The sequence below is a fragment of the Henckelia pumila genome, chromosome 1 (genome assembly GCF_033568475.1).
Source record: "Henckelia pumila isolate YLH828 chromosome 1, ASM3356847v2, whole genome shotgun sequence".
Lineage (NCBI taxonomy): Eukaryota > Viridiplantae > Streptophyta > Magnoliopsida > Lamiales > Gesneriaceae > Henckelia > Henckelia pumila.
The window spans coordinates 111,172,487-111,244,575 of NC_133120.1; the positions used below are offsets into that span (position 1 = coordinate 111,172,487).

A 72,089-nucleotide genomic window follows, 5' to 3' on the forward strand; every position below is an offset into this window, starting at 1 on the left:
CCAATGCAAACATGATGGCCGGGATTACTGCTCTGTTGGAGCAGCAGGCAGCACGTCCGAGACTGTCTCACGATGAGGACGTGGCGGAGAGGTTTCAGAAGAAGGGACCTAAGGAGTTCACAGGTGCCACAGATCCACTCATTGCTGAGGGGTGGATCCGTTCTTTGGAGAGCATCTTTGCTTACATGGGTTTGACTGATGCAGACAAGGTGAGGTGCACAGTGTACATGCTGAAGGGTGATGCAGACTTATGGTGGGAGAGTGCATCACGGGAAGTGAATCTGACTACTATGCTATGGGCAGACTTTCGGATGATGTTTTTCTCCAAGTATTTCACTGAAGACGTGCGCAGTAGGATGATTCGAGATTTCATGAGTCTCCGGCAGGGAGACAAGACAGTTGTGGAGTACATCAGTCAGTTCGAGAGGGGCTGTCACTTGGTGCCATTGATTGCTGACAGTGAACCTGAGAAGATGAGACAGTTTATCTAGGGACTCAGGGCAGAAATCAAGCATGACGTTTGCATGGCGGACGTCCCTACTTATGAGGCCGTAGTCAGTAGAGCCTTGCGTTCTGAGGAGGGTAGAAGAGAGATCCAGAGGGAGCAGCAGAGTAAGAGGCAGTTTCAGTCTGGGTATCAGCGACCATCTTCGCAGCCTCCTGCGAAGAAGCAGTATACTGGGCCGTCTAATGGCCCAAACCAGCAGAAGCCACAGCAGCAGAGACAGCAGCCTAGGGGTGGGGCCCCTAATGCTGGAGGATATCCTACTTGCCCGAAGTGCCAGAAGATGCATCCAGGACCATGTCTTCTAGGAGCGGGCGTCTGTTTTCATTGTAAGGAGTCAGGGCACCAGATGGCCAATTGCCTGAGGAAGAAGAACACTACAGGGAGAGTGTTCGTGATGCAGGCTGAGGAGGCAGACCCAGATACTTCCTTGATCACCAGTATATCTTACCCCTAGTATTTTATAATTTCTTCCTTTGGTTAAGAATTTCGATTTTTCTTTGTGGAATAATTTGTTATTTGGGATTTTTCTATCTGCATGTTAGAATAGGAAGCATGTTTTACTTGTGATTAGAATTAAGGGTTATTAGTGACTCATCTTTGGGGAAAAAGTTTAGTAGTGGTATGAAGTTGTTGGGATTCTTCTGCGTGCAGGGAGAATTCTAGTTGGAGGCAACTCCACGATTGCGTTGCTAGATTCAGGGGCTACGCATTCGTTTATCTCCCTAGAGTTTATCAGACGGATAGGCATCACACCTGAGATTGCCGACAGTGGTTATGATGTCACTATGCCGTCAGGACAGATTATTTATACCTCTAGTGTCATTCGAGAGCTGGAGTTGGAGCTGCAGGGGCACTCCATTCGCGCAGATGTAGTGGTTTTGCCGTTGAGCGATTTTGATTTGATATTGGGTATGGACTGGTTGACAGTCAATGGAGCTTCGATTGATTTTCGTCGGAGGACAGTGTCAGTGAAACCACCAGGAGGCGACCCGTTTACTTTTCATACATCTCAGAGCAGTGATATTCCTCAGGTGATATCTCTTATTCAGGCAAGGAAGCTGTTGAAACGGGGTTGCCGAGGTTTCCTAACGAGTGTTGTCACGGCCTCAGAACCAGCCAGTAGATCATTATCAGAGATAGAGGTAGTTCGTGACTTTCTGGACGTCTTTCCGGAGGATGTTGCAGGGATTCTACCAGTGAGAGAGGTGGAGTTCAGTATCGACTTATTGCCAGACACTGTGCCTATCTCAAAGGCACCATACAGACTTGCTCCTACCGAGATGAAAGAGTTGAAGGAGCAGATTTAGGAGTTATTAGAGAAAGGCTTTGTTCATCCTAGCTTTTCTCCATGGGGAGCTCCAGTGTTATTTGTAAAGAAGAAGGATGGCAGTATGAGACTGTGCATCGATTATCGAGAGCTCAACAGATTCACGGTGAAGAATAAGTACCCACTGCCGAGGATAGAGGACTTATTTGATCAGTTGCAGGGAGCTTCAGTGTTCTCCAAGATCGATCTGCGATCTGGTTATCATCAGCTGCGAGTTAGAGATGCAGACGTGTCCAAGACTGCTTTCCGAACACGTTATGGGCATTACGAGTTCTTAGTGATGCCATTTGGGATGACCAATGCTCCAGCGGTTTTCATGGATCTCATGAACTAGGTATTTCAGCCGTATCTTGATCAGTTCATCATAGTCTTCATTGATGATATCTTGATCTACTCTAGGAGCGTTGAGAAGCATAGGCAGCATCTACAGACAGCCTTGCAGACTTTGAGGGAGCATCGTTTGTATGCCAAGTTCAGCAAGTGCGAGTTTTGGCTTGAGCAGATGGCATTTCTTGGCCACATTATTTCTAGAGATGGGATTGCAGTGGATCAGTCGAAGGTTGAGGCAGTGCAGAAATGGAGTATTCCGAGGAATGCTTCGGAGATTCGCAGTTTCTTGGGTTTGGCAGGATACTATAGGAAGTTCATCAAGGGTTTTTCCTCTATTGCAGTACCCTTGACTTCCTTAACCAAGAAGAATGCGAAGTTTATTTGGAGTTCAGACTGTCAGAGGAGCTTCGATCAGCTGAAGGAAGCACTCACTACCGCACCGGTTTTGGCGATGGCAGTACCACACGAGGAGTTAGTGGTGTACACCGACGCGTCTAAGCTAGGTTTAGGTGCAGTAATTATGCAGGGTGGTAAGGTTATTGCTTATGCGTTGAGGCAGTTGAAGATTCACGAGCAGAACTACCCGACACATGACTTGGAGTTAGCAGCAGTGGTCTTCGCTTTGAAAATCTGGAGGCATTATCTGTATGGAGAAAAGTGCAAGATTTTCACGGATCATAAGAGCCTCAAGTACTTCTTCACTCAGAAGGAGTTGAACATGAGACAACGGAGATGGTTGGAGTTAGTGAAGGATTACGACTGCGACATTAGCTACCATCCAGGTAAAGCTAATGTAGTGGCCGATGCCTTGAGTCGGAAGTCGACAGTGGTATCGTGTTTGACAGTACAGTTACCACTGCAGAGCGAGATTCAGAGGTTTGATTTGGAGTTTTACTCGAGTGGTCATGCACCGAGCTTGTCAGTGTTGACGGTGCAACCGATTCTACGAGATCGGATCAGAGTTGGACAGACTACTGATGAGGAGTTACAGTGTTGGAGGCAGAGAGATGAGGCCAAGGGTGGTCGTCTTTATACAGTTGTGGATGGTATTGTTCAGTACCGTGGTAGGATGTGGGTACCAAACGTCGATCAGTTGAGAGCTGAGATTTTAGCAGAGGCTCACACATCTCCATACTCCATTCACCCCGGGAGTACGAAGATGTACAGAGATTTGCAGCTATTGTATTGGTGGCACGGGATGAAGAGAGACATCGGGAGAGTTGTGTCAGAGTGTTTGACTTGTCAGCGAGTCAAGGCAGAGCATCAGCGTCCAGCAGGACTTCTTAGACCTCTTCCTATTCCGGAATGGAAATGGGAGAACATTACGATGGATTTTGTAGTTGGCCTTCCGAGGAGTAACAGAGGTTGAACAGCTATTTGGATGATTGTGGATAGACTCACCAAGTCAGCTCATTTCTTGCCGGTGAGGACTACCTACTCCTTGACACAGTATGCAGAGCTCTACATCAAGGAGATTGTTAGATTGCATGGCATACCTGTGTCCATTGTATCCGATAGAGATCCGAGATTCACATCCGCGTTTTGGAAGAGTTTGCACACAGCATTGGGGACTAGACTACTGTTCAGCACAGCTTTTCATCCCCAGACAGATGGTCAGTCAGAGAGGGTGATACAGATTCTCAAAGATCTACTGAGGGCTTGTGTCATCGACTTTCAGGGCTCGTGGGAGATGAGATTGTCATTAGTGGAGTTTACCTATAACAATAGTTTTCAGTCGTCTATAGGTATGGCTCCTTATGCAACATTGTATGGGAGGAGATGCAGATCTCCTGTGCATTGGGATGAGGTTGGTGAGAGGATTTTACTGGGTCCTGAGATCGTGCAGCAGACAGCTGACATTGTGACTCAGATTCGGGATCGTATGAGGATTGCTCAGAGTCGTCGGAAGAGTTATGCAGATACTCGACGACGAGATTTGGAGTTCGCAGTAGGTGATCATGTGTTTCTGAGAGTGTCACCTATGAAGGGAGTGGTACGATTTGGCCGGAGAGGTAAGCTTAATCCGAGATATATTGGACCTTTTGAGATCTTGGAGAGAGTTGGCACTTTGGCCTACCGTTTGGCCTTGCCACCAGGGCTTGCGGCAGTGCACGATGTCTTCCATGTATCCATGCTTCGGAGATACATCTCGAACCCATCACATGTATTGGATTTTGAGCCTCTTCAGTTGACACCGGAGTTATCATTTGAGGAAAGGCCTATACGGATCTTGGCGAGGGAGGAGCGCAGATTGAGGACGTGGGTCATACCGATGGTTAGAGTCCAGTGGCTGAATCACTCGGAGGAGGAAGCTACTTGGGAGACAGAGGCAGACATGAGGACTCGCTACCCGAAGTTGTTCGGGTAAGTACTTTAATTTCGAGGACGAAATTCAAATTAAGGGGGGGAGAATTGTAACACCTAGTATTTTTAGTACGTAAATTCGCATGCATAATTAGGGATTTTATTCATTTAAAATTTTAGATTATGGGTTAAATAATTATGTGAAATTATTTGTGCATGTTTTAAGTTATTTTTAAGCATTTAACCAATAATTAGTGATTTTCATGATTTATGGAAATTTAATTATTTATCGCGTAGACAGGACCGTGGACGGACGAGATGACAACTTTCTACCCAAATTATTTTTATGAGTCTTTTTAAGAGCCCAAAAATATTATTTTGAGTTTTATCTCCTCAAAATTATCAGTAATTAATTATATATATTTTTAGGAGTCCGTTTTTATCCAAATTTAGCCAAAATATTGACTTTTAATTACCTTTAAAATTCCCTAAAATAAATATTTCGGGATTTTAATTAATTGTTATGTTAGTTAGAATTTTAAAAGTTAGGATTATCTTATTTATGTTATTATCTCCCTATATTAGTTATTAAAATCCTATCTACCCAAATTAAATCCTAAGTCTACCCCAAAACTCACGCTCAATCCCTTTCTCTTCAACCTAGCCGCCTTCTCCACTCTTCTCCTTCCCCATTCAACGACCAAAAAGCCTCAAGGACTCCATTGTTGATCGATTTTCAAGCTCCAAGGTGGTTGATCATCGTCCCGTCGTCCCGGAATCGTCATCTACGCCTATTTCTCTTCAATCTTCGGTGCTAGGCATGTTTAATTCTTTCTCAACACCATATAAGCTATTTAATGCACTGATGTCAGATTTTTTTTTTAGTCAATTCACGTTTTATGTTAAGTTCTTGGCTAGAACATGGTATACTCATGATTTTTGCTTTGTTTCATGCAAAACCCCACGTTTTCTGTTATGGGATGGGATCGGTCTGCTGGTTCAAGAGTCAATGGGTGTGTTGGGGTCATAGGGGTCGAGACATGGCCAGGGTTAAGGCTGGAACAGGTCTGGAGTCGAGTTGCATCAGATTTGGGTCCATAGGTTCGCAGGTTAGGGTTTATTGGAAGAGAGCTCGGCTGGACCATGCAGGGCTGTTATGGGTCAGAGGCTGCATGGGTTAGGACCGGCAGGACCCTGGGAAGGTCCTACCGGTGGCGCTCTGGCCGGTCGTGGCCGGAGCCGTGCGGCAGCAGCCCTTGAAGAGCTGCTGCTCGCGCAGCGAAGGGAAGGGGAAAGGGGGGTTCGGGTTTTGGGCTGGGGCTGGGGACTGGGTCGGATCTTGGGGTCAGGGTTGGGTTTGGTAGGTCTAGGGTCGGGTCAGGTGGTCTGGGTCTGGGTTAGGTGGGCCAGGCTCGGGTATTTTAATTTTTAAATATTTAATGGTTCAAGTGTATTTTGGGCTTTTAAAATTAGTTAGAAAATTATTTGGGCCTCCAAATAATTTTATTTGGGCTTTTTAAATTATTTTTAAGCTAACCCAATAATTTTTATGGGCTCGTGGGCCCATAGGAATTTTTGGGCCAGTCAGGAGATTTTTGGGTCTGTCTAGAGTCTTATTGGGCTTGTTTAAGTTAATGGGCTTAAATATTTTCTTTAGGCCCATTTAAGTTGAATAAAATGATTGGGCTTTTATTTAAGATTATTGGGCCTAGATGAGTGACCAGCAGTCTGGACCAACCCATGAAAAATAAATAAGTCCGGGATATATATTTAATTATTTTTATGCATAGAGTCTATTTTAAGTATAAGTATATTATATTATGAAAAATTAATTAAATATATATTACGGACATATTTTCAGTGCATGCATTCATGAAATAATTTTATGGCATGATTTAATGTTTAAGGTTGAGCTAGAAAATAATTTTATGTTGGAAGTTGAAGTAGTGTGACAATTTAAGGGGGACCAGTCCCCACATGTTAAGGGCAGTTTACTGTCAATTTAAGGATAGTTTACTACCAGTAAGAGGTGATTCGTCACCGCCGCGTACGTTGGTTCTAAGAGACTGATCAGTCGAACTTTTAAGTTTAAGGTTACAATACGGATATGACCATGCGATGTTAGAAAATGTTATGCTCAACAATGTTTATGTATGTAATATATGATTATATATAAGATCAAGTTTAAGCAAGATTTTCAGTCATGATTCATGATTTTTAAGCATGCTCATTCATGTATAAGTTATGTATTAGTATTCCAGTGATTTAAATTATTTTAAACCCTTGTTATGTTAGCATGTTGGGCCTCTAGGCTTACTACACTTATATGGTGCAGGTGAGTACGTAGAGGAAGATGTAGTTCCTACCGGTGGTGAGGACGTATGAACGGACATGCAGTGATCCCCCGTGACCGCCGGCTGAGTCTTGAGAACATTTTTAAGAATTTTTAAACTCTGTTTCTTATTATTCTTTTATGTCTTGTCAGTGGTGGATTTTAGTACTATTTTTATTAAATAATTTTTATTGCATGCAACCTTTTAAGTTGATTGTTTGACCGTATTTTATTTAAGTTTGACTCAGTTATTTAAGTAAGAATGTTGCATTTTATTTATGTTATTTTTAAATCTGTTTATTTTGTGCATATATGTATGGACATGTATGTACATCTATTTTACTTAGTATTATTTTAAAAAAAAAAATTCCGCATATATTATTTTAGAATGTTTGGGTCGTTTCATCTATAGTATTATAACATCCTCCAAATTGATCTTCAAGAAATCCAACTTCATTCCCATGAATTCCAAATACTTCAACTCTCGACCGTAAATCACGGATTGAGCGCCTCCTATATTCATATCAGACTTCCCTTCTTCAAAAAGATTTGTCCTCAAATCTTGCCCCTTACCTACTAAATTCAAACAAGATTTATTAACTTTAATACTAATTTCCACATTTACTAATATACGTTGCTCACTCAAAACTATATCAAGACTCACTAAATTTCTTACACTTAAACTAAACATCTTATAACCACTCACATGCTTAAACATGATTAAAATTCCATTTAGCAAGACAAAGATCAAATCCCTCCCCTTCTTAGACCTAGTTAACCCCAACACAAAATTCATAGTTAAGAACAACCATTGTTTTCTAGGAATAAGATTCAAGCCAAATGCAATATGCCACTCACAACTCCACTTGATATATCTCTTCATGTGATACCATAACAAATATTCATCTAACATATTCATCCTTTTAGATCTCTCAAAATTACACTTCAAAATCAACACACATGTCCATTCATCAATTAAATCATGCAATGACGAACATATAGAGAAAAACTTATTTTCTGTAAACAAATACTTGCTCACATAAAATTTATAATGAACATTGCACAAGTACTTTTCAAACACATTCTCAAAATCATTAACTCATTCATGCAATTTATTAACATTTTCAAACCATAAGAACCTCGTAATCAAAAGAGATAAGAACTCATACCTTGGTGATAGTGTAGTAACTACCACATTTTCATTACCTCGTTGGTACATAATCAACGCTTCACCAACAACTCTAAATCCGTGAGAACTTACACCAAAATCAACAAGTTCTCTTGCACAAAATACATTCAAATTTCTAACATGCTCATGACCCAAAAACTTTATACCCAACATGATTAACACAATTCCATAATGTTCAACATGCACTTTAAAAATTTTGCTATATACTAAGATAAAATCAAAGTATATCACAACAAAGTTATCCATAGATGCATGAAAAACACAACCCATCAATCCCATGAAAGTATTACGCACATTAGTTAGCCCAAAAGTCAACAATAACCAATCAGACAAATATGACTTACCACCTATACTATTCTTGCAACACTCGCACATATCAACATAAACTAAATAACCAACTCTTGTAGTATGCACAAACTCAAGAGACTTAACATCAAGATTTGAACTTAAAGCATAATTCATAGCTAACACTTTCTCAAATCCTTCAACAAAGTAATTAAATCCATGCAACATTGAATTAAATTCATACCTTTGAAAGTTTGTATTGAAATTATACCTTCGATTTGCATCTACATCATACCTCTCAAAGAGAACAACTTTCAAACATTCAACCTCACATTCACATGGATCCAACATGTTAAGACTTTTAATATTGTATCTCCTTTGTTTTCTCATCAATGCATCACCAAAATCCTACAAAGAAGAATAAACAATGCTCGGGATTGAACCGACTAAATCATGACAATGAGATAAAACCTCTTTGTACAAAAGTACTTTAGGGATTTTATTCATTTGAACAAAATTTTCAACCTCACTATTTTGGACCATAATATTTTCTTTTTTTATTGGTCTCTTTCCTCTCTTTTCTTTCCTCTCTTTTATTCTTTCAAAGTCCATCTCACTCTTTTGTACACTCTTTCTTTCGGCCTTAATTATTTCCTTTTCTTTTTCTTTTTCCATGGCTATCTCACTATTTTTATCACTCTTTTTTTCAGCCATATCACACAAATTTTCAACTTCCAATTGATCTCCAAGGAATTCTTTTGGACTCAGTTGAATAGCAAAATTACAAGACTCATCCAACAAAGTACTAGTCTCACTTTGAACATCAATAGAACTCTCATCTATCACAAGAACATTAGATGACTCCTCAATACATACAAACTCATCTATCACTTCACATTTAGATTCAACACTAATACTACTATCAACCACACCATGTACAATAGAAGAGTTTTCATCAAGTCATTCACCTTACACCGCACAAATTTCAACACTCTCATCAATAATCAAGGAAGTTTCATCCTTAATTCTTGACTTAACTTCAACTTTTGACTCAACCTCCACTACAACATTAGATTCAATCTCTACACGAGAATCCGCCCCTTTCATCATAGCCTCCTTAAAACATTGGCTCATATCATGCTTATCTTTTCTACGACACCATAAACATGCAATATCAAAGGTACTAGAATTTGAAAGTTTAGATGTACCTTGATGCTCACGTTTGGAAACAACACTTCTCCTCTCATAGTGATTAGGAGCAAAGCATTTCCTCAACACCCTTTTCAACTCATCCCACGTAGATATAGGACTCATTCCACGCCTCTCCCGATTCTCATCTAACCTATCCCACCAAGTGTAAGCATAGTCGGTAAACACTTTTATGACAAGTTTTACCTTCCTAGATTCAGAAATATCACGATCATCTAATACACTCTCTACCTTTTTCTCCCACTTCAAATACAATTCCGGATCCTCATCTCCATGAAACGATGGAATTTTACTTTTATTACTTCAATTACTACCACACCCATAAAATCTCCTTTTACTCTCCATGTACTCATCATCTCCTCCAACAAAATAATTTCTATAGGACATCGTACCTGCAAGAAGAAGGTTAGTAATTACAATATTCCTCACCCAAAATCTCACAAGTCACTCCAAAGAAATCGCTCAAACACTCTTTTTTTTCACTCAAATAAAGAATAGCTTATGCTTTGTGATTTTAAATATCAAACTCTAAAGTTCAAAACTTGTAAACACTTGTCAATCGACTCACGTAGATTGCACAAAAACAAGTCAACAGACTTATGAAGATTGAAATAATTTTTTTTTACCCAAATACTCACAAGACACAAGACTTTGCCACAAGTTATTTTGCTTCTCCTTTTTTTTTTAAGCTTTTTCGGTCTCTACTCTTTTTTTTTTGACCGATTTCAAATCTCTTTTTTTTTTTTTAACTTTTTTTTCGATTTTTCACTTTTTTTTTTGAATTTATAACTTGTAGCACAAGACACGAGACTTGGATAACAAGTTTGAAAGAAAACGACATAGAAATTTGATAAAGAATAGACTCAGATAAGAATGAGGAACACGAAGAACAGAGATAGATGAAGATAGATACTTACTTGATTCAAAACCTTGGTTTTGATACCAACTGATATGAATTCTTAATGTATGGAAGGTAAACACGACTATATTAAAATCGTACCCTCAATCCAATAACAAAAAAAATCAAGAAATTGCCCAATCTTGAAAACAAATAAAAAGTTTTGGGATTAACCACCTCTAGCTTACAACGAAACTAGCAACAGTTAAACACGAAGAAAACAATTGATCAGAACGGGATCTTCAAAAAACCTGTTTCTGACAACCCACGAGGATAATCAATCGACAAACGCCACAAAGTTGAAAAACTTTGATAAGTTTGATTTTTGGGTAAGCAAAAGCTTGATAAAATTTTAGAGAGAATTTTAATTGATCAATATCAAAAATCTGAATTCTTAGTTATTATTAAAATAATGAATGTTTGTTGTATTTATAATACAACTACAAAATAATAAAATATATCGCAAAATAATTCAAAATCTAGCTAAAGATATCAAAGATATCTCCTAAAAGTTTTCTAGTAGGAATAAAACTCTCAAAAATAGAAAAGAATATCATAAATACTCATAAATTTGAAAACACACACTACACGCCGTACTGTATGTAAGTGCGATAGCGCTGGAGCGCTAGGATGTCAGCGCTGGAGCGCTTCCTGAAGTTGAAAGACGGGCGCTGGAGCGCTGGCAGGACAGCGCTGAGGCGCTGCTGGATACAGGGGCGCTGAAGCGCCTGTTTTCAAGCGCTGGGGCGCCATCCTGACGTGAAAATCTTCAATTTCTTGATCTTTTTCCACTTCTATAGTATTATAACATCCTCCAAATTGATTTTCAAGAAATCCAACTTCATTCCCACGAATTCCAAATCCTTCAACTCTCGACCGTAAATCACGGAGCAAATCTTGGAACAATATGAATCTTTGAGTGCCTCCTAGATTCATATCAGAGCTAGTGTTCACTATATTATATATAGAATCTAAGTCACGATTGTCGAATTTTAAGTTAGTTGGACAATATTGAGTTATAGATCAACATGATTGGGATATAGTTTGGCTCGCAGGTTTTTATTAGTGTTAAATACTTGAATTTTGTTTTTTTAGTTAATAAGAATAAAATTTTTCATAAGATCATATTTTCCTATAGGAATAATTTGAATAATAATAATAATTGTTTTTGAAAGAAATAATAATTCCTCATACTTTATCAATTGATTATTATCTTTTACATTCTTACTCGTGCAATATGTTTAGCATGATAATTTTTTTTATCACGATAAATTATATCTCAACGAATTTAGAATACTCTGGGATACTTTCTATTTTTCTTATTTTTTTTATTCATTGGAATAATAGTATTTTTGAGAAAAATAATGATTTTACTTCATTTGTAATCAAAGATTTTAGTGTCACTGCTACCTAATCATTATTTTTTTTTCTCTATAGTGAACATTTTAAATTACTATTATTTATTTTATATTTTCATGATTAATGAAAATTTTGTTTTAAAATCATCATCTAGCTATAAATATTTTTTATTTGAAAATTATGTTTCTTCGTACTAGTTTATAGAGATGAACATTTCAAACATATCACGTTGTATTTCAAAATATTATTCATATATTCATTATGTTTTTTTTAAAAAAATTATTATCTCTCGTATATTCTGAGTCATTAAGTCTATTTGAATCATCAATCCACATTTATGTATATATATATATTTTTAAAAAAATGTCTTCACTTCCTCAAAATTAAATCTATCAAGTTATTGAAGTTTTATTCCATGTTTAATTTTGATTCCTAATATTTTGTTCCAAATATTTTTTTTTTTATTTTTGAACTGATTTCAAAAAAAAAAAAAATTATTGTTCATGTTCCTTGTTATAATGCATTATTTTTTTTTTTCTAATGTTAGATAAAGAAAAAAAATTTATTTTGTTAAAAATTTTCTCTGGAATTTTAATTCTCTTCTCGATAAATATTTTCTTAGATCATTTAGTTTTCATATATTGAGGTAGTTTTCCACCATCAACCCAAAACAAATCTTGAAGATTTTTTTTAATATTATTTGATACTTTTATTTTCAAATTTTGTTTGTTTACAAAAATCAAAATATAAATTTCAAGTTTCGAGGACGAAACTTTTTTTTAGGAGGGAAGAATGTGATATCCGTGACCAAATTCACGGTATAATAAAGAAAATATATTTAAATATATTTTGTACCTACTAGTGAAATAAAAATTAAGATTTCTAATTCCAATTGTTTTGGCTAAATCTCGGTTCTCATATTATACTTATTATTTTACATGTAAAGAAAACTTATTATTTTTATTGACTAATATTATTTTCAAAATAATGATTTATCATAATTGTCATATTAATGTGGAGTTATTAGAGTTTAAAATCTGTAACCGGTTTTTCTTATTTATATTATATTAACGTATCTTTATTATTTTTAACAAAGTATTTATATATATAGTTAAATTCACATTTATTAGAATTATTAGTTAAGTCTTCAAGTCATAATTTAATTATATCCTAAATAGTCATTAAATCTTCCTAACTTTTCCTCTACCCACTAACTTACGTTTTTAATATTATTTAATATTGTTTGCCCTATAAAATCACCAAAACTTTCGTCCATTTTTCTACATATATTTCCGAAATTAGGGTTGGTAATTAGGGAAGATAATAGGCTAAGGAAATTGGCTCGAGAATCAAGCCTAGGAATTTGGGAAGAAAGGTGCTTAAAGAAAAGTCCATTGATCTGCCAATTTTGGGAAAACAAGAGGGTGAATTTTCGAGATTTGCTCCTAACATTTTTGGTCCAAAATTCGATTATTCGTGATATTGATTTTTCGGATGCAAATTTTGGTAGTAATGCAAATTGTTCACGTGAGGAATGAAGTATAAGATTTTAGAGGCATTTCAACCCAATTTTTGTTCAGATAGATTTGACCAGGTAAGTGGGCTTCTATCTTTTCTTTTGTGTGATATAAGTTTCTACACTTATATTTATTTTTGCATGTGAGTTAAGTTTTATAACATAAATGTTTATACTTTTGAAAATTTGATCGGCATGATAATATTCGTTTCACTTTGATATATATTATTTGTTGGCTATTCGTGATATTATTTGAAGCATGTTAGAATTATTTGGAAATATTTTGAGATGCACTGTTAAGAGTCGATTTAGAAAAGGTTACGGAATTTCCGACTATTTGATTTGATTTGATATGACCCTGATGCGGTGGGTTATAATAACCGTTCCTTTGGCCTCGCCCCTTAGAGGAGTAATATATAGGGGACTGATCAGTAAAACCACGGAAAATGAGATAATTGGCAGTGCAATATTTGCTTCGTATTTGTTCGAATTCAACATGCTTATTTTGTTTCGAGATTATAAAATATACATGTGTACATGTAAATATATTTTTGGTGTTTATCGTGCTCGATCGGCCCCCACTTGCTGAGCGACACCCAGATCGCTCACCCCCTTACTTCCCTCCCCAGATGAAAATGAAGAAAAGCTTGAAGAGAAGGAGCATAACTAAGGTTGGACTTATGAAACAAGAGAAATTTAGAAGTGCTTTTATTATTTGAGTTTCTTATCCCTGTGATGATAAGTTTTAGCTTCCGCTGATGTAGTTGATTTATGATTTTATTTATGGGATGTAAGAATAAATTTTGTCATGAAATAATATATTGGTTTTTGGTTAAATTCTGTACTTTGAGGCTTGTTGTTTTTTAATGTTATTGAAAACAACGCCGATGTCAACCAACCCTGGTTTCGGGGCGTGACAGTAGTAATATTTTTTTGAGCAAAAAACTTGTAATTTTATTGAGAGAAATAATTTGATACCAATTGAACCAACCAAGATTGAAACTCATAATTCATCCAAACAAAAGATGAACAAGATGATTATTGCATCAATACTATTTATCTTGTATGATAAAGTGACTAATAAAAAGAAGCAATATTTTGATATCACCAAGTTAGATTATACAAAATTCAAAAGACATCCTATTAGTGTTTTATCCTTTAATCATTCAAAATTTAATCTCATATGAATAGATTATATATACATTATATTTAGAGCCGTCAATGAGGGTTAATTAGGTTTGTCAGGTCGGCCCGCCTCGCCACACAATTTAAGTAGATTGAGTTGAAAATTTTCAACTAAAGGTGTGCCTAGATGGGCTGACCTGCCTAGGCCCGTGACCACATAATTCAATTTTTTTTTAATCTTATATGTTTGTCGTTTTGTGATTTTGATCCTCTATATTTTTAGATTTTAGTTTTAGTCTGCTATCTTTATTTTTTGGCAATTTTAGTGTTTTTCTGATGTGACGCTGATGTGACACAAATGCAGTGTTGATGTGGAGCTGACGTGTATAGTGTCATGTATGCATTTTCGAATAAAAAAAAGACTGAAATTACCAAAAATCGAAACATACATGACTAAAATTAAAATATGAAAACATAGAAGATCGAAATCACAAAGTGGTAAACATAAAAGATCAAAATTACAATTTTCTTATACGTATTTGAAAAGTTGTCGCAAATAAAAAGTGTTTCCCAAAAACATATTCTTGGAGAAAAAAATACTTTCCCAAACCAATTACATTCGTACGTTCAAATTTGATTTGATTTTTCTTTGGTAAAATCAAGATAGTAAACTAAACTCCTTGAGACAAGGATTCCGCCATCGGGACGTACGGAGATATCGAGAGGAAACTCGTGATTTGCCGCAATATAAGCACGAGAAAAAGTACAAAATACATCGTCTAGCTGTACACACATCGGAGAAAGAAAGGGAGACGGAGACAATAGTGAAGAGTCCTGCACGTAAAAACAATACAACAACACAACAACAACAACATCCCCGAATTAAAATGGAACACGAACCATTATATATTCCATCGGACAAAGAAACATAAAAATTATGAAGCACATGTTTGGGAAAAAGCCATTATTAAACGGCTCCATGTGTGGAATGAGAGAGATAGACGATGAAATCGAATTAGTCTCCAAAGACGAGAAATATTCAGATGCCATTTCGAGGGGCATTCTTCCTTCTCTCGGCGCTCACAGCAATCGCAAGGTCAAGCTTAGTACCTTCATCGTCTCCCCCTTCGATCCTCGTTACAGGTATACATGCAGTTTTTTATTTCAAAGTTTTAGGAAACATCAATGGATTTTAAGTGGTTCGTGTGTGTTTGATTTTGCATGCCTATTTGGGCGTGGACGTGCACCAAGATTTTTTTAAATGTATATATATAGTTTTTTATAAAAAAATTATGTGATCATGCACGTTCTTGGTTCAGTTTTCTGTGCCTTAAATATGAATATTTGATTGCAATTTCAGGGAAAATCTTGTATGCTTATACGTGTGTGTTTTCTTATCAAGAATCAAGACTTAATGTAGCTCGATTCTTACATTAATTGTTAAATGGGCATGGCACATTAATTATATATATTGTTGGATCAATATATCTGTTGGATTTTTTTCAGAGTTTGGGACTCCATTCTAGTGCTACTGGTGTTCTACACAGCATGGGTGGCCCCATTCGAATTCGGTTTCATCAGAAGACCTCATGGGCTTCTTGCCATTACAGACAACATCGTCAACTCATTTTTCTTCATCGACATTGTCCTAACGTTCTTCGTCGCCTACCTAGACAAAGAAACATTTCTTTTAATTGACGACCAGAAGCAAATTGCCTTGAGATACACAAGAACCTGGCTGCTGTTTGATGTGATCTCCACTATACCTTCTGAACTTGCTCGAAAAATCTTGCCCTCTACCGCGGAAACATATGGATATTTTAGCATGCTTCGCCTTTGGCGTCTCAGAAGAGTCAGCGCAATGTTCACGAGGTACCAAATATATACATAACTAATTTCCTGTTACAAAGTTCATTTGGTAATTAAATTAAAGAAGTTAATAAAATGATCTAATTGTCTCTGCAGATTGGAGAAAGACAGAAACTACAACTATTTCGTTATACGAATTTTGAAGCTTACGTGGGTAAGGATCTTAAAAGGCAAGTGGTTATAATTGCTTCACTTATCGAATGTAAACTTATTAATTTGATCTAGTGTGTATGTACATATGATTTGTGTAGGTCACTGTTTTTGTGGTTCATTTCGCGGGTTGCATCTTCTATTTTATCGCTGATAGGTACCCTGATCCACAGAAGACTTGGATTGCACCTTTCATGGAAAATTTTCACCAAGCATCGATATGGGATCGCTATGTTATGTCTATATACTGGTCTATAGTTACCGTCACAACTACAGGCTATGGCGATTTTCATCCCGTAAACAAGGATGAAATGATATTCGACATTTTCTTCATGCTATTCAATCTCGGTTTGACTGCTTATATCATTGGAAACATGACCAATTTGATTGTTCAATCAACCTTTAGAACCAGAAAATTCGTAAGTACTTCATTCATGATCTTGTGTCCATTTCAAATTTATTATATTATATCCAACACCAAATGGTGTGGTGCTACTTTATCTGCAGAGAGACACTATAAATGCAGCCTCAGGATTTGCGAAAAGGAATCAACTGCCTCCGCGACTGCAAGATCAGATGCTTGCTCACTTGAGCCTGAGGTTCAGAACTGATTCAGAAGGGCTGCAGCAGCAAGAAACTTTGGATGCTCTCCCGAAAGCTCTTCGGTCGAGTATATCACATTTCCTGTTTTACAGTCTTGTCGATAAAGTGTACTTGTTCCACGGCGTGTCCAGCGACCTGCTCTTTCAACTGGTACAGATTGGTGTTCTTGTCATCCATCTGAGTATAAAATTGATGTTCTTAGTGGTCTTAAATGTCGTAGGTCACGGAGATGAAGGCCGAATATTATCCGCCTAGGGAAGATATAATTTTGCAAAACGAAGCTCCTACTGATCTGTATATTCTGGTTAGCGGCGCGGTGGTAAGATCAAATCTTGCTCTTTCGATGTGCACAAATATCCAATCTGGCAATTAATTATATTAGAAATTTTCAGCAACAATCTAATACTGTGTTTGCGGTGATAGGATCTTATTACACAGAGAAATAGAACAGAACAGGTAAACTCGTACCATTTCCATAAAAGTTACATCATATTTCTATTAGGTGATACAAACATAAAATTGATCAGGAGACACGGTTTTCTATGAATTGTTAAGATTGTTGGGGGGTTGAAGACTGGAGATGTATGCGGTGAGGTTGGTGTTCTTAGCTGTAGGCCGCAGCTTTTCACTGTTCGTACGAAACGATTGAGCCAGCTTCTGCGGTTGAGTCGTACTGCACTTTTGAACATTCTTCAAGCCAATGTTGCAGATGGGACAATAATCATGAACAATCTACTTCAGGTACACTGAAAAAATAATGCATTTTGCTACTTCCCAAGTCATTTCTTGGCTTCCCTCTGTTCTATATTGCCATGATAAGTTATAAGTAAGCCCCGAACCATTTGTCGTCGAGAACAACAAGTGGAAGTGTAGCTATCTACCAAAAATGGATATCTCCTTAATGACTTTTGAAATTATAATGGATCAAATTTCTTTGCAGAATTTGAAAGAAAAGCAAGACCACCCTCTGATGCAGTCGATTTTGATAGACACGGAGCACATGCTTGCGCATGGGAGAATGGACATGCCACTCAGCTTATGCTTCGCGGCCGCCAGAGGAGATGATTTATTATTGCAACATCTTCTGAGACGAGGCATGGATCCGAATGAACTAGACAGCAACGGCCTCAGCGCGTTGGTAAGATTTAGATCTCTTCATTAGGCGTTGTTTTTATGTTCGAAGTGTCATAACTGATAGCATCTTTGTGTTCAACTTTCAGCATATTGCCGCATCTAAAGGAAGTCGAGAATGTGTGCTTCTGCTTTTAGATTATGGAGCGGACCCTAACAGAAGAGGTACCATTGTAGGAGGCTATATGTTAAAATGACAAAATATTCAAACATTATAATTCAAGTGAAGGATTATCTTGTGTAGATTCCGAAGGAAATGTTCCATTGTGGGATGCAATCTTGGGGAATCATGAGTCTGTGATGAAACTTCTGGTAGACAATGGAGCAACGTTAACTTCTGGAGACGTTGCGCAATTTGCATGCTACGCCGTCGAGCAAAACAACATACAACTACTAAAGGAAATAATAAAGTTCGGAGGAGATGTCACATTGCTTAATAGCTTGGGAACCACAGCTCTTCATACAGCTATATCTGAAGAAAACGTCGAAATCGTGAAGTTTTTGATGGAAAAGGGAGTCGACATAGACAAACCGGATGTCCATGGATGGACTCCTCGAGCCTTAGCTGATTACCAAGGACATGAAGAGATCAAAGCCCTGTTTCAAACCATGAAAGAGCCTGAGAACCAGAACACACAACAGAAAAGTGGGAGTTCCCCACCGGAGTCGTGGGACGTGCCTTATCTTAAAAAGCACTCGAGCGAACCTAGCATGCCTCCTTTGAGTCCAGAAGAGAAAACTTCATATTCCAGATACGTGAGAAGTAACACCTTTGCGAGGCGTAGGGCGACCATTTTCCAGAATTCGCTTGCTGGGATCATCACAGCTGGCCCTAGACAAAATGAAGGTGAATTTTTACAAAATTGGATCCGTGGTAAACTGCTTACCAGAAGTCACTGGTGATAATAGCAATGATGCAACTCAAATATTTTTAAATTATATAACAGCGCAAGCTCTTTTATGGCATAGTGGCGGCCACATATATATAAGACAGATAATGTGGCAATTTGTGATACAAAAACGAACCATTTATGTTGTTCTCGTATATATCATGAACACAGGATCAGCAAATATGATGTCTAAACCTCGTGTCAATGCTGCTCCACCTCAGCACCAGGCAAGAGTCATCGTTAGCTATCCGCAAAGGGGCGATGCAGCTGGAATGCTGATACTTTTGCCTAAATCTGTGGATGAGCTACTCGATTTTGGGTATCAGAAGTTCGGTATTCGTCCCAACAAAATCACGACGAAAGACGGAGCGTTGGTGGAGGACTTGGCTGTGATCCGAGATGGCGATCATCTGGTTTTGGCAAGCTCTGACATTGATGTGAAGTTATAAGATGAATGCAACTACGATTATACCTGGATGCACACCTTTTGTATTATATATATAAATCCCGACGAAGAATCTTGGAACTAGATTGAAAGTTGGTACGAAAAATTTTGAGTTAGATGTTTGTACATGACAAACTTTTACACGTTTTAAATATGAAAATGGGCTGTGTATAGCATATTAATTATGTTTATAAACATCTCCCCTTGTTAAAACGTTTCCCAGATAAATTTTATTAAAAAATAAAATTAACTTTGATTACTTGAGTAGCGAGAAGCAAACGTTGAATATTTAATTATCCAATGGTGTTCAGATTTGGACAAAATGATATATAGTATAACGCGCCAATATATAATTTGTGATCGAGATGGCCTAAATCAAATTTATTTGCTTTGGCGAATCGTTATATCATTAATTTATTATTAAAATAATTGTTACCAACTTATTATTGTCCACAACTTTATATATTATTGCACGCAGAATGATTTATACATGATTACTAGACTACTAGTGTGTGTGTATATATATATACATATATATTTGAAGCTCACTAGTATATTTTATTAAGAACCTTGTTATTTGAAACCTTAACATAATGTATTAATTTTAGCATTTTTAAATGTATATAACAAAAATTTAAGATGGAAAATAATATTTATTCATATATCTAATAAATCATAAAACATACAAGATCTATAATAAAATATTGTTTTTATCAGTCAGTAAATATCATTAATAATTTATCAAAATCATACTTAATACTAAAAATAATGTGAATGATATGCAATTAGATGTGAGTATTCGATTAAAGACGAGCTAATCGATTTTTTTTAACAAACCGGACCCGTTAAAAATCGGTTACTTAAATTTGAATTAACGTTTAGAATTCTTTAATTAAAATAGTATTCACAAGTTCCAAAAATAAGTTATTAAAATTTTATAACAAATTACGTAAAAACTATAATATAAAAATTGAATTAAATAAATTAAAAATTTATCATGCAAGAACAAATTATTTTTACATCTTCGTCTGTTATCTATAAAATTTTGTTTGAATTTAGTAAAATTTATGTCAAAATAACTTTTATTAGAATAAAAAAAAATGTCATATGCACAGTAAAAGATTACATCTTATCTTTTAAATTATACCAAACACGTTTATGAAAAGATCTTCTGATACTTTTATAATTTTAAAGGTAATATATAATGTATGAGTAATCTTTATTGTACATATACCATAACTCAAATTCAACATGTTGTTTTGAAATTATGCCAAATATGTTTATAAATTTTGAGTTTTTGAGTTTTTACTTTTTACCGTAAATTTTTACTTTTTCACAACACGTTATCAGCACGATCGCTCGAAGGTTCTCTATATTTTCCGATGCTCCAAAATACAAGAAGAAGTCAAAAATATTCAACAAGTAAGAATTTTTATTTTACTGTTTATATATTTTTATTGTGTATATATTAATATATAATATCATGTTATGAAAAAATAAGTTTTTTTTCAAAACTTGTTATAAATCCTGGGAGGATGTTAAGACGACATCCCACACTCCCGGTAAGGGATACGACAAGTATAAAAGCCTCTAAGGTTTTTAAACAATAACGTGATATATATTTATTATGTATATATATATTAACTATATTAATATATTTCATGTTATTATATAAAAGGTTGTCTATGACACTGACCTTATAATAACGTGATATGATATATATTATTGTGTATTTATATACTAACCATATTTGTATAATCTCATGTTATTATATAAAAGGTTGTCTACGACACCGATCTTATAATAATGTGATATGATATACTATACCTGACTTTATACTAACTATATTGGTATAATTTCACAACATTATATAAAAAGCTGTCTACGACACTGACCTTATAATAATGTGATATGATATACATAATTATTTAATTATGATTATCATTATATGCATTACATGATTATCACGAATTTTTATTCAACACATACTCAATTTTTTCTTTACCCCCAACGGTCACAAACGGTAACAAAACGGCTAGTTTTTGCCCTATAAATATGTTCACTCAAACTCATTTTCAATCACACCAAATTCATTCTTTCTCTCAAAATATTTTATCCTCGGTTTTTTCGAAGATGGAGATGATGACATTTATAAGGATATTTTTCATAACGACTATGATCATCATGCTCACGAGTCTTTTACTCACCAGCGATTTTCCAACACATATTTTTTCTCTATTTGTATACGCACTTGTAATTTACGTTCTTCCATTATTTTGTATTGTCATATTTATGGAAATTAACTAATAAAATGCATTGTTATTTTCTAGTACCACCATGTCGAACTTGGCGAAACTCGAATTCATTGCACTTGATATAACCGGAAAGAATTATATGCCATGGACCCTCGATGTAGAAATGCATCTCGAGTCATTGGGTCTTAACGAAACTATCAAAGAAAATAACATATCATCCTCACAAGATAAAGCAAAAGCGATGATATTTTTACGCAGACATCTTGATGAGGGGTTGAAATGTGAATATTTGACCGAAAAAGACCCAATGATTTTGTGGAAAGGGTTAAAAGAACGTTTTGAGCATATACGGGAAGTTATACTTCCGACCGCACGAGATGAATGGAATACTTTAAGATTCCAAGATTTTAAAAAGGTGAGTGATTATAATTCTGCGATGTATCGAATTGTCTCACAGCTGAAATTTTGTGGGCATAATATTACTGAGATGGAAATGCTTGAAAAGACATTTTCCACATTCCACGCATCAAATATAACTCTACAACAGCAATATAGAGTGCGTGGATTTTCAAGATACTCAGAACTCATCGCATGTTTACTCGTGGCGGAAAAGAATAATGAATTGCTCATGAGAAATCATCAGTCCAGACCTACTGGTTCAACGGCATTTCCTGAAGCAAATGTCGTAAGTAAAAATGAAAACCAAAATCAAAGATATAGACAAGATTTTGGTTGAGGTCGTGGACGAGGACGTGGGCGTGGACGTGGGCGTAGAAATGATCGCGGTCGTGGTCGAGGCCGTGGATTTGAAAATAAAAGAGATAGTTATTTCAATAACTCATCTCAAAGGAACGTCACGAACCACCCACAAAAGAGGCAGCATGATAATACGGGTGAAAATGAAAATCATCCAAAAAAAAACTGAGAGTGTTTGTTATAGATGTGGCACTCCAGGACATTGGTCAAGAACTTGTCGAGCCCCTGAGCATCTGTGTAAGCTCTATAAAGATTCAATAAAGGGGAAAGAAAAAGAGACCAATTTTACTGAAAACATTGACCATGCAAGTGGTTCAATGAATTTAGATGCTGCCTACTTTTTGAATGATTTCGAAGATATTGATTAAATATACTGGTGGGAAAAGAATGTAACAATGTAATTTTTATTTTATAAAACATATTATATTTTGCATGTATTGTTTGCATGTATCTTTCTTAATTCATTTTATTGCATATTGTTTTTGAAGATCATTATGGAAAATGCTATGATCAAAGATGGAAATAATGCACTGGAAGTTTGCATACCAGATAGTGGTACAACGCACACTATCCTCAGAAATGAAAAATATTTCTTGGAATTAAAACCAACAAAAACAATGGTGAATACAATATCAGGTCCTGTAGACTTGATTGAAGGATGTGGCAAAGCACAATTTTTGTTACCTAATGGTACAAAATTTTTGATAAATAGTGCTTTATATTCACCACGATCACAAAGAAATTTGTTGAGTTTTAATGATATATATTCTCATGATTATGATACGGAAACAATAACCGAAGGAAATGAGAAATATATGTGTCTTACTACATATAAATCAGGAAAGAAATATGTAGTTGAGAAATTATCAATGCTCCCTACTGGATTGCATTATACACATATAAGTCCAATCGAATCAAATATGGTTATTGGAAATTCTTCAATACTAACAAATTGGCATGATCGATTGGGACATCCTGGTTCAATAATGATGCGAAGGATTATAGAAAATACAAGTGGTCATCCACTGAAAGACCAGAAGATCTTTCAGAATAATAAGTTTCAGTGTAAGGCATGTTCTCTGGGGAAACTTATTATAAGACCATCACCAGCTAAAATCCAAAAGGAATCACCCATATTTCTTGAACGTATTCAAGGTGATATTTGTGGGCCAATTCATCCACCATGTGGACCATTTCGATACTTTATGGTATTGATCGATGCCTCTAGCAGATGGTCACATGTATGTTTATTGTCCACTCGGAATGTGGCATTTGCAAAATTGATGGCTCAAATAATAAAATTGCGGAATCAATTTCCCGAATATACGATCAAGAAAATAAGACTTGATAATGCTGGAGAATTTACTTCCCAGACTTTTAACGACTATTGTATGTCGATGGGAATTACTGTTGAACATCCTGTAGCTCATGTTCATACACAAAATGGATTAGCTGAATCATTGATTAAACGTCTGCAGTTGATTGCTAGACCAATGATTATGAGAACGAAACTCCCTATTTCTATATGGGGACATGCAATTTTACATGTTGCTGCATTGATTCGCATCAGGCCAAGTGCATATCATAAACACTCCCCATTGCAGCTTGTATTTGGCAAAGAACCAGATATTTCTCATTTGAGAATTTTTGGATGTATGGTGTATGTGCCTATTGCACCACCTCAAAGAATAAAAATGGGACCTCAAAGAAAGAATGGTATTTATATCGGCTATGATAGTCCATCAATCATTAGATATCTTGAGGCTCAGACAGGCGATGTGTTTACAGCACGGTTTGCTGATTGTCATTTTGATGAAAATAACTTCCCAATGTTAGGGGGAGAAAAGAAACACATCGAAAAAAAAAATCACATGGTATGTACCATCATTATTACATTTGGATCCTAGAACTAAACAATGTGATAAAGATGTACAGCAAATTGTGCATTTGCAAAGAATAGCAAATCAAATGCCAGATGCATTTGTAGACACAAAAGGGGTAACAAAATCATATATACCTGCTGTAAATGCCCCTGCTCGAGTTGAAATTCCAAAGAAACAAAATGAAGACATTCATGATGTCATAAAACGCCTGAAGCGTGGAAGGCCAATCGGTTCAAAGGATAAAAATCCTCGGAAAAGAAAATACATAGAGAAAAATGATGATCAGAAAATAGAAAATGGTGTTCCAGAAGAAACACACGATGATGAAAATATTCTGTCAGAACCACAAACTGACGAGAATCATGAAATCTCTATCAATTATATTAATACTGGAAAAATATGGAACCGAAAGAATGTACAAGATATTGATGAGATATTTTCGTACAATGTGGCATGTGACATCGTAAATGAAGATAATGAACCAAAATCTTTTGGTGAATGCAAAACTCGAAAGGATTGGTCAAAATGGAAAGATGCCATCCAGGTTGAATTAAATTCGCTAAATAAACGTAGTGTTTTTGGACCTATAGTCATTACACCTAAAGGTGTTAAACCTGTTGGGTACAAATGGGTTTTTATTCGAAAGAGAAATGAGAAAAATGAAATAGTGAGATATAAAGCTCGACTTGTTGCACAAGGTTTTTCTCAAAGACCTGGAATTGATTATGAAGAAACATATTCTCCTGTTATGGATGCAATTACGTTTCGGTATTTGATCAGTTTAGCAGTGTCTGAAAACTTGGACATGCGTCTAATGGATGTTGTTACAGCTTATTTATACGGATCACTTGATAGTGATATATACATGAAATCCCTGAAGGATTTAAGATGCTAGAAGCACAAAGTTCAGAACCCAGAGAATTTTATTCTGTGAAATTACAAAGATCATTGTATGGATTAAAGCAATCCGGCCGAATGTGGTATAATCGGCTAAGTGAACACTTGATGAAAAAGGGATATGTAAATGATCCAATATGCCCTTGTGTTTTCATCAAGAAAACAACATCGGGATGCGTGATTATTGCTGTATATGTTGATGATTTAAACATCATTGGAACGAATAAAGAAATTCAAGAAGTGATGTTATACTTGAAGGAAGAATTTGAAATGAAAGACCTTGGAAAAACCAAGTATTGTCTTGGTTTACAAATTGAACAAAAAGAATGTGGAATTTTTGTTCACCAGTCTAATTATACAGAGAAGGTCCTTAAACGTTTCAATATGGATCAATCAAATCCTTTAAGTACTCCAATGGTTGTCAGATCATTGAATATAGAAAAGGATCCATTTCGTCCATGTGAAGATGATGAAGTTGTTCTTGGTCCTGAAGTACCATATCTAAGTGTCATTGGTGCCCTTATGTATCTTGCAAATTGCACTAGACCAGACATATCTTTTGCAGTAAATTTATTGGCAAGATTCAGTTCATGTCCAACGAAGAGGCACTGGAACGGAATTAAACATATATTCCGTTATTTACGAGGAACGACGGATTTGGGACTTTTGTATCCAAAAGATACAAATCAGAGAATAATTGGTTATGCTGATGCTGGATACTTATCTGATCCACATAAGGCACGTTCCCAAACCGGATATGTATTTACTCGTGGAGGCACTGCAATCTCTTGGCGATCACAGAAACAAACACTTGTTACAACTTCATCAAATCATGCCGAGATTATTGCACTACATGAAGCAAGCCGTGAATGTGTCTGGCTTAAATCAATGACTCGGCATATCCAAACTTCTTGCGGATTATCAGTGGACAAGAATCCAATCACACTGTATGAAGATAATGCCGCATGTGTTGCCCAAATGAAAGAAGGATACATCAAAAGTGACAGAACTAAACATATTCCTCCTAAATTCTTTGCATACACTCAAGAGCTGGAGAAGAATAAAGATATTGATATCTGTTACATTCAATCAAGTGAGAACTCATCCGATCTCTTCACAAAGGCACTTCCCACGGCGATATTCAGAAAACACATTTATAATATTGGGATGCGCAATCTACGAAATATGTGAAGAATCATTCATGTTGACATTAGGGGGAGTTTACGTGGCTGCACTCTTTTTTTCTTACTATGGTTTTTGTCCCAATGGGTTTTTCCTAGTAAGGTTTTTAACGAGGCAGTATACAACACGTAATGGAGATAGTCATTCTATCATGATCATCATCACAAGGGGGAGTGTTGAAAATATATATAAATATATATTATTATTTATTGTTGAATGTTGAAGGTTGAAAGTTGAAAATTGAGTTGTAAAATATTGAAAATTAGTGTGTGATGATGTAATTAATGATGTATTAATTTTTGACTAATCTCCAATTGAGATCTATAAATAGGTCTCTCCATTTGTGTAGAAAAACACAATTGTGAAGAGAGAAAAATTTTATAAAGTGTAGAATTTGATAAATTTTGAGTTTTTGAGTTTTTACTTTTTACCGTAAATTTTTACTTTTTCACAACAATAAAAACATTTGTTTACTGATATATTTTTATAATTTTAAGTGTAATATGTAATAATATATTGGTGTGTAATTTTAATTTTACATGTAACGTGATTCAAAACCGGAAAGTGAGATAGAACAAGCAAACAAAAGCTAGGCCTACAACATCCAAATAATCACCGGATCCAAACAGCTCGTTAGCTGTAGGAGGAAAGAGTAAGTAGCACTCGATTCCCCTTGTCATCTGCTTCTTCTTCACTGGAATTCAATTTTGTTTGTTAGGTATTCAAAATTGTAGATCAGAAGAATGTCAGGTAAAGGGGCGAAGGGATTATTGACGGGGAAGACCCCAGCTTCCAAAGATAAGGACAAGGACAAAAAGAGGCCAATTTCTCGTTCTTCTCGCGCTGGACTTCAGGTTTCTTTAGTTTTTTTTTTACTTCTTTTTGGAGGAATGATTTCCGATCTTCCCTTTTTCTTTGAGTATTGAATTGTTTTTTTCTGTTTCTTTTTTAGGGTTTTCGATTTTATGCATTTTTCTGAATTCTAGAGCCTTTCTTTTGTAGTTTGTCGATTCTTGTCTGTGTAATCGGCTAGCTCCTAGCTTAAAGGTTTTTTTTCCCCTGTTATTCTTGTTTACAGGATTCTCTGTGCAGATTGTAATTTGCATATTTATTAGAAATTGGAAGAGAATTAAACGTTTGAAGTAGGTGTAACTTAGTGTATCATAAAAAAAAAATCAGTTCTTCTTTACTGAATGTTCTCAACTTGTGTTAAGAATTGGGATGAAATCATTAAGGTCGCGTTTTTTTTATTGGGTTTAATGATGGATAGTTGGTTTCTAAAATGATTTTGCTAGAGCATGTACTTCTATAATCTATTCATGTTATCCAAACATTGTATTGAACATTTTTCCTACAAGCGACATGCATTGATGGAGTGTACTTAATATTTAAGGTTGCATACATATTCTAGATCTTAAAGGCCTGTTTTTTAAAGACGGTAGACAATCAGACAAGATTGATGTGCATCTCATTAAGTTGAGGTTTGTGGAGATTGGAGAACCAGCAGTGTTGAGTAATTTTTCCTTTATAAATAATGAACTACTTGAGAACGGTTGTGGTTGTTCTGTGAAAGCCATATGGTTTAGTAATCAATGCATTTTTTTAATTGTATAAAGGCTAAATACAGATAAAGATTTCATTTTTCAGTTGAAACGATATACGCCTCTTAATTATTGTTCATTTGTTGGATATCTGTCATTATGCTTTGATGAGAACCTTGGTGGTGATAAGACTAGATTTCATTTGCCCCTGTATCTGTAATTTTTCATTTGCATTTGTTGAAGAATTGTAAGTACATTTTCTTGTTTTGATAGATTCATGATGTAAACTTAGTAGATTCTCTTTTACTCCACTAATCCTGTAGTTCCCTGTTGGACGGATTCACCGACTCCTGAAGGAGCGAGCTACTGCTCATGGACGTGTGGGCGCAACAGCTGCTGTGTATTCCGCAGCGATTTTAGAGTATCTAACTGCCGAGGTGTTGGAGTTAGCTGGCAATGCAAGCAAGGACTTGAAAGTGAAGCGTATCACACCCAGGCATTTGCAGTTGGCTATACGTGGTGATGAGGAACTTGATACACTTATCAAAGGAACAATAGCTGGTGGTGGTGTGATCCCACATATACACAAGTCACTCATCAACAAGTCCTCCAAGGAGTAGGACTCTATTGTTCTCTTGTTGTTGAGTAAGTGAGAGTGGCTAACAAATGCTGTCGATTTGAGGACTTGGATTAGAATGTCTACACATCTGTTTAATTTGTTGCATGTTGAACTGGGATTCAGCTATTTGTTTCTGTCTTAGAGCTTCAGGGAAACACACTCATGCAACATGGAACATATCATTTGTCTAATGTGATGTGTGGTGTTTATGAATTTATTGCCAGTATGTTCATTGGATCAGAGGATGAACATAATGTAACGTGATGTGTACTTGTTTAAAACGTGGCGGCGCTTGATTCATCCTGGTACAATCAATCCAAGAAATACAGGCAACACTAGTATCCAAGAACTAAAGGAAGATATATATGAGATAACGTAAATCGGTTTCCAATCTTTAAACAATCAGTACCCACCGAAGTTCATCTACAGGCCTTGCACAAAGAAAGAGAGAAAAAATTGAAATTTACCCCCCCCCAAAAAAAACCCGTATATTACAGTAGAGATATTGGGAAGCTCCACAGGAAATTGTTGAATCTTGTCAATCCATGGTTCTCCTCCCTTCCTGATCCTTCCTTCGGCTTCTGCATAAGCTAATTCTTGCCACAGAGCTCTTAGAGATATTACCAAACCGGTATAGAGCCATCCATGACGGCTCCATGTGACACTCCAACAACTGAAGGCTCTTCTCCAGTTCGTCAAGCATCGTCCTCCCACCAGCAAGGATGCAGAAATGCTCGAAATCGAGTTCAAAGTCTTGGATATATGTGGATTCATCTTCATCTTCAACACAGTTTTCCTCACCAAGGTTGCAAAGAAAAGCAACTGTTCCGATATGTGCAGTACAAAAGAACCTAGAGTCGTTATGTTTGTTTTCAAGGCATCATCAATCACTGCCATCAAATCTCTGGACCGTGCGACTCCAACCTTCCCAACGGATCCTCTATTTGTGTTACACAGGAGACACACTTATTGTCCGAAGAACACTTGGGCCTCCAGTACTCTGGTTTTTTATTGCCAGCAGAATCCCAGCTTACAATCCCACAATCAAAACCCCAAGGTCCTTCGGTTCAAGCTAAGAGACTTCTTCTCAAGAAGCGCGTCAATAGAAAGAACGACAGTTTTTGCTTCTTTAGTTTTTACATTTTCCTTCTTTTTTTCGTTTTGAAATTGGTACACTTGCAAGACACAAACTTTTTGAAAATTTAAAGATTTAGACAAGAAAAAAACAAAACAAAACAAAAGGAAAGAAGTCCAGAAAAATGTAGGAAACTTTAGGATGCAGCTCAAATGGTTAATCCAAAAAGTATTGATATTTTTTGCCCCACAAAATCGCAGTTCAAATATGCGACTATAGGTGTAATAGCTACCGAAATACACGGCCACTAGTTTTTCTTGTCCCCACCTTATTTCGTCTCATCAGAGGAATTCATAACAGCCGAGGACTGAATTGGGGACTAAAATATGATGGAAACGGTGTGGTTTGGTTCATCTCTGGTCTACGCACCCTCACACTCTTTCAAACCATTAAGCCTCCGCTTTCGAGCGTGCGCCGCCGATGTCCCTGACTTTCTCTCCGCCGATTGGTATTCGTTCTTTCTTGTTTTTCGTTCAGAATATAATAGGAGACGAAATTTTGATCTGACTGTGAAATTGGAAGTTTCCCTGTTGTCCATGCTTGTATTTTGTGTTTATGTGTTAACCGGGATAATTTTGAAAAATTTACAATTGTTGATTGGATTTTTATTAACGAGGTTTCATAGGTAGAACAATATCTACGGACAAAGATCATATTTTTAGAATAAATTGTCATCTGGAGGAAGTCAATCTTCTAGTTACTCCAGCTCATCTGCTCCTTGCTTCGTAATCATTCTGGCCTACAATTACTAAGTGTTATTTCCATGTTCATTTGCAGGCTTGAGTCTCGTAGGAAAAGGCCTTTTGGGCCAAGATTGAGTGTAACATTTGAGCTGAAATCTTGGACAAGATATATTTCCATGCCTTTTCTTGTAGGAAGCTGATTGAGTTTCCTTTTCCATGTTATAGTTTAGTGCCGAAGAAGCTGTCACATACCAGCTCGATGCTTTGATGTTCAATGACCAACCTCGGGCAGATTATGGCATTGAAGTAATGTATAGGGTAATTCGTGAACTCTGATCCGTTGTTTATTTTGTCAAGTTGCACTTGCTTGGTAATCTCAAGTAATTGTTGTCATCGTTACTGTGATGTTATATGCCGACAGTTCGCTGGATTTGATCCGTTTGAAAGATCAACATATTTCGGCCCCTTCTTTGATTTAGGACAGGTCAGTCTGTATTTATGTTTTCGCAATTTTATCCCACATCTGCTGTTCATATTTATAGTTGCTGAGTGCTACTTGCTGAGTGCTACTTGCGAATTATTAATAGTAAATCTGTGTTATGTTAATTATATCTTTTGTAAAAAATGGAACGCGCTTTATAACTCTGATTATTGGTGCAGTTTGAAAGATTTAGGCGGATCTTTCATCACTCAAGCTACAGAGTTTTACTTGGTCACCGGGAAAGAAAGATCTTGAGCAGTTTAAACGTTGATGAGGTTACGTCCGTTCTGTGCGCTGATCATATCTACTCTGCATATTAGCTTTCTTGATTCTTTAAACAATCAGCATATGCTATACAGAATTGCTATAAGCAGCGAGTGTGGATACGAGGAGCTCGGCCTGAGGAAGAAGAAGTATTTCAATTTACGATGGTTCAGGTATGATTATGGCTCCTTTTTCATTGACTATATTTCTTCTTCAGATCTCTTTGCTGAGGTAGGAACATGGAGTATTTTTGGTATATGTAAGTTGAAAAATGAGTTGGGATACAGATGCTTTAATACTACAACTGATGGATGGTATTTTCCTTATAGAGAGTCGGTGGTTCTTGGGATGGTTATTGGCTAACTGAATCTGTCCTTCATGATGGAGATAGCTTTTCCGGTGGGGTGGCATACTGAAACCATTTCTCTGAGATGGCAAGCCATTATGCTTAGGTCTACAGAGTTTATCTGTTTGTAAAGATACTGTTTTTCTTTGTACAGAAATACGATGTATTACGATATGTTGAAATCTACAACTTTTATGCGAATGAGGGTCAGTGTTCTGAAATACTTTATCGTGAACGTTATGGTCACTGGCATGTTCTTAAATTTGTGCACTGCACAATAAATCACTGCGTAACATTTAGAGACTTTTCATTCAACACGACAGCTGCCGATGCTTGGTGCTTATTGAGCACGGCCCTTATCTTAAAACACAAGGATTAATATAAGCATGGTATCTTCTTTGAACAACTATGTTCTTGTACAGTGTGTGAATCCTGTAGGATTTAAAGCAACGTAATTTTACTCGTGTGATGAGAAACATTTGGGTGTCGTGCACGAGGGGTCCTTTATTTTTCGAAAACGTGCCAATTCAAGGAAATCAAAGAAGATTTCTATATGTGAACTTGATACATCAAAACCATTTGCAGTTTAATTTTTTAGTCTACAATCACGTAATTTAGATGTTGAAACTAAAACCAGTGCCTGGTTTCCATCAGGAACATTATTCCAGTAAACTACTTATCCATGCACAAGTCATGAAAAAGTCATTTTGCCCAGAAAAGACGGAGCATTTTGCTTAAACCCAAGAATAAAACTCTGTTAAATAAGCGGCGGATATACAACCTTGAAAGCATCACACTGCTAAAGCTGAAACATCTTACAAACTACTAACTCGATGGCTGAAGTGTCGTTCATCTGTAAACGAACCGTGATTAGTACTAGACCAGTGCAACCAGGAAAGTTTTTCCCTCTATCAGTTTTGGACCATATAATGGAACACAACCACCTTCGAATTGTGTTCTATTACCAGCTTCCGGTTGTAAGAAAAATCGGAGAACTGACTATGAAGCTTAGAGAATCGATATCTGAGATGTTGTCTTCATTTCCTATAGTCGTGGGGCGACTTATAAAGTCCCCTGAAGGACGCTGGATGATTAAATGCAATGATGCGGGGCTGAGAATGGTAGAAGCGAGGGCGAGAGTGACACTGGATGAGTGGCTGAGGAATGTGGATAGGGAGAAGGAGCTGAAGCTTGTTCATTGGGAGGAAATGTTTCACAAACCATATTTTTGGTCTACATTTTATGTTCAGGTAAAGAAACAAATTCTCCCTCTATTACTTTTTGAGAGGCCCATGCCTCGTGGAAACTGTTTACCTAAAAATCTACTCGAAATTCTTGATTTTGAGGTCGTAAATTAGATTTCTAATGTCTGGGTGTTTTGGAGATGCCTCAGATAACTGAATTCGAAACTGGAGGACTAGCAATTGGTTTGAGCTGTACACACCTTCTTTCTGATCCCAAATGTGCCACCATGTTGATAAAGGCTTGGGCTGACACAACATTGGGAGGAAAGATCATATCTCCACCCTCGTTCCGCCCCTTGCCATCACGAAAACAAGAAGGGGACACCCCCAACCACCAGCCTTATTTTCAAATGATCAACCACTACAAATCAGTATTTGGGAAACCATATGCAGTATCTGATATAAAACAAACGACCTTTACTCTAGAATTCAAACACGAAATGGTAAAAAGATTGATTGAGATGGCTGGAGCATTACCCAATGGACACAAACAAGAGCTAACACCGACACCCTTTGAGGTTTTGAGCGCGTTGTTCTGGACAAGCATCAGCAAGGCAAAAGGGATTAAGGGTTCCTTGATTGACATGAGCGTAAGCTTGGATACACGACGAAAGCTTCATTTGGATGAAGGGTTCTTCGGAAATTGCACCGTGTATAACATGGTGAAAGGAGATGGATTGAATGAAAACGAAGTGTCTAAAGCCGCTGCTGCCATAAAGGAAGTGGTCTCAGAAATGAACAAGGATAGAGTTATGGATTTGATAGAGTTCTTGGAACAGGAAAACATTGAAAATCCTCCATGGATGACAGGCTATCATCTGATTTGTGCAAATTTAGAGAATGCAGATCCATATTCTGCCATTTTTGAAGGTAATTCAAGCCCAGTTCGTGTTTCATACTACCTTGAGCCAGCTGTTGGACCAGGGCAAGTTCTGATCTATCCATCCCCAGGAGGCGATGCCGATTTTGGCAGAGTAGTGATGGTCACACTTGGAGAACATGAAGCTGAAAATGTTCTTAATGATGCATTGATCCAACAGTTCAGTCCAACCCTACTGATGAGTTTCAGCAAAGAACTTTCTTAGATGAAAATAAGTCCATTTGAACTGCAAGAAATGCATATACAATGTTCTAGCAAGATTTTGTAGAATGAATTGTGACTGCTGTCTTACTTTGAAAGTGAGTTAAATATAAATAACGTTGCCATATTGAAAAGATTATATTGATGAAAAATGATGCTGTATAATATGAGTGATCTAATTTTTTAAATTCAACTAAGTTCTTTAAATCTAAGTCACTCATTAAACATAAAACTCCTTGTGTCATTGAAAAACATCAAAGTTCTTAGTTATAGCGGAAATTTAAAAGACATAAGCGGAATTTTAAAACATAGGAATCGTGTCCTAAAACAATAATTAGACATTTGATTAATGGAATGGAAATTGGAAACAAAAGAAAAAAAAAAACTTTAGTGCGTTTGCCGGGAGTCGAACCCGGGTCTATTGCTTGGAAGGCAATTATCCTAACCGTTGGACTACAAACGCTGCTATGACATCTAAGTCATATTTTTATTTAAAACAATGTGGTTATATGCGAAATGGAGCAATTATATGGCCCATTATTTTTCTATATATGATTTTTAAAAAAAAAATTATATCTACGAAATGGAGCAATTATGCGTTTCTTCTTTTAAAATATATATAAATTTTCGGTAAAAATTTATAATTTATAATTAAAAAATCAATTTTTTTTTATGACAATTAAGTAATACATATAAAAAAAACATCATTACATAAATTATGTATATATAAATAAGGTACCGTTTGGTAGATATGATGAGATAAATAATACATAAATAAGTAATATAATGTAATAAAAAAATAAAATTGATAGTGAATATAATATTTTGATTTGATTGATGGATTATAGTTTATTTGATTTGATTGATTAAATTTTATATAAAAATGATAAATTATTATTTTATCAGTTAAACAATAAATAAAATATAAATAATATTATTTATAAGGGATAATATAGTAATTTAAATTCAATAATTTGATTGATGTAAGATAAATAATTAATGATTTGATTGATGAAAAATAAATAATTAATAGATATATAAATAATATGACGAGAAGAACACGGGATTGGATAAAATGAGTTATACACAGATTAATAATATAGACTATCAAACGGAGCCTAAATATATAAAATATATACATATGTTGAAATATTTGAATTGAGTGTGAGATACATAAAAATATTGTTTGAGTTTTTGTTATGGGAGATAATTTGATGATATTTTTTTGTTTTTATGCGGCGGTGATGTGACGAAGCGAGAAAGGGGAAAAATTTTATATTGAGTTTTTATTGTTTGTAGATTTCCTAACAAAATGTTAATGATCACAGTTACTTTATGGGGAAAAAATAAGTTGACTTTGACGAACCAGTACAGGATTTGATGTTAGTACAAACATTTGCTCGGTGTACCTTGTTCGACCATGATTTGGAGGTTATCATGTTATCGATATTTATCGATACGCACATGCAATAAAATATTTATCTGACTAATATAATTTACATACTATAATATTAGTCCAATGATTTTATCCAATACGCGCGAAAAAATTCATCTCAAACATTATTTGCAGGCAACTTTTAAACACTGCGTTTTAACGAGGATTAAAAAAAACACCTTAGCATCTCAAGGAAGAAAAAAAACACCTAGCCCTTTTAACTTTTTCAAATAAAAAATGGTCAAGCAATAGACCACACCAAAAACACAGTTAACAAAGCTCAAGACGTCACATTTATGAAAAGACCGTGCTCCAGATGGGGTAACAATCTACTAGAATAAATGGTAACATATAATCTCAGATGTCAAGGACAAAAATCCTCGTTAATAAATAACATAAAACAAGAAAAATGACATGCAAAAGTAGAAAACTACGAAAGTATGTCTCGACGCCGCATATGTTACAGTTGTAAATTACATTCTCTCCCACAAATCAATTAAGGAGTAAATTTTAAAAAACAAAACTTCAGAGAAAATTAGGAAATAATGAGAGAGAAAATAAACAAGTTTTCTTCATCATCATCTCAAGTCTCTAAGCCATCCAAGAAGCTTTGCAATTCCCTCAACCCTTCTGCAGAAACACTCCGGTGAACTCTTCCGCGCGGAACAACCAAGTTTGGAGGTGGCTGTAGCTGGAAACACACGACGACCACGGCCAAATTGTCTCCGCTCCTTCTCTTCAAGGCCTCTTCCACAAGATCTTTGCCACACATCAATGGATCATTGTGTTCTTGTAGTCTTCTTCGAGCGAAATCCACCGCGTTTTGGCTCCTAAACACGTCCCACAGGCCGTCGCAGCCTATGATGAGGAACTCATCTTCTTTTGTTAGCCTTGTGCTCATAAATTCAGGTTCTGCACTAAGGGGGCCACCATCTTGACGTTTTAATCCTTCCATATGCCAATCTCCTAAAGCGCGAGAGACGTTTAGTTGCCCATTGAGATACCCATCATAGATGTAGCCTCCAGAAGCTTCTATCCGCATTCTTTCGTTGAGGCAAACAGGTTTATGATCTCTTGACATCTCAATCGCTTTACCCCTACGACAAAGTACAGCCCGGCAATCTCCAGCATTTGCCACAACTAAAGAGCTGTCTCCATTTAATGGACAAAATAAGATTTATCTACCTAGTTCATCATTTAAAATGCAGGCATACGGGTGTTCGTTGACAAAATTACTTGCAACTACACTGATATATTATAGTTTGATGAGCAAAAGGTTCTTGAATGTGAACTAACACATCACACAAGAATACACCCTCACCTTGCCACTCCCCTATTCACATTTGTGTTTACAAGAGCGTATCAACTCAAGATCAAGTTATTAATCCATCTTCCACCTCATCTTTCAAGAATAGACTCATTATCCATACAAGGTCTAGCCTGATATTAGAATGAGAGCATAAAATCCACAAAGGGCAAAAGTATGCCATGTTCCTCAACTTAGAGTTTTTAAGTTGAAGTACAAAATTTTCGAGATAAAACGGTGAATTCAAACAATACACAACATGAATAATTTCAGACACAGTTTCATTACTTATACAAACATTCTTCAAGTTGGGAAAGCTTAAACTTAACTTAAAAATGGACTCAAGAAGTAAAATTTTCATATTCATTCAGAAAGCAGTCAGAAACAAAAGACAGTCAACTGGAGCACGCTGTCTAATCTCTGCCCACCCGACCTAACAAAAGTTAAAGAGTCTAGTATATTTGGTGGTCAAGCCAAATATGTATGGATTTAGCCTGATCAGAATCCGAGTTGATATTGGGCGTCAACCTGATGACTTGCTTGTTGGAGCCCAAGAAATGGAAATTTGCTTGGATGGTCACTGATTATTTTTTTAGACCAGTAAATGATAAATCCAATCATTATTTGTCAACTTGTAGTGGATTTTACATTTTATATTCAATTTAAGTCTCTTCGGAAATTATGTAAACATACAGTATAGTTGTGAATTTATAATTTTTTATGATTAATGATTTATTTATTGATATATGGCAAGTCCTTGCATCAGGGAGGTCAGCACGAAACCTGAATAACTGAGCTGGATATGAGTTGTACAGGTGTGAGCATTATAGGATTGAGATTGGGCCAAAGGTACTAATTTCTGAAACGGTGTAGCTCAAGCTCACCAAAACCAGATTTACAGAGTCAAAATTACATGCCTAACCACGTAAATGTGATCACCCGTAACCCATTTTTGAATATTAGATCATGGGCAGATCTACTGGTACAAATACCAATATTACTTTCCTCTAGGCTAAAGAGTTACCAAACTGCCCCATCTTATATCTAATTCTTCCAATTGTCCCTCAACGACTTAACTCCCAAAGTGTTATAACATGTTTGCATTTTTAAACTAAACACCAGTTCATAAAGTTGTACATGAATTGCAAGAAGTCTAACCTTCCAATGACAACAGCTGCCAAGGCAGTGGTGCCAGAAGCAAGATCAGCATCTAATGTGCATGCTTCAGCGAAAGCAGTATCAGTCTGCAGGAAAGCTGATGCAATGACACGCTCAATGTCCAGAGGAAAATCTTCGTCCTCAGCAATGAATCTTGGCAAATGGTAGCAAGCAAAGTCAGCAGCGTGCTTTCCTCCATGCCCATCAAAAACCTGATCCAACCAGCAATGAACTAAGTTAAGAGTTGCGAGCTATTATAAAGAACAAAGATTTCAACAACTATAAATATCCAGATCACAAGCCCATGGGTCGCATTCATAACCTAAACAGTATGCTGAAAATGTAATTACCCGTGCATGAACAAAAATCCCAAAAAGATCAATGACACGTGAATTCAAGATTGTGATGTACTGCTCACTGGAATATGTGAATCATTGGAAAGGGAAGAATTGGGCAATAATTTTTAGAAGAGAACGATTACCCCATAAAATGCCCTGGGCCTTTCATCGCCATCATTTTGCCCATAATCATTCATCATATTGTCTGCACAGACATACACATCCTCCATGCTCGAGCGAGAACCAATGTCAGCCCACGCACCTGAGCGAAGTAAGGGAATAAATTCAGTCTCGACATCTTCTACATTCAACGTCTGTTCAATTGCAATATCTGAGGACCTAGTCATAACCTGCCAAAGCTCAAGTAAAAAATTATAACCTACCAAAGCTCAAGTAAAAAACTATCATCCATGCAAGTTAAAATAAAGAAACTCCAACATCAGATTTCTGATGAAGTGGAAGAAATGCTTACAACATACAAGTAAAGCTAAATTCATAAAACATAAATTAATACAAGATAATATACTAGATAATAATTTCAGCTGCTCCAAATGTTTAACAGATCGAATACAAAAAGAGAGATATAGAGGTTACATCAAAGTCAAGAAAAGCACGACAATGCTCTAGCACATGCATTCAGTTCAAATTGCGAAGCAGTCGCATCTATTAATAACAGAAATCAATTTGCAATTACTTCACATGAATTTAAAGATTCTTCATCACTTCCATAAGCAGAAAGAATCCCTTCCACAACATTCTCCTATCAGTTTGCCAAAGAACTCATTCACTTATGTAAACATGACCCACTAGGGAAACAGACAGCATTGCGGCTGTATTTGCTTTTTCCTCTATAACTATAAATAACAACAATGTTTCTATACACTACCTTGTGCCAACTGACATCATATGACACATTTAAGCCCTCTAATTTGACCTTACAACCTCATTTCTGTTCTTTGCTCTCGCCTCATACAAATCATTCATCTCTAAGATATGCCATTTTACATCCCATCCATTTCTCGTCGCATATATATATATATATATATATATATATATATATATATATATATATATATATATTATAAATTAACAAAAATTACGATCAACTACACTCTTCCTCTACTCCAGAAAGGCAGCCACTCTAATAATCAGGGAACAACGAGCAGTTTAATTATAGGACATCCCTCTATCAATCCCAGAAGATTTTTCAAATAAGCACGGCTAACTACCAACAATCCTAAACAATCATCCCTTTCTTCAATTCAGATGCGGTACGTGAACATAAACGCTGTGAACAACAATAAAAGAGCAATCTGGGACATGAAGAACATATAACCAAACTCAGAACATCGACGCGCAAAACACCCGGGAATGAACTTACCAATGAGGGATGTCGAACCAGAGACGTTACGCACGAGGACGGCGAGTCTACAGAGCTCAAACAGCGTCGGTATGGTGAAGCCGAACCAAAGGCGTTGGGAATCGGCGGCCGTCCACCCCCGGAGGCGACATTCTCTCTACTACCACTGACATTGTCGATACCAACTTTACTGCCCTCCATTATAAATCTCAACCATCACTACTCAGAAGAAAATCCCAAGCTGCTGACTAGAAAACCGAAACAAAAATAGTCAACCCCCAATCCAACGGTGGCTGGAGGTGTTCGACCGGTTAATTTGGGGATTAGGGTTTGTAAATGAAACAGTGGGTGGGGGTAGATAGATACAGAGTTGTGTGTGTAGAAAAAGCGGAGATCTTCGACGGAGAGAGACGACGCGTTGAAATTTGGTTCAGTATTTATATGCCGTTTGTTGAATTTCTATATACTGTTGGGATCCCTCAAACGTCGTCGTCTGTTTGTTACAATTGACGAGTGTTGCTTCTTATTTCCACGTGTTCACGTTCATCGTCACATCTTGCAAATAAATATATGTACAAATAATTCTCGAAATCTTGATACTTTCCAAATTTCATTTCATTTTTGTCACGTAAAAATCTCAATCCAAAAATTTTTTGACCCAAATTTTTGGGATTTTTTCCGAAATAATATTATAATATATTTTATTAATAATTTTATTAATAGATTATGATAAATATTATTGAGTTTCAACTCGTATAAAAATTAATGATGAACTTAATTCGCATAATCGTTTATTTTTTGGAACGATCGAATTGTAAAATCACGAAATAATATTTTATTTTTGTGTATTTTAAAAAAAATTAAATTAATAATAATTAATTCATATTTATAATTATCTCATTAGCACAAATATGTAGAACAAGAGATGATATTTGATAAACTATTTAACAAAATTTATCTAGTAATTTGTATTCGAATGTTTTATTAATAATTATTCGATGCACTTATTCTTTTGACAAAACTTTCAAGCATTATCTGGAATATTTAATATTATATGTTTAAATTGAATATTTATTTTTTTATTTAGAAAATATAAGTTTTTAATTGGGTTAGTATTTTTTATAAAATAATAATATTTTGTTTTTTTTTTAACCAAATCGTGATTATGAAAAAAAATTCAAGATTTTCTTAACCTATCCGATGGGATCATGAATGTTCTGGATCTTGAATATTCGAATTCCGAAATATGTCGAGACGAGATCGAGAAAAAAAAAATTTCTCGATTCATTTCAAGACAAAAATTAAATAGGAAGGTTACGAAACGGGTCTCAACCCTATTCCACTTCCTAATATGTTGTATCGAAATCTCGAAATAGCCATCTTTGGAATCAATATTGTCAAAGAAATACTTTTTAACTATATAATATAATATAAAACAATAAAAGTCCTTGTAAAATGGGTTTTTTTGAATTAAGCAAGGTAACCGTAGAATCATATAATAATTCCACACGATTTAGTTGAGTCATCTTAATATTATATTATAACCGATAAAGAATATTAAATTTTATTTTCATTAAATAATTTTACATAAACAATAAAATAAATAAAAAACGACCGGTTAGTGGAGTAAATATAAAATATCATTATATTATATTATAATTATGAGAATAGAATAGTGACGGTGTGACATCTGACGCTTTGAGCATGTCAAAACACAAAATGTGGTTTCTCCAAATTGACACGCAACGCAATTTGGTGGATGTTAACAAATATATTAAATTACAAATATATTAAATTAAGGAAGCAACAAAGTACACGGCAAGTAATTATCTCTCCAAATAATATAATAATATAACATAAAATAAATAAAAACATATCGTACGTTGTCGGAGATTTAATTTAATGTATTTGCGTTAGTTTGCACATTTTTCCAGCTGATGCGATAAGGAATCACATAATATATTAGCTCCAAGGCATTGCAAGGATGCTGAATTAAATTTATTTCATAATTTGTTAAAGTTTTATATAATTTAATCTTTATAAATGATTAGATAAATTAAATAAATGAGCTTAAAATATAAATATTATTAATAATATGGTACTATCCTGCTTTTAAAATAACCTCATAATCATAAATACTAAAACTCAGCTGTAGTTTAACAAAACAATAATGGATATTTTTTTAGTAGATATAAATTATTAAATAATTAATTATTTACCTTCGCATTATTTTTCCCCTCATATGCGTGGTCGTACGTGTACGTAGTTGACATTTTATAATAAGATAAGATTTTTGTGTCATTGAAATATTGTTGGAGCTTATATTTAGAATTTAGCTAATTTGGGATATTTTATCATTTTACTAACTATATGTAAGTTTTTTTTTTTTGGAAGGTAGTTCAAGTGTTCAACATCGCTCAAGCTTTTTATAATGAGTTATGTTATATGCACAGAAGATTACACATTAAATTAATTATACATTGCATTTGAAATTATATAATTATTTTATATGTATTTTTTGAAAAAAATTTCAAATAAAGTGCAAAGATAATTTTGTAATGTCAAAACGAATGTATAAACTAATGTGTAGCATTATGTGTATATGTAGCATTTTTATTTTATAATTTATAAACTGATCAACAACTTATAACTTGCTTTAAATGATTTAGAGGACTAAAAAAGTCGTATAGTAGTTAGAGACAGAGTTAGGGGTCATGGGTGTGTAATTGCCCCTCAACTCTTCCGAACCTCTTTTATTCACTTTTGTTTCATTAAAATATTTGTAGTACCTTGCACCCTTTTAATTTAGTCAAAACTTCTCACACTCCCACTAATTCTTAAATACGAGTTTTTTAATTTAATAATTAAAATTTCTTTATTGAAAAACTGCAAATCCAACCGATACAAAGATACAATGTTCGATAAAAGTTCTTATAGTATTAATATTTATTTTATAGTATTTTGAAAAGTAACAACATTAATGAAATTCCCTTCACTCTAATAAAATTTTCTGGCAATCTCAAGTGCATAGACATTAATTTTATTATTAATTCAATAACTTTAACCTCTTGTAGACAATAGTTCTTTAGATTATTGTTCGTGGCATCCTTTGTTATTTTTATCATTTTCATCAACTTAATTTCATTATATAGATCGACATAATATAATAATTTGGTCTAATGCGAACATGGACTAAGACTTGGATCATGAACATAATATTTTTGTATTGGTTGGGTTGTTCATCAACTCTGGGTCTTGCCACGAGATATATAATGGACTTTGGATTATCTTTCTTGGGCATGAATTATCGGATTCGTGTCAGACCAAACCCATATATTTTTTGGGACATCATAATTCTTTAAAATAAAATATAAGCCCATCAATCAAATTTAAAACTTCCTCTCAAGTTTCAATTGACTTTCGATTTTGTCGAAGTACATGCGGTGCCCCCGACGACACGTCGCCGCGTGAACCATTTTGAGCGAGTCAATTGTGGTGTGCGGGAGGGCTTCAAATGTACTCCAAAATACCTCACTATAAATACATTATGCTTAAGTACTTTTGAGACATTTAGCACTCGCATTCTAGGAATTAAATAAGGTACATATCATGTGTACATCTTTTTATTTGCATTCATTCAGAATATATAGTACATTTATACATATTCTGGTGCATAATATCTATATATGTCTATGTGTGCACGTACACGCATACACACATGTCCTGTCGATATTGATATCGTTTTTTTTGCCTCATGACAGTTGATATATACATATAGGTTATCCTGAATCTTTGTGGCGAAATACAAAGGGTACGAGTGGATCTGATGAATAAAATGAAAGCCGGATCATTGGGAGTATTGTCGTCGTCCACGCAGGGCCGAGACTATCATGATATTAATCAAAAAATTCATTTACCTGATCGGTAACACTAGTACCATAATGTTTCACAAGTTATAATAACAAGCTGGTAGTTAAGTTTGTTTCTAATTCAATACGTTTTTCAAGCATTGGTATTTAATTAGTAGCATATATACATACTCGAAATATTGGTGCATTCGTAATTCACAATGGTATGTTAAATGGCAGGTGTTGGTAATATATTTTAATTTGGAGAAAAGTTTTAAAATTCTATCGTCAGCTGAATAAGTCTATTAAATTTTTTGTTCCCTCCAAATATATTCCAATACAGATACTTTACATTTGAAAAAGATTTTTGGATTAATTTTTCAATTCGTCGAAAAGCAAAGTTTCCTACTCTATCGACGTCCCCCGTCAGTTTTGGCTTTGAGTTAATCTAAGGCGGAATGGGAAATTTCTAGGATTTTTTTTTTTTTTTAATTCAGCGAAAATTTATGGTACGTTGAAATCTTCTGCGCATCAAAATGTGATAATCTAGACCAAGTCACAAAAATGTTTAACGAGAAAAAAAAAAAAAAAAAAGGGATCTGATTAGGATATGTCCGTTTAAAGTCAATACATGCCACATCCATTCCTAGTAGATTTGAAGTGTAATTCTCATCCATTTTCAATTAATATTCTATTTCAAAAAATGAATTAGTTCTTATGTTATATTGGTTCGAAAATTTCAATCTAAAATCTTCATTATATAAAGGCATCGATGTTCCGCGCGCTAGCAATATTGATCTCATGCAATAAAATTGATCGGTATTGAAATATAATGGCCGGGCGATAAAACTAGTAATCATGACTAGTTAACGCGTACACAATATTTCTCTTTCTATATTATATATACCATGTTTAATATTCTATCTATTTCTTTCTGCTCCGACTACCCTTTTGTGAAGAAAACATTTTACTTTAATTCCCTGTGATTTCATCTATACACATGGAGAAAGTACTTGTTCACATGATAACCGAAGTGCATAACAAGACGAATCAAGTAATTGGATTCGAGGTCGAAAACGGGTATTTTCGTCACCGGACAAGAAACGATATGTCAAATTATGGAAAGTGGTACAAGCCTGCTGCAAGCACAACTGCTGGAAGATACGATTATGATGAATAAGGAGTTCTCCGGAGTGGAAATCAACGCAAGTCAATTATTACATTATGCCAGGATCATTATTAAACTCGAAAGCATCGAAGACGGGCTATATTTACCTTACTTGGAGGTTATCCGGGAAAAGCCCATCGATCGCTGGCTCCGTCTCAAGTTCTGTTTGTTTTTTGTTTTTGTTGGGGATAGGATGTTATCTATATATATATATATATATATATATATATATATATATAGGCGTATCCAGGATTTTTTTTTTTTGGGGGGCTTCACATATAAATTATAAAAAAAAAACTAAAAATTTGGAAAATCTAAAATCTTCAATTCAAAATAATATAAGCAAAACAAGCATAAAAAGTAGTACTCCTTTTTTACATATCTTTCAATTTGTCTATCATTGCAAACATAAAAAAAAAAAATCATTTAGCAACATAATATTTTTCCCTATAAAAATAAAAATCAAACAATGACTTATTGCCTAATATTAAAAATGAGAACAACTAACACTAAAAATCTTATAAAATTAAATATGATAGAATCTGTCAAACTCAATAAACAAACTAAGACACAATGACAAACATAGAAATTTAAGTCCAAAAGAACTCAAATTCAAGCAAACAATAGGCTACTAAAATTATCCCAAAATTAAGGCATAAATTAACATTACAAATTATAACCGAGATTTGTATAAAGACATTAGTCATCATTCACGGCCATTGACATAGGAAGATTTAAGAAATCCTAAATTTGATAGAATAATATTAAACAAAAGAAAATATAAAAAAAAATTGAAGATGACAAAAACGAGTAAACAAATCGAAAAATAATTCCTTACCTGATGTTTAAGTTTATTTGGTGTGGTGATTACTGATTTGGTTTGGTGATTTACGAAGAAATCAGAAAAGTTTGATTGTACCAATTGAACACGCTGGTTTAGGTTTCTGTTTTTTTTTCTTCCGCCCATTTGATTTTTTTAAATATAATTAATTAATAATTGGGCCATATATGTATACCTATACTATTTTTTTTCTTGGAGCTTGCTGGGCTTAAGCCCAATAAAGCCCCTATAGGCGGTACGCCCCTGTATATAGAGTTTTGACATGGTGAGCATCTATCATGTGCACTTATGTGTGCACCTGCTGATGTGGCGTTCACCTATTGAATGTAGAAAATGTCATGTCAGCGGTGCACACAAAAGTGCACATCATGAATGCTCATAATATCAAATCTATATATATATATATATATATATATATATATATATATATATTTTGCAGTCATTATTTTCTCACCAACATGCAGAGATTTTGTCATAAACATGATTTGTTTTCACCGATTATTTGTATATATGTATATTAGGCTTTGAATTGCGATGATTTCCCTTATTTGAAGGTATATCGGGTGTATGAGGGATAAGTATTGGGACAAATGACCTTTTTTTCGGATTTGGCCAGACCCATCGTGGGCCAAAAATTTGAGGTATACAAAATGGGAAAATTGAATATTTAAACAATTATATATATATACAAATCTAAATGACATGATCAATAAATGTTATATATTTTCTCATAGACCCAAAAATTAATATATTGGCCTCAGGGTTGTGGAAGCTCGATCGGCGCCGCAGCTGGTGGTTCCAGTTGCAAACCCGAGCTTACTTCAAAGGTACACAATTATAAATTCAAGCAAACCACAGTACAAATTTGAGTTGCTAATTGATTAACTAATTTCGTGGTGGATATTTTCATTTGTAAGAAATAATTTATTTTAAATTTTTTCTATAACGTTAAATATTAATTCTCGATTGCTCCTTTTTTAACACTAGTAAAAGTCACATGCGATGCACGTGGAAACATCTTTTGTTGTCGATAACGTTGTTAAATAAATTAATTGAGATGAGAAGATATTGACACGCAGTTAATAAATAATTTTCATGGAATAATGTAGACTTTTTGAAGAAAAAAAAACTCTATTTCATGTCTTAGTGATGTAATCAATATAATCTTCGACATTGCAACTAATAAAAATATTTGCAATATTTTCGAAAAATATAACACTTGCAGATTCAATATTTGTATTATTTTACATCCACATTAACAGTTTAGAATAAGAGTCTAAGACATCAATAATTCATGTAAGCTTATAAATATAAGTGTTACGTTTATTGTAGTTTTACATTAACACAATATCATGATATTGAAACTTATGTAATTATTACAACTCGATCGAGTTTTTTATTTTTTTATTAATCTTGAGAAATTATGACATGTTTCGTACCATGAATTCGTCTTATTTTCTATCTCATGTATGTATGAATATTTATTTTTTATTTGTTAATAAGTGAGATATGTTTATCAAATTATATTAAATATGATTTTGTAATTTTTTGTTGATCACTATTGATTTATGGAAAAAAAATTGGTATAGATAATGCATTCTAAACTTTAATTTAAATTATTGCGTCAAATATTTTTTTATTTTATATTTGCAATTTTTCTCTATTTGACGATTTTTCATATCATGGGTTTTTTATTCTCCATGAAAGAATCTTTATTATCATCATCTTTAATAACAATTATTGTGATACTATTTTCATCAATTATTTGCATTTTTCTATCGTTATTATTTAATTAGACGGTCTCTTTTTTATGCTAAAAATATTTACTTGCAAATAATAACAATAATTTCATCATTCTCATCTGCATTCTGGTATGTTATCGTCTTTCATTACTTGTATGTCAGTATCGTTAACGATCAATGTATTTGTTGGACATCCTTTTTTCTTTTTTATTTCTCGTTTTTTCGAAATCTACTGATCTCGTTTTGCTTACAATGCTCTCATTGCTGAAATTTTTGATTGAATTTTGAATGTCATTAATTACAAATGTTAACATTTCATATTTTATCTCAACTATTTTGTTGCATCTTATTCATCTGATTAAAAATTTGCATCAATGTAATTTTTACCGGATTTTTAATTTAATGTGAGACGTGTCATCCATAATTTTTCTAGACTTATTTTTTTGATTTATTAACTAACCCGTAGTAGATTGATTAACATAGATATATTTACAAACTTCAATAATATTTAAATAATATCAATCTAATAGTTTTGCTAAAAACAATTGAAGATATTCATCTCCAACTCTTGTAAAAATATTCCTTCGTTAATTGTAACATCATCTCATAAAATAATTGTTATAATTTTTAGATTTTTTGAGAGGAAATATAGTCAATTATCAGTTGTCGATCGATTAAGGAACTGTTGACAGAGGGAGAAAGTAATGAGATAAAATTAGATGATAATCCTCCGCTGGAGGAACCTAGTCCGGGTGCAGGTCTTAGTTCACCCGAGAAGTATGCAATATGATACACTGTACAATTGACACACACACACATGCACACATAGACAAATTAAAATCAAGATTAGATTTGAGCAAATTATATATGAAGAAATTTACGTGGATGATCAATATTCTGTAAATAACAACAATCCGAAAGCAAAATTAATTAAGCTAGCACTACTACATAATCAATGCTGCTGCTTAATTCTTCTGGGATTAAACACAGGGAAAAGAAAGCGATATCCTTACCATGAACGATGAGAAAAGACTAGTTTCTTCTCTCCGGCCGGCTGTGAGGAACGCAGCCTTCCAAAGAGAGAGAGGATTAGCGGGCAGCAGCCGGACAGTGGTGGTTATGTGGAAGAACTTGAGCGAGTTTCGGCTGGCAACATGGCGGAGCCGCCGCCACAGCACAAGGCAGATGATGCAGCAGCTGCATCAAGTGTAAAGACGTGGAGAAAACTGTTCAACTTATGCTATTGGTTTTTGCTTTCATGTGTGTGCTTCTTTTCAAATTGCTGGTTTGAATAATTAAGGCGTCATCCTATATATGAATTTGCAATTTTAGAATTAATAAAAAACTACTCAGCATCTTTATTTTAGTACTCAATTATATGCGTTGCATTTTATAAATTTTGTTTTTTATAAAGAGAAAAAAAAATATGAAATACCAAAATACAAAAACGATGTTTTTTTTAAATAAATATGAAGCAAAAAGGGAAAAAAAAATAAATGTGGTATGTACCTAATTAAATAGTCATCGAATAACAAAACAATGTGACAGACCATATCATGAACATATAAAAAATCTCCCTCACACATAATATAATGTAAAGATATAAAGATTTACATCCAAATTACAAAACATGTATATTTTTTATTTGATTTGTGTAATTTGTAAATATACGGAGTATATGATTCATATACAAAAAAAATATTGCAAATAGAAATATTACATTCATATAAATAATTAATCATTATGAGAGAGAGTGTGTGTGCACACTCTCAAAACACACACACTGACACACACACAAAGAGTTTGTGTGTGCGCGCAAGAGGGAAGATTAATTTAATTAATGGTTTTATTTCACTTTTTCATCGTTGCATATTTTATTGTCGCACTATGTATTTGTAATAAATATTGGTAATTCATTATATTACTTGCATCAAGTAGCAAAAACTTATATTAATGCTTTTTTATTGACTTGAAAATTAATACTTCGATCGACAATAATTTTTTTTTTGTCGAGAGGACCTAACGTGATATGGAAAATAAAAAAAAAAAATCATATTTTTGGTCATGTGTGCTTGTTATTTTGAGATTTTGATCTTCCATATAATCAAATTTTAATTTTATTTATGTATATTTCAATATTGGGTAATTTTATTTTTTTTTAATTGAGAATGATGATGTGACATCACACACGTCTTAGCCACATACGCGCCATATAAAAAAATTGACCCAAAAAAAAAAAGAAGCAAAGATGATAGATTAGGGCTGTTAGTTGATATAAAGAATCAAAATCAAGAAGATGCAAAAATACAAGATTAAAAAACGAATTTGCAATGTATTTTTTTGAAAAAAAAAAAACAAACAAATTAACAATTTTCCCTCTATCAAAATTAGGGTCACGAACACTGCACTATATTTTAAAGAAAAAAATCAACATATATATCTCTGTCTTTAAAAATATCATACATCGGAAGAAATAAATTATTTCCCTCTTTATGTAATCAAATAGATTTAAAAAAAAGAGAGACCAACGAACCAATTAATGAATTATTGTGGCAGACTCGGTCTATCTAAATGTGCCCATTTCTGCGATTTTGTTGTGATTTTGATGGGCATTAAAGTACCAAACACCTTTGAACTTTTAAAACGACATGATTAATTATAAAATTCTATTCTACCCCCAAGTAGTTGCTAACGAAGTTCGAACGGACAGTCTAATTACATAACATTAATAATTAAATTGAGAAATATAAGGAACAAAAAACAATCAGAAAGAAGCTACCGGAGAAAGATTCACATGTATATTTTTATTAACTAGACGATTTTTTTATTTAAAAAAAAAACAAACATAATATTAATAACATCAAACTTGAGATACAAGTATAACAACTAAACTGGAATATTACCATACAACCATTCTAAGCGAAACAAAGAACTAAAAGCTTTCTAGGCCAATGAATGTGCCACCTTATTTGTCGTAAGTCTCATGTGAGTCAAGAAAATGAATCTGCACGATTTAATACCATCACGAATCTCCAAGATCAAGTTACCATTCAACGTACATACCCCAAATTCTCATCATTTTGATTCACTTCTTTTACTGCTTGTAATGATGAGTCCGAGAATATGCAAACTCGCGAGAAATTATATATGTTGGACACAGAACTCCATTCCAACACAGATAGCTGTCAGCTCTGCTGATTTAACTGATTTAGCATTAGGAATAATGTTGGCTTTTGCACCTAAAACCACCCCATATATAACAATCTCGCACCACCACCTCAACACTATACATCTTACTACCACCATTATAAGCAACATCTACATCCATTCTCACTTGGTCAAATGAAGGAGGTTTCCAAATCCTATCAGATTGGGTTACCTTTTTTGTTAACACAGTACTCCCCCTACCATGAACATTCCTATAAGCTTCCAGCAGCGATATGTCCAAATCAATATTAATTTATATCCATTTTCTGGACATTGGCCTCCTGACTATATTTGCACACCTCTACCCAGATCGCCCATACAATCATCACAAGGGGGTCCACATCTTCTTTTTGCATCAAATTCATTAATGTCCATGCACCCACAAACCACAAAAGACTCCTTTTGCATGCACTTGTTTCAAAACGTTCCAAAAAACAATGTTTTTCCATAGATTTCAAATCCCATCACAAAACAACAGACAATGAGTAGTGGTAGCATGATATAATCTGCACAAAGAACAAATTCCATTAGTAGGCACATGTCTCCCCATCAGATTTATGTTTGTTGAAATAATATCTCTTGAAGCTCTCCATAAAAAAAACTAGCACTTTGGGAGGTATACGGAGAACCCAAATAAATTTCCACCATCCTTCAAAATAGTGTGTTGATTGAAAAGAGGGAGAAGCCCAACTATTCATTTTCATAAATTAAAATACCCTATTTTGACAGAATACAACACTTTCTCACTACCCTTCCAAAATCTGATATCCAATCCTCCCCTACGATTCAATGACATTTCAAGAATAGCATTAGCCTCATGCACAGAGAATAATTGTTTCACCAACCCCTCATTCCAATTACCCTCCAAAGTTATCAAATCTGAAACCTTCAAGTTAATATCTGCCATTGGATTTAAACAACATTTATGCATTGGTAAATTTGGAATCCACTTGTCTGAATATACTGAAATGGATTTCTCATCCCCTACTTTCCAACAAAGGCCCTTTTGAAGTAGATCACAACTCCAAAGTAATGATCTCCATACATAAGAAGCTGGGTTTGAACCAACTTCAGCTTCCATTACATCCGAATTTTTGGAATAACGAGCTTTTAGTACCCTTGCCATCAAAGAGTTGGGCCACCTAATGATGCGCCACAACTTATTTACCAATAGCGATTTATTAAAAGCTACCAAATCTCGAAATCCCATACCTCCCTGCCATTTCGGTTTATAAAGATCTACCCATCTCAACCAATGCATTCCTATTTTGCACTTTTTATCATTCCACGAGAAATTTGCACAATCTTGTTCCATTTTCCTACACAAAGAAATAAGAATTTTAAAACAGGACATTGCATAAGATGGTATAGCTTGCAAAACCGATTTTATAAGAATTTCTTTTCCTCCCATTGATATCAATAATTAGAATTCCACCCTTTCAATTTAGATATATAAGATATTTGACTATTTGGAGTATCCAACATGAAGCTGACATGTATATATATTGTCACATCAGCAATAGCATTGTTGATGGAAAATTATTAAAATTGCCAAACACGGGAAAATGCATAATGAAAAATGAAATATGAATACACAAAAGGTAGACATAGAGTGTGTTTGAATTAAAAAGCTAGAAGAGAAAAAATGTTTTTTTTTTCAAAAAAAAACATTTTTTTAATAACTCAACTAAAATAGTATTTTTAATCTATTTATTCAAACACAAAATTATTACAACTTTAATTTACTTAAAAAAATACTTTTAAAAAAAACAAATTAAAAAAACACGATTTAAAGCAAAATGCTTTTGTAACCAATTTGAGGCATGAGCTCTCAATGATTAATAGAAACTAGCGGCCTCCTAACAATTATATTTAATTTAAGAAAATCTGAAACATTTACTTACACTAGAGTTGTGAATGCGAGAAACATGAAAACACAAGCATTTATATATGTGATATATTAACAAACAAACAATTGATAGGAAATTACCAAAATACGAGCGTGTCTTTGGGGATTCAAAAGCAAAAGACAAAAATGAAACAGTAGGCATGCATGCAATTTCCATGAAGCAGATCAGAATCTAGAAACTCATGTGCCAACATGCAGATGAAATGTATGATCAGTAATGGCGTCTGGCCTGCCAGCCAGAGGGAAACACATGCAAGTCGCTTCAAAATATCACAATTAGATCAAACCATGGAAGAAGGATTGGGAACGACTGCGAATTAACAAATAAAGAAACGGCGCGCGAAGCTGATGGCCCGCCAGCGCCATCGGGAATGAGGGTTTCGCCGGCGGCGAATTCTCACGAGAGGAGACGAGAGGAGAGTAGGTATCCATAATGGTTAGTTGCATCGGAAAGTAACTGGAGAATGCTAGCTCTATATATATATGTGATGGGTTGCATGGGTGTCTTTTGCTGGGTTTTTCGTTGTCACGCTCGTTGGATGCATGAAAATTTCCTGTACATGCCAAGAATTAGAATGACGGATGGAGTCGGAGATGTGATCGGCAATCGATAATTTTTTTTTCGGTTTTAACTTTCATGTTTAATTAACACGAGGATTCGAGATAATTTGTTAATTACTGCGGTGGTATTTTGTTCAATATATATATTTTTTACATATCATTAGTTTCATTAATAATTACTATGACTACTTTTCTTGATCACAAATGTTCATATTCACTGGAAAAAAAAATTGTTCATATTCACAGACTGTATGGACGAGACAGTTTTATATAATTAATATCATTATGAAGAGTAATGGAAAAGTATATATAGTCATGTGGAGAAAATAAATTACACGAGAATTTTTAGAAGCCGAATGCAGGCTTCGCTACTCCTCTCTACTCAATCTGCATCGGGAAATAAATAATAAATAAAGAATCCATCACAACATGACCATATATAGTTTTAACTTTCAACCTACATTATTTTTGACACTAAATAGTTATTGTATCGAAGCTACCTAAGTTTATTAAAAAAAATACTTATTATAAGTTGGTTTAGAATTTTATAAGTTGTTAAAATTTATTTTAAACATATATATGCTGTTAATATATTGGCCTCAGGGTTGTGGAAGCTCGATCGGCGCCGCAGCTGGTGGTTCCAGTTGCAAACCCGAGCTTACTTCAAAGGTACACAATTATAAATTCAAGCAAACCACAGTACAAATTTGAGTTGCTAATTGATTAACTAATTTCGTGGTGGATATTTTCATTTGTAAGAAATAATTTATTTTAAATTTTTTCTATAACGTTAAATATTAATTCTCGATTGCTCCTTTTTTAACACTAGTAAAAGTCACATGCGATGCACGTGGAAACATCTTTTGTTGTCGATAACGTTGTTAAATAAATTAATTGAGATGAGAAGATATTGACACGCAGTTAATAAATAATTTTCATGGAATAATGTAGACTTTTTGAAGAAAAAAAAACTCTATTTCATGTCTTAGTGATGTAATCAATATAATCTTTGACATTGCAACTAATAAAAATATTTGCAATATTTTCGAAAAATATAACACTTGCAGATTCAATATTTGTATTATTTTACATCCACATTAACAGTTTAGAATAAGAGTCTAAGACATCAATAATTCATGTAAGCTTATAAATATAAGTGTTACGTTTATTGTAGTTTTACATTAACACAATATCATGATATTGAAACTTATGTAATTATTACAACTCGATCGAGTTTTTTATTTTTTTATTAATCTTGAGAAATTATGACATGTTTCGTACCATGAATTCGTCTTATTTTCTATCTCATGTATGTATGAATATTTATTTTTTATTTGTTAATAAGGATATGTTTATCAAATTATATTAAATATGATTTTGTAATTTTTTGTTGATCACTATTGATTTATGGAAAAAAAATTGGTATAGATAATGCATTCTAAACTTTAATTTAAATTATTGCGTCAAATATTTTTTTATTTTATATTTGAAATTTTTCTCTATTTGACGATTTTTCATATCATGGGTTTTTTATTCTCCATGAAAGAATCTTTATTATCATCATCTTTAATAACAATTATTGTGATACTATTTTCATCAATTATTTGCATTTTTCTATCGTTATTATTTAATTAGACGGTCTCTTTTTTATGCTAAAAATATTTACTTGCAAATAATAACAATAATTTCATCATTCTCATCTGCATTCTGGTATGTTATCGTCTTTCATTACTTGTATGTCAGTATCGTTAACGATCAATGTATTTGTTGGACATCCTCTTTTCTTTTTTATTTCTCGTTTTTTCGAAATCTACTGATCTCGTTTTGCTTACAATGCTCTCATTGCTGAAATTTTTGATTGAATTTTGAATGTCATTAATTACAAATGTTAACATTTCATATTTTATCTCAACTATTTTGTTGCATCTTATTCATCTGATTAAAAATTTGCATCAATGTAATTTTTACCGGATTTTTAATTTAATGTGAGACGTATCATCCATAATTTTTCTAGACTTATTTTTTTGATTTATTAACTAACCCGTAGTAGATTGATTAACATAGATATATTTACAAACTTCAATAATATTTAAATAATATCAATCTAATAGTTTTGCTAAAAACAATTGAAGATATTCATCTCCAACTCTTGTAAAAATATTCCTTCGTTAATTGTAACATCATCTCATAAAATAATTGTTATAATTTTTAGATTTTTTGAGAGGAAATATAGTCAATTATCAGTTGTCGATCGATTAAGGAACTGTTGACAGAGGGAGAAAGTAATGAGATAAAATTAGATGATAATCCTCCGCTGGAGGAACCTAGTCCGGGTGCAGGTCTTAGTTCACCCGAGAAGTATGCAATATGATACACTGTACAATTGACACACACACACATGCACACATAGACAAATTAAAATCAAGATTAGATTTGAGCAAATTATATATGAAGAAATTTACGTGGATGATCAATATTCTGTAAATAACAACAATCCGAATGCAAAATTAATTAAGCTAGCACTACTACATAATCAATGCTGCTGCTTAATTCTTCTGGGATTAAACACAGGGAAAAGAAAGCGATATCCTTACCATGAACGATGAGAAAAGACTAGTTTCTTCTCTCCGGCCGGCTGCTGAGGAACGCGCCTTCCAAAGAGAGAGAGGATTAGCGGGCAGCAGCCGGACAGTGGTGGTTATGTGGAAGAACTTGAGCGAGTTTCGGCTGGCAACATGGCGGAGCCGCCGCCACAGCACAAGGCAGATGATGATCTGCGCAGCAGCTGCATCAAGTGTAAAGACGTGGAGAAAACTGTTCAACTTATGCTATTGGTTTTTGCTTTCATGTGTGTGCTTCTTTTCAAATTGCTGGTTTGAATAATTAAGGCGTCATCCTATATATGAATTTGCAATTTTAGAATTAATAAAAAACTACTCAGCATCTTTATTTTAGTACTCAATTATATGCGTTGCATTTTATAAATTTTGTTTTTTATAAAGAGAAAAAAAAAATGAAATACCAAAATACAAAAACGATGTTTTTTTTAAATAAATATGAAGCAAAAAGGGAAAAAAATAAATGTGGTATGTACCTAATTAAATAGTCATCGAATAACAAAACAATGTGACAGACCATATCATGAACATATAAAAAATCTCCCTCACACATAATATAATGTAAAGATATAAAGATTTACATCCAAATTACAAAACATGTATATTTTTTATTTGATTTGTGTAATTTGTAAATATACGGAGTATATGATTCATATACAAAAAAAATATTGCAAATAGAAATATTACATTCATATAAATAATTAATCATTATGAGAGAGAGTGTGTGTGCACACTCTCAAAACACACACACACTGACACACACACTTGCGCGCAAGAGGGAAGATTAATTTAATTAATGGTTTTATTTCACTTTTTCATCGTTGCATATTTTATTGTCGCACTATGTATTTGTAATAAATATTGGTAATTCATTATATTACTTGCATCAAGTAGCAAAAACTTATATTAATGCTTTTTTATTGACTTGAAAATTAATACTTCGATCGACAATAATTTTTTTTTTGTCGAGAGGACCTAACGTGATATATGGAAAATTAAAAAAAAAAAAATCATATTTTTGGTCATGTGTGCTTGTTATTTTGAGATTTTGATCTTCCATATAATCAAATTTTAATTTTATTTATGTATATTTCAATATTGGGTAATTTTATTTTTTTTTAATTGAGAATGATGATGTGACATCACACACGTCTTAGCCACATACGCGCCATATAAAAAAATTGACCCAAAAAAAAAAAAAAACAAAGATGATAGATTAGGGCTGTTAGTTGATATAAAAAATCAAAATCAAGAAGATGCAAAAATACAAGATTAAAAAACGAATTTGCAATGTATTTTTTTGAAAAAAAAAAAACAAACAAATTAACAATTTTCCCTCTATCAAAATTAGGGTCACGAACACTGCACTATATTTTAAAGAAAAAAATCAACATATATATCTCTGTCTTTAAAAATATCATACATCGGAAGAAATAAATTATTTCCCTCTTTATGTAATCAAATAGATTTAAAAAAAAGAGAGACCAACGAACCAATTAATGAATTATTGTGGCAGACTAGGTCTATCTAAATGTGCCCATTTCTGCGATTTTGTTGTGATTTTGATGGGCATTAAAGTACCAAACACCTTTGAACTTTTAAAACGACATGATTAATTATAAAATTCTATTCTACCCCCAAGTAGTTGCTAACGAAGTTCGAACGGACAGTCTAATTACATAACATTAATAATTAAATTGAGAAATATAAGGAACAAAAAACAATCAGAAAGAAGCTACCGGAGAAAGATTCACATGTATATTTTTATTAACTAGACGATTTTTTTATTTAAAAAAAAAACAAACATAATATTAATAACATCAAACTTGAGATACAAGTATAACAACTAAACTGGAATATTACCATACAACCATTCTGAGCGAAACAAAGAACTAAAAGCTTTCTAGGCCAATGAATGTGCCACCTTATTTGTCGTAAGTCTCATGTGAGTCAAGAAAATGAATCTGCACGATTTAATACCATCACGAATCTCCAAGATCAAGTTACCATTCAACGTACATACCCCAGATTCTCATCATTTTGATTAACTTCTTTTACTGCTTGTAATGATGAGTCCGAGAATATGCAAACTCGCGAGAAATTATATATGTTGGACACAGAACTCCATTCCAACACAGATAGCTGTCAGCTCTGCTGATTTAACTGATTTAGCATTAGGAATAATGTTGGCTTTTGCACCTAAAACCACCCCATATATAACAATCTCGCACCACCACCTCAACACTATACATCTTACTACCACCATCATAAGCAACATCTACATCCATTCTCACTTGGTCAAATGAAGGAGGTTTCCAAATCCTATCAGATTGGGTTACCTTTTTTGTTAACACAGTACTCCCCCTACCATGAACATTCCTATAAGCTTCCAGCAGCGATATGTCCAAATCAATATTAATTTATATCCATTTTCTGGACATTGGCCTCCTGACTATATTTGCACACCTCTACCCAGATCGCCCATACAATCATCACAAGGGGGTCCACATCTTCTTTTTGCATCAAATTCATTAATGTCCATGCACCCACAAACCACAAAAGACTCCTTTTGCATGCACTTGTTTCAAAACGTTCCAAAAAACAATGTTTTTCCATAGATTTCAAATCCCATCACAAAACAACAGACAATGAGTAGTGGTAGCATGATATAATCTGCACAAAGAACAAATTCCATTAGTAGGCACATGTCTCCCCATCAGATTTATGTTTGTTGAAATAATATCTCTTGAAGCTCTCCATAAAAAAAACTAGCACTTTGGGAGGTATACGGAGAACCCAAATAAATTTCCACCATCCTTCAAAATAGTGTGTTGATTGAAAAGAGGGAGAAGCCCAACTATTCATTTCCATAAATTAAAATACCCTATTTTGACAGAATACAACACTTTCTCACTACCCTTCCAAAATCTGATATCCACTCCTCCCCTACGATTCAATGACATTTCAAGAATAGCATTAGCCTCATGCACAGAGAATAATTGTTTCACCAACCCCTCATTCCAATTACCCTCCAAAGTTATCAAATCTGAAACCTTCAAGTTAATATCTGCCATTGGATTTAAACAACATTTATGCATTGGTAAATTTGGAATCCACTTGTCTGAATATACTGAAATGGATTTCTCATCCCCTACTTTCCAACAAAGGCCCTTTTGAAGTAGATCACAACTCCAAAGTAATGATCTCCATACATAAGAAGCTGGGTTTGAACCAACTTCAGCTTCCATTACATCCGAATTTTTGGAATAACGAGCTTTTAGTACCCTTGCCATCAAAGAGTTGGGCCACCTAATGATGCGCCACAACTTATTTACCAATAGCGATTTATTAAAAGCTACCAAATCTCGAAATCCCATACCTCCCTGCCATTTCGGTTTATAAAGATCTACCCATCTCAACCAATGCATTCCTTTTTTGCACTTTTTATCATTCCACGAGAAATTTGCACAATCTTGTTCCATTTTCCTACACAAAGAAATAAGAATTTTAAAACAGGACATTGCATAAGATGGTATAGCTTGCAAAACCGATTTTATAAGAATTTCTTTTCCTCCCATTGATATCAATAATTAGAATTCCACCCTTTCAATTTAGATATATAAGATATTTGACTATTTGGAGTATCCAACATGAAGCTGACATGTATATATATTGTCACATCAGCAATAGCATTGTTGATGAAAAATTATTAAAATTGCCAAACACGGGAAAATGCATAATGAAAAATGAAATATGAATACACAAAAGGTAGACATAGAGTGTGTTTGAATTAAAAAGCTAGAAGAGAAAAAATGTTTTTTTTTTCAAAAAAAAAACATTTTTTTAATAACTCAACTAAAATAGTATTTTTAATCTATTTATTCAAACACAAAATTATTACAACTTTAATTTACTTAAAAAAATACTTTTAAAAAAAACAAATTAAAAAAACACGCTTTAAAGCAAAATGCTTTTGTAACCAATTTGAGGCATGAGCTCTCAATGATTAATAGAAACTAGCGGCCTCCTAACAATTATATTTAATTTAAGAAAATCTGAAACATTTACTTACACTAGAGTTGTGAATGCGAGAAACATGAAAACACAAGCATTTATATATGTGATATATTAACAAACAAACAATTGATAGGAAATTACCAAAATACGAGCGTGTCTTTGGGGATTCAAAAGCAAAAGACAAAAATGAAACAGTAGGCATGCATGCAATTTCCATGAAGCAGATCAGAATCTAGAAACTCATGTGCCAACATGCAGATGAAATGTATGATCAGTAATGGCGTCTGGCCTGCCAGCCAGAGGGAAACACATGCAAGTCGCTTCAAAATATCACAATTAGATCAAACCATGGAAGAAGGATTGGGAACGACTGCGAATTAACAAATAAAGAAACGGCGCGCGAAGCTGATGGCCCGCCAGCGCCATCGGGAATGAGGGTTTCGCCGGCGGCGAATTCTCACGAGAGGAGAGGAGAGGAGAGGAGAGGAGAGTAGGTATCCATAATGGTTTGTTGCATCGGAAAGTAACTGGAGAATGCTAGCTCTATATATATATGTGATGGGTTGCATGGGTGTCTTTTGCTGGGTTTTTCGTTGTCACGCTCGTTGGATGCATGAAAATTTCCTGTACATGCCAAGAATTAGAATGACGGATGGAGTCGGAGATGTGATCGGCAATCGATAATTTTTTTTTCGGTTTTAACTTTCATGTTTAATTAACACGAGGATTCGAGATAATTTGTTAATTACTGCGGTGGTATTTTGTTCAATATATATATTTTTTACATATCATTAGTTTCATTAATAATTACTATGACTACTTTTCTTGATCACAAATGTTCATATTCACTGGAAAAAAAAATTGTTCATATTCACAGACTGTATGGACGAGACAGTTTTATATAATTAATATCATTATGAAGAGTAATGGAAAAGTATATATAGTCATGTGGAGAAAATAAATTACACGAGAATTTTTAGAAGCCGAATGCAGGCTTCGCTACTCCTCTCTACTCAATCTGCATCGGGAAATAAATAATAAATAAATAATCCATCACAACATGACCATATATAGTTTTAACTTTCAACCTACATTATTTTTGACACTAAATAGTTATTGTATCGAAGCTACCTAAGTTTATTAAAAAAAATACTTATTATAAGTTGGTTTAGAATTTTATAAGTTGTTAAAATTTATTTTAAACATATATATGCTGTTAAAGTATTTAAATAAATTATTTATGTTAAATAAATTCAGTATTTTGATCATATTATAAGATATACTAGTCGTCATTGTCTGTTTTTTTATTTATCAGAAATACCCCTCTACCACTTCCTTTTAATTCTTCCCACGTCCTTAACTCTGCAAACACATCAGTTTCGTTTTAAGTGAACGAGTCAATATATACTCCTACCGCGTTATGTTTTTTCTTAAAAATATTTACCAACCTGAAATTCGCACATTAATTTTTATTTAATTTATAGAATTTAAAATGTTTCATAAATTAATTACAATTAATTTTTTTTACATGATGTCACCATGTCATGGAAATACGTACCAATTAACCGCTTTTACGTACACACACAAACATATATATATATATATATAACACTAATAGGATTTTTGTTTTCCAAAATAATTGTTAGTACAGCTGACTTTGGCCATTTCAAATCGAAGAGTAAAATAAGATCAAAATTGAAGATGCGTTGACAAATTATTTTTATGTATATTATTATTAATGAAGCACTGACGATAAGAATATTTTAGGTCATCTCGGCAAATAAGAAAAATCAACAGCGTCATCCACATTAATACATGATCATATATATTTCGAATGTATATTTAAGGCAACCAAAAAAATTTATATAATTGAGACAGATGTAGTATATTTCTCTCGAATATATAACCTCACTAGCTAACCTTATAATTAATTTATTTATGAAATTCGAAGCAAACTTGTTTATTCTACGAAACAGAGAGGCCAAACGTTCTTACAAAGTCGGGCTTACAAAACCTTAAACGGATAACGAATTATGTTTGGTGATCCTTTTTTTTTTTTTTTAATAAATTTTTTGGTTCAATTTTGTACGTAGTTGACTTTGGCCGTTTCTAATTAACAAATGGAAGAAATTAATCGAGTATAAACGATGCGTCAACATGAGCCTAAAATTAAAGGAATTTCTTTTATATATATAGTTGAGACAAATTAACTTCCAGGCAGCAGTCAGCACCAGTCACAGTTGGGTAGCGCAAAAAAGGGGAAAATAAAATTTTTAGACATGTCTAACCCGTACCAGCTAGACCTAATCAAATCCCTAAACAATTCGTGCGTGTTTTGTGTTTTGTTTTTTGTTTTTTGGTAAAAAGACAAGGGGTTATAATTGGGGTCTTGAACCCAATAATCTCAATGTTTTATTTTAAAATTATATACATTTTTATCCAGAAGTTTTGATTGAGACAAAAATGTACTTCAACGTGTGAGAGATCTAGGAAATTGTTGAGTCCGGTGGAAAGTAGATTAATACATCGATCCGTGTTTCCTTTCTTGTCTTACCGTTACATTAAGAATCTTCCTCGAAAGGAATATGACTTGTTTTGTAAGACATAATTTCCTTGATCATACCAATTTTGATCATATTTATTTTATGAGTTTTGCCTTTTTAGATTTGACAATTTTCTAGATTTAATATTTTCTAGACTTGATATATTCAAAAGTTAATATTGCCTAGATTAAATATTTTATAAATTTGTACGTTAATAACTTGATATGATATTGTCTTTAAAAGAGTCTTTTTACTAATAAAATTTGTTTTTTTTTTTTTTTTGTAGTATTCTATCTAATTAAGGAATCCTTTCAAGGCTTGGACTCTCGTCTATAAAAGGATGCTTGCATACAAACAAGTTGATGACTTCAGACGAGAATTCACAGAGCATTAGACAACACAAATTATATAGTGCATAGTGATGTTGGAAGATCTTTTTCATTTCTCCTGTTTTGATATATGAAATTTGAATCTGATTTCTTTATTATTATTCTGGTTATTTAGTATGAAATTTGGTTTCACAACTTGTTGAGAAATTTTGTTTTCAGTTTTTAGTAGAAATAACTTGTATTGTTTTGTAAAATTGATATACGGTTTTATAGTGATTATTTGGCTCTGAAACACCGCACAAGTACGAGTTACTTGTCCATAATTATCTCTTGTTTTTATTATTTTTATTTAATTATTCGTATTTTACTATTTTCGTTGCAGGTTATCTTTATTATTTCTAATATCATAGACAACACGAACCCTCACGCGAATATACTAAAGATAAACCTGCATATCGTTCCTTTAACTCCTTGTTAATTTCTACGTTGGGAGAGGCTAAGATTCAAACCCTAATCTTCCTATCATCTTTATACAATAAATAAAGACCAAAAACTTGATTTGTGTTAGATTAATAGATCCGTGTTGCGAGCTGATCAAGTAAGAATGTTGTCATCCGCATCACATCATCAATAAACAAAGACTTCACATGTTCATTCGTCTAATTTAGAATTTAGAGTAATATATTTTAATTGAGACTTTTATACAATATGGGTAGGGATTTGAAACTAACACCTCTATTTTAATTAAACTTAAGACACTGTTCATAGTTGCGACTTAAATATTGATAGCTTAACATTATGTATGCCAAATGGGTCAAATAGATTAATTAAGACTACAATTAAAGTTAGGGTTTGGGAACAGGTTGTGTTTAGGTAATTTTAAGCCGGCACCGAACATACGGGGTAGGCTAAAAAAGGGTACGTACCTAAGCAAACATTTTTTTAAAATAAAAATACTACTAATATATCCCAAATATAATTCAAAATTGAATGAAGTTCCAACTGCAAATAAGGATGATGATGCAATTTAATTATTCCTACAGCTCGATTATGTATTAACGTTAAATAATCACACACTTGAGAGATTTTTAATTTTGCATTCTCTTTCATATTCGTGTTAACAAAGACTCAAGTTCATATATAATTGATATGATTACATCCAATAGCTAGAGCGAAGGTCACACCGAAGGTCGTTATTATAAAATCTATATGTAATTTGGTATATTTTAGGTAGTTCAACATCTCTCATGCTTTTTATAATAGGTTATGTTATATGTACACATAAGATTATACATTAGATTACACGATGTATTTGAAAATTACATAATTATCATATATAAATTTTTGAAATGTTTTTTTTATTATTTTTCATCAACTTAATTTCATTTTTCACGCTTGCATATAGATCATTATAATATAATAATTCTTAAATTTTTTATGCAATATATAAAATATATTCTAAGCCCATATATCAAATTTCAAATGTGCTCCAAAATACCTCACTATAAATACATTACGCTCAAGTACTTTTGAGACATTTAGCACTCGCATTCTAGGAATTAAATAAGGTACATATGTGTACATCATTTTATTTGCTTTCATTCAGAATATATATATCTATGTGTGTTCGCACACGCACATGCACATATCCCGTCAATATTGATATCGTTTTTTTGCCTCATGAGGGTTGATATACATAGGTTATTTTGAATATTTGTGGCGAAGTACAAAGGGTACGGCCCGTACAGGTGGATCTTATGAATAAAGGGGGAAATATTTTTTTGATCCAATAAATTGTTCATTTTTTGGTTTTGGTTTTGCTTCATTAATTTTTTAAAATTTGATCTTGGTACACTAACTTTTATTGATCCAATTGCTGACGTGACAGCTAGACACGCCAGCATTTTTCGGTGTCATGTCATCATTTTCTGGTGTCACGTCATCATTTTTCGATATCACATCAGCAGTTAGACCAAAATATCCGAAAACTAAAAGTTAGTATACCGAAACAAAAATTTTAAAAGATAATGGACCAAAACCAAAAAATGGACAAGTTAATGGACCCAAAAAAAATATTCTCCCTGATCAAAATGAAAGCCGGATCATTGGGAGCATTGTCGTCATCACGTAGGGCTGAGACTATCATGATGATATAAAATGAAAGCCGGTAACACTAGTACCATAATGTTTCACAAGTTATAATAACATTCTGGTAGTTAAGTTTGTTTTCTAATTCAATACATTTTTCAAACATTGATATGTAAATGGCAGGTGTTGGTAATATATTTGGGAGAAAAGTTTTAAAATTCTATCGTCAGCTGAATAAGTCTATTAAATTTTTTGTTCCCTCCAAATATATTCCAATACAGATACTTTACATTTGAAAAAGGTTTTTGGATTAATTTTTCAATTCGTCGAAAAGCAAAGTTTCCAACTCTATCGTCGTCCTCCGTCAGTTTTGGCTTGAGTTATTCTAAGGCGAAATGGGAAATTCCCAGGAATTTTTTTTTTGAATTCAGCGAAAATTTATGGTACGTTGAAATCTTCTGCGCATCAAAATGTGATAATCTAGACCAAGTCACAAAAATGTTTAACGAGAAAAAAAAAGGATCTGATTAGGATATGTCCCGTTTAAAGTCGTCAATACATGCCACATGCATCCTTTCCTAGTAGATTTGAAGTGTAATTCTCATCCATTTTCAATTAATCTATTTCAAAAAATGAATTAGTTCTTATCTTATATTGGTTCGAAAAGTTCAATCTAAAATCTTCATTATATAAAAGCATCGATGTTCCGCACGCTAGCATATTCATGCAATAAAATTGATCGGTATTGAAATATAATGGGCGATAAAACTATTAATCATGACTAGTTAACGCATACACGTACGTTTCTCTTTCTATATTATATATACCATGTTTAATATTCTATCTATTTCTTTCTGCTCCGACTACACTTTTGTGAAGAAAACATTTTACTTTCCCTGTGATTTCATCTACACATGGAGAAAGTACTTGTTCACATAACCGAAGTGCGTAACCAGACAAATCAAGTAATTGGATTCGAGGTCGAGAAGGGGTATTTTCGTCTCCGGGACTTGCCGCCGCGCAAGAAACAAGATGTCGAATTATGAAAAGTGGTACAAGCCTGCTCCAAGCACAAGTCTCCAAGATGTAAGATAAGATTTATGATGAATAAGGAGTTCTCCGGACTGGAAATCTATGCAAGTCAACTATTATATTATCCCAGGATCACTATTCAACTCGAAAGCATCCAAGATCAGGGGCTATATTTACCTTGCTTGGAGGTTATCGAGGAAGAGCCCATCGATCGCTTGCTCCGTCTCAAGTTTGGTTTGTTTTTGTTTTTCGCATTCATTATTTTCTCACCAACAGAAGATTTTGTACTTGTATATTTGGCTTTGCATTATTGCGATGCTACCACTTGTTCCATCTCAAGTTGATGTGTTTTTTGTTTTTGTTTTTTTTCTCTTCAAAAAAATAAAATAAAATATATATATAGAAGGTTTTTGTCATTAACATTTAATTTGTTTTCACCGAGTATTGTATGTATGCATATTTGGCTTTGAATTGTGACGATTTTCCCTTATTTGAAGGCCTTTCGGATTTATGAGGGATAATTATTGGGACAAACGACCACCTTATCGTCGATTTTGGCCAGACCCAAAATGGGCCAAAGAATGGAGGTATACGACATGGGAAAATTGATTTAATTCAAATATAATGGCATGAATATATGTTATATATATTTTCTCATAAATTCCAAAAATATATTGGCCTCAGGGTTGTGGAAGCTCAATCGCCGCCGCAGATGGTGGTTCCAGTTGCAAACCCGAGCTTACTTCAAAGGTACACAGTTATAAATTCAAGCAAACCACAGTACAATTTTCAGTTGCCAATTGATTAATTAATATCGTTGTGGATATTTTCATTTTTAAGAAAATAATTTGTTTTAAATTTCTTCGATAAAAAGACGTTAAATATTCTCACTAGAGGTGTCAAAATGGGTTTGGCCCGTCGGGTTGGTCCATCCCACCATACAAAATATGTGGGTTGGGTTAGTAATTTTCTAACTCGCCTAAAAGGTGGGTCGGCCTGCTCCGCCTCGCCCATTGGTGGGCTGTGGTAGGTTGCGGGTTGACATGCCAAAACCTGTTAAAGTACACGTGGGCTCGTTGGGTTGTGTTGATGTTTTTCCAACCCGCCTAAAAGATGGGTCGCCTCGTCCCATCCCGCCCTACCTAATTGTGGGTTGTGACTGGTTGTGGGCCGATCCGCCCCGCTGACCCGTTTTAATACCTATAATTCTAGCTCCTTTTGTAGCATTACATGCATTTTTGAATATTTTTTTTACTGCCGCTTTGTTTTCTTAAATTACTTGTATCAAGCAATAGTAGCACACCAAATTACTTTGATCTCTGCGAACTCTTATATGCAAAACTTTCAAGAGAAAAGAAGATGAGAGAATGTATGCCGAAATATATATGCTCTTGTGTGTTGTGTCTCTTTTTTATGCAGACAGGGGATTGTACCCGTATCATATTTTACGAGCTTGAATGGTTAAACATGATGAAGGAATTTTAATACGATTAATCAGACCAAGAAATTGACTCCAGGATATCCAAAAATGGCCCAAGATTCAAAGTTGGCTTGGGTAGTTCGGAAGGTCCGAACATGAACCATAGGGAGATCGGAAGGTCCAAAGTGATCGGACCAAGCGTTGCAGTTCGAAAGCTGAGGATGAGGTCAGAACCACCGAATCAGCGATCGGAAATTCCTAAGAGTTAGGCCATGCATACTATCGATGTGTCGACAACGTTTCGACACACAATTGCATGCATGAGATCGGAACGCCCAAAGGTTGGGATCAGAGCTTCCAAATGGGGCAGTTTGACACGTGGAAGACTTGCGAGATCGGAGCTTCTGAACCCTTGCCTATGAATAGGCGACGAGATCCTCACAATTAGTGTGTGTTTGGATTTGTTTGAGTGTATATCAGTGTATATTCTCAAGATTTTAGCCTTATACTCGAGGATCGGGCATTAGAAAGGTGCTACGGGCTTGTAGCAAAGAGTCGTGCTTAGACAGGGCCTTCGACATCAATGGGCTGATGACGGATGCAGTTATAGTCCAAGATCACTACTTGTATTAAAGAGTATCTATTAGCTTAGTTAAAACCTTTAGATCAGGAATAATGATATGGTAAATACTAGCTTGTAGGCTGGGACCCTAGACTGTTGCTACTAAGACTGTCGTAATGAGGTACGTAAACTGAGATACCTAGCTAGTATGCATGCTCATATGTTGTATATTATGTGTCATGATACATGTTTTACTGCTGTGATATATTATGTTGCATATGCATATTCATATTGAGTCGAGTCTCTTTCGAGATAGTCTTAGTAGTAGGGTCGCTCAGCCCTACATTCCTTGATATATGGTCTTACACCGAAAGACGTCGTGATGATGAGGATTGATGCTACGGTGGATCAGACGAGTGTGTGGAGGTAACCAGCGGAATTGACCCCAGATGTTACTACATACTCATTGGCGCCCAGACTAAGCATATATCATGTTAACCAGTACCCAGTCATTTTCATGCATCATACTAGGTTTGTATACTCATGTTTTACGATCTGATCGTAGTCGCTCACGTCCATGTTATTGTGTTTCTTGGACACCCTATTCAATGAGACATGTTTGCAGGTGGACCGAGAGTGAGACCAGTGGTTATTAGGTGATCAGGGCTTGATAACATGGGTCGCCTGTGGTTTCTAGATTAAGCTTGGTATTATATATATAGACAATCATAGATTAGTGTTCAAGGAACACGAATTTTCGTCAAAAGACGCAACCTTATGTGTAAAACAAGATATATTACATATTGATATTGTTTAGATGGGTCTTGAAATGAAAATACATTAGATAATAACTGTCATTCCACCATATATGAAAAAGGGCTCGAAAAGGTGCAACAACTCGGAGACAAAACGCTGCCAAGAAATCCAAGCATCATGGCTCGCGCTCTAGCGCACAAAACCGCGCACTGGAGTGCACGGTGTTCTGTCTAGCCCATTTTCTTGGGCTTGAGCGCGCTCAAGCGTGCCAATTTTGCATGCTCGAGCGTGATGACCTCTTCTGTTCCGGAAGGTCCTCCAATTTTTTTCCAATTCCATTAATTTAACCCTTTTCATTCAATGTTTCCAACATTAATCACCACATTAAATTTTGTAGAGTTAATAGTGGACTTGAGCCCAACTCAACCTCAAAACTCACTCAAGGTGGGGAGTTATTCAAGTTCATGATATATAAAACTCTCAAATACATAATCCAACCAATATGAGATAACTAATAGTAGTTTTCATTAACGAAGTATACGAGCCCCAATTTTACCTTTCCAATTTCTATGTATGCAACTCACAAGAGTGATGATATAGTGTGTGTGTGTGTGTGTATATATATATATATATATATATATATATATTCATTTCATGATTTTCAAAAGAATTATTCAGATTGAAATCAGTTATCAACTGTTGGTCGATTGAAGCACTGCCGACGGAGGGAGAAAGTAATGAGAGAAAATTAAATGCTAATCCTATGGCGAAGGAACCTAGTCTTGCTGCAGGTCTCAGTTCACCCAAGAGGTATGCAATATGATAGAATGTTGTACTAACACACACAAATTTTTTAAAATTTTTTTTTTGCTTATGCGCGTGTCGCGTTCTTATGATACTTAGTATATAATTAAATATATAACGAATTTGGCAATGGTTCGTTTCATATTTGTCAAAAAAATTAATTAGATTGAAATCAATTAAAATATCCTGAAATCAATTATCAGTTGTCGGTCGATTGAAGAACTACCAACAGAGGGAGAAAGTAATGAGATAAAATTAAATGCTAATCCTCCGGCAGAGGAACCCAGTCTTGTTGCAGGTCTCAGTTCACCCGAGAGGTATGCAATATGATACAATGATGTGCTAACACACACAAACCTTTTTTTAATTTTTTTTCCTTATGCATGTGCGTGTCTCGTTCTTAGGATACTAAGTATATAATTAAAGATATAACAAACTTGCAAAGGTTCATTTCATAATTGTCAAAAAAAAATTAATTAGATTGAAATCAATTATCAGCTGCCAGTCGATTGAAGAACTACCAACGGAGGGAGAAAGCAATGAGATAAAATTAAATGCTAATCCTCCGGCGTACGCACCCAGTCTTGTTGCAGGTCTCAGTTCACCCGAGAGGTATGCAATATGATACAATGATGTGCTAACACACACAAACCTTTTTAATTTTTTTCCTTATGCATGTGCGTGTCTCGTTCTTAGGATACTAAGTATATAATTAAAGATATAACGAACTTGCAAAGGTTCATTTCATAATCGTCAAAAAAAAAATTAATTAGATTGAAATCAATTAAAATATCTTGAAATCAATTATCAGCTGCCAGTCGATTGAAGAACTACCAACGGAGGGAGAAAGCAATGAGATAAAATTAAATGCTAATCCTCCGGTAGAGGCACGCAGTCTTGTTGCAGGTCTCAGTTCACCCGAGAGGTATGCAATATGATACAATGATGTGCTAACACACACAAACCTTTTTTAATTTTTTTCCTTATGCATGTGCGTGTCTCGTTCTTAGGATACTAAGTATATAATTAAAGATATAACGAACTTGCAAATGTTCATTTCATAATTGTCAAAAAAAAATTAATTAGATTGAAATCAATTAAAATATATTGAAATCAATTATCAGCTGCCAGTCGATTGAAGAACTACCAACGGAAGGAGAAAGCAATGAGATAAAATTAAATGTTAATCCTCCGACAGAGGCACCCAGTCTTTTTGCAGGTCTCAGTTCACCCGAGAGGTATGCAATATGATACAATGATGTGCTAACACACACAAACCTTTTTTAATTTTTTTCCTTATGCATGTGCGTGTCTCGTTCTTAGGATACTAAGTATATAATTAAAGATATAACGAACTTGCAAATGTTCATTTCATAATTGTCAAAAAAAAATTAATTAGATTGAAATCAATTAAAATATCTTGAAATCAATTATCAGCTGCCAGTCGATTGAAGAACTACCAACGGAAGGAGAAAGCAATGAGATAAAATTAAATGTTAATCCTTCGGCAGAGGCACCCAGTCTTGTTGCAGGTCTCAGTTCACCCGGAGGTATGCAATATGATACAATGATGTGCTAACACACACAAACCATTTTTAATTTTTTTCCTTATGCATGTGCGTGTCTCGTTTTTAGGATACTAAGTATATAATTAAAGATATAACGAACTTGCAAAGGTTCATTTCATAATTGTCAAAAAAAATTAATTAGATTGAAATCAATTAAAATATCTTGAAATCAATTATCAGCTGCCAATCGATTGAAGAACTACCAACGGAGGGAGAAAACAATGAGATAAAATTAAATGCTAATCCTCCGGCGGAGGCACCCAGTCTTGTTACAGGTCTCAGTTCACCCAAGAGGTATGCAATATGATACAATGATGTGCTAACACACACAAACCTTTTTTAATTTTTTTCCTTATGCATGTGCGTGTCTCGTTCTTAGGATACTAAGTATATAATTAAAGATATAACGAACTTGCAAAGGTTCATTTCATAATTTTCAAAAAAAAATTAATTAGATTGAAATCAATTAAAATATTTTGAAATCAATTATCAGCTGCCAGTCGATTGAAGAACTACCAACGAAGGGAGAAAGCAATGAGATAAAATTAAATGCTAATCCTCCGGCGGAGGCACCCAGTCTTGTTGCAGGTCTCAGTTCACCCGAGAGGTATGCAATATGATACAATGATGTGCTAACACACACAAACTGTAACACCCGGTATTTTTAATTACATAAATCCGCCTGCATAATTAGGATATTTAATTAATTAAATTTATGATTTATGGGTTAAATAATTATGTGAATTATTTATGCATAATTTAATTTATTTTTAAGCATTTAACCCATAATTAGTGATTTTTATGATTTTTAGTATTTTTATTATTTAATCGCGTAGACGGGACCGTGGACGGACGAGATGACAACTTTCCACCCAAATTATTTTATGAGCCTTTTTTAGAGCCTTAAAATATTATTTTGAGTTTTATTATCCCAAAATTTTAAGTATTTAATTTTATTTAATTTTAGGGAGTCATTTTTATCCAAAATTAGTCAAAATATTGACTTTTTAGTATTTTTAAAATTCCCCTAAATTAATATTTCGAGATTTATTTTATGTTTCAGATTTTTTTTAAAGATTTCTTTTAGAGTTTTAGTTAAGTTATATTTTATTTATATTATATCCTTAATTATATATTTAATTACCCTATTTTCTATTAAAATAAAACCTAAATCTACCCAACCCCACCCAAAAACCTCACGTCACTCTCAACTTCAGCCGACACCCACCTCCATCTCCTTCTTCACCGAACCAACCTCCAAGAAGACTCCATAGCCGGTTTTCAAGGTTCCAAGCAAGCCAAAGTCGTCCCGTCGTCCCGAAGTCCTTCCTACACGTGTTAAATCCATATCTACGGTGAAAGGCATGGTTTTCTTCTCATTTTAACATTATATCAGTGTATACGTGTATGTAATTGTTGTGCATCAGAATTGTTTAAAGATTATTTAGAAAAATCGTTGGAAGGTTGTTGTTTGTGCATTATTCTTCGAATTTCATAGCATGCTCACGGTTTCTTTCCCTCCATGCATGGTTCGGCTGATGGCTAGGTCTCCGGGGGTGTGGGTACATGGTCTGGGCTCGAGTGGCTCGAGTGGTCCGAGCCAAACGAGCCCAGGTGGTCACCTTCTTCACTCGAGTGCTCG

The 72,089-nt window shown here is 34.2% G+C and overlaps 6 protein-coding genes and 1 non-coding gene across 7 annotated transcripts; 4 read left to right on the plus strand and 3 right to left on the minus strand.

Annotated features, from left to right (window-relative positions):
- The first annotated feature begins 15,271 nt into the window (after window positions 1-15,271).
- On the plus strand, window positions 15,272-19,617 carry LOC140883066 (potassium channel AKT1-like). Its single transcript, XM_073289377.1, has 12 exons — window positions 15,272-15,525; window positions 15,889-16,254; window positions 16,348-16,405; window positions 16,503-16,820; window positions 16,909-17,154; window positions 17,225-17,323; window positions 17,428-17,460; window positions 17,560-17,745; window positions 17,945-18,142; window positions 18,225-18,300; window positions 18,380-18,982; window positions 19,197-19,617. Exons 1-12 carry the CDS (start codon window positions 15,320-15,322, stop codon window positions 19,472-19,474), a joined length of 2,667 nt encoding a protein of 888 aa, XP_073145478.1. The 5' UTR covers window positions 15,272-15,319; the 3' UTR covers window positions 19,475-19,617.
- A 7,384-nt stretch (window positions 19,618-27,001) lies between these two features.
- On the plus strand, window positions 27,002-28,820 carry LOC140881370 (probable histone H2A variant 3). Its single transcript, XM_073286634.1, has 3 exons — window positions 27,002-27,095; window positions 27,162-27,297; window positions 28,308-28,820. The coding sequence occupies exons 2-3, from the start codon at window positions 27,187-27,189 to the stop codon at window positions 28,602-28,604; spliced, it is 408 nt and encodes a 135-aa protein (XP_073142735.1). The 5' UTR covers window positions 27,002-27,095; window positions 27,162-27,186; the 3' UTR covers window positions 28,605-28,820.
- A 58-nt stretch (window positions 28,821-28,878) lies between these two features.
- On the minus strand, window positions 28,879-29,500 carry LOC140872576 (3-ketoacyl-CoA synthase 11-like). Its single transcript, XM_073275463.1, has 2 exons — window positions 29,099-29,500; window positions 28,879-28,905 (listed from the first exon to the last, which is right to left on the minus strand). Exons 1-2 carry the CDS (start codon window positions 29,498-29,500, stop codon window positions 28,879-28,881), a joined length of 429 nt encoding a protein of 142 aa, XP_073131564.1.
- Window positions 29,501-29,622: 122 nt separating this feature from the next.
- LOC140881367 (uncharacterized) lies at window positions 29,623-31,794 on the plus strand. The gene is made up of 7 exons (XM_073286620.1): window positions 29,623-30,186; window positions 30,516-30,558; window positions 30,647-30,739; window positions 30,843-30,905; window positions 31,082-31,177; window positions 31,262-31,339; window positions 31,496-31,794. The coding sequence occupies exons 1-7, from the start codon at window positions 30,065-30,067 to the stop codon at window positions 31,580-31,582; spliced, it is 582 nt and encodes a 193-aa protein (XP_073142721.1). The 5' UTR covers window positions 29,623-30,064; the 3' UTR covers window positions 31,583-31,794.
- A 482-nt stretch (window positions 31,795-32,276) lies between these two features.
- LOC140875896 (protein ECERIFERUM 26-like) lies at window positions 32,277-34,002 on the plus strand. Its single transcript, XM_073279725.1, has 2 exons — window positions 32,277-32,762; window positions 32,906-34,002. The coding sequence occupies exons 1-2, from the start codon at window positions 32,346-32,348 to the stop codon at window positions 33,839-33,841; spliced, it is 1,353 nt and encodes a 450-aa protein (XP_073135826.1). The 5' UTR covers window positions 32,277-32,345; the 3' UTR covers window positions 33,842-34,002.
- Window positions 34,003-34,228: 226 nt separating this feature from the next.
- TRNAG-UCC (transfer RNA glycine (anticodon UCC)) lies at window positions 34,229-34,300 on the minus strand. The gene has a single exon. It is a non-coding gene; the product is annotated as a tRNA-Gly (tRNA).
- Window positions 34,301-35,602: 1,302 nt separating this feature from the next.
- Window positions 35,603-39,862, minus strand: LOC140874475 (probable protein phosphatase 2C 22). Its single transcript, XM_073277768.1, has 4 exons — window positions 39,456-39,862; window positions 38,218-38,424; window positions 37,737-37,948; window positions 35,603-36,420 (listed from the first exon to the last, which is right to left on the minus strand). The coding sequence occupies exons 1-4, from the start codon at window positions 39,633-39,635 to the stop codon at window positions 35,856-35,858; spliced, it is 1,164 nt and encodes a 387-aa protein (XP_073133869.1). The 5' UTR covers window positions 39,636-39,862; the 3' UTR covers window positions 35,603-35,855.
- Window positions 39,863-72,089: the final 32,227 nt, after the last annotated feature.

Excerpts from the sequence above, each read along its gene's own strand:
- LOC140872576 (XM_073275463.1), bottom strand. The coding sequence starts at position 29,500 with ATGGCAGTGATTGATGATGCCTTGAAAACAAACATAACGACTCTAGGT. Across the intron at positions 28,906-29,098 it reads AGCTTCCCAATATCTCTACT|GATGAATCAAGCGCCGCCAC; the intron begins GTAATATACGGG and ends TGATTGTACCAG.
- LOC140881367 (XM_073286620.1), top strand. The coding sequence starts at position 30,065 with ATGATGGAAACGGTGTGGTTTGGTTCATCTCTGGTCTACGCACCCTCA. Across the intron at positions 30,559-30,646 it reads CTTTTGGGCCAAGATTGAGT|TTTAGTGCCGAAGAAGCTGT; the intron begins GTAACATTTGAG and ends TCCATGTTATAG. Across the intron at positions 31,178-31,261 it reads GCAGTTTAAACGTTGATGAG|AATTGCTATAAGCAGCGAGT; the intron begins GTTACGTCCGTT and ends TATGCTATACAG.
- LOC140874475 (XM_073277768.1), bottom strand. The coding sequence starts at position 39,635 with ATGGAGGGCAGTAAAGTTGGTATCGACAATGTCAGTGGTAGTAGAGAG. Across the intron at positions 38,425-39,455 it reads TGGTTCGACATCCCTCATTG|GTTATGACTAGGTCCTCAGA; the intron begins GTAAGTTCATTC and ends GAGCTTTGGCAG. Across the intron at positions 37,949-38,217 it reads GGCCCAGGGCATTTTATGGG|GTTTTTGATGGGCATGGAGG; the intron begins GTAATCGTTCTC and ends TGGTTGGATCAG.
- LOC140875896 (XM_073279725.1), top strand. The coding sequence starts at position 32,346 with ATGGCTGAAGTGTCGTTCATCTGTAAACGAACCGTGATTAGTACTAGA. Across the intron at positions 32,763-32,905 it reads GGTCTACATTTTATGTTCAG|ATAACTGAATTCGAAACTGG; the intron begins GTAAAGAAACAA and ends GAGATGCCTCAG.
- LOC140883066 (XM_073289377.1), top strand. The coding sequence starts at position 15,320 with ATGAAGCACATGTTTGGGAAAAAGCCATTATTAAACGGCTCCATGTGT. Across the intron at positions 16,406-16,502 it reads GAATTTTGAAGCTTACGTGG|GTCACTGTTTTTGTGGTTCA; the intron begins GTAAGGATCTTA and ends TGATTTGTGTAG. Across the intron at positions 17,324-17,427 it reads TTCTGGTTAGCGGCGCGGTG|GATCTTATTACACAGAGAAA; the intron begins GTAAGATCAAAT and ends TTGCGGTGATAG.
- LOC140881370 (XM_073286634.1), top strand. The coding sequence starts at position 27,187 with ATGTCAGGTAAAGGGGCGAAGGGATTATTGACGGGGAAGACCCCAGCT. Across the intron at positions 27,298-28,307 it reads CTTCTCGCGCTGGACTTCAG|TTCCCTGTTGGACGGATTCA; the intron begins GTTTCTTTAGTT and ends CTAATCCTGTAG.